The following is a 68,373-nucleotide window of genomic DNA, read 5'->3' as shown; positions in this document are numbered from 1 at the left end:
AAGAAAAAAAATGATTCTTATAATCAAGTTCACATTAAGAAGCCTCTTTTGATTGACTTATATATATAAAAAAAATCAATTAAGAAGATATGAAAATAGTAAATGAGGTGGAATGCATTTTTTTTCTATATGGCATGAATAGTGTTGTTTCTTAGAATTTATATTAAGATTTTTTATACCTAGAAGACTATGGTACAAAATCCTCACAAAGGTCTTCTACTTAATAAAACAAACTCTCTTTTCGAAGCATTAAGCTTTGAAAATAGTATAGAGAAAATAAATACTAAATTATCTTTTCTAATTATTTTAGATAGAAGATCTTAATTATTTATTCTAAAATTAGAAAAATATTTTAAATATATATTTTAGAAAATTTAAAATAATTTTTTAAATTTTAATAGAAACCACTTCTTGAGATGGATTTGTTGCACATTTATGGGACAACATTGTTTATGCCAACCTCACAATGTCTAGTTTTTCTTCCTATAATATAGTTGATTTTCTCAAGAATAAATTCAATCAAGAGAGGCTTCTAAACTTTAATCAATCACAAGTTATAAAAGTTGTGGCTTCTTGCCTTCTCCATAAGCATAAAAGATCTCCTTCGATCCACCTCTAGAGGCGGTTTTCACTGAAATTTATAAAGTTGGATTAGAAATTTCTTAAAACATGTATAATATCTTAAATTTAATAATATTATCATGATAATTAGAATCAAAATACAATTTGGCACATGTCCTTAACTTGTCCTACTTTTTACTATCTCCAAAAAGTAAACTCTTTTCAAAAAATGATTTTTATTCGCCAAGGGAGCAATCTTCACAAGACTTTTGGACCATGATTTTCAAAGTGAGCCTCTAGTTATTGAATGACACCCTTATGCAACATCTAACTGGGATGGTGGCAGGCATGATGAACTAAAAAAGTGTTTTTAGACTCATATGCAAAAGGGTCATATCCTCCAGAGCTGTCATTATTCTGAGACAGGTACTTCCACGTAACTGGCAGCCTTTGTGGGGTTTGCATATTATATGCTTCACATGAATCAGTCCAGAGTCCTTATCCTTCCTGAACTCCCACGTCCTGATTCTTTGTGACTTTTTCATTGTTACATTGTTGCTCTTTTGCTCATGACTCTTGCAGAATATTCAAATTTCAGTCAGTATTATGATAGTGTATATATATATATATATACACACACATATTTTCACTACCCAGGTTAGGTATCAACAGAGAAGGCTAGTTGCTTGACTGGGAGTTTGAAATTATTCTGCAGCCATCTACCACTGCCTTTAAAAGGAAGATTTTCTTTCAGCCATATGTGTAAAATAAATTCAAATGTCCAACACCTTGGTTCTGCAGGTCTTGTTTCTTAAGGCCCATTAGCACATCATAACATCACCATCAAGAATGTTGTTCAGGTATGAATTCATTTCTCTTTCTGATCATTGTGTTGGCAGTCCCATGATAGTAACTAGTTCCACCTGTAATTGGAATTGCACAATTGACATCAATCCAACAACTTGGTTGTTATTAATCCAGCATATTTATCATTGATGGGCTAAATTTGTCTACTATCAGTCCAGCGGTGGGTTTAATCTTCTTCCAGATACAAATCTCACTGCCATGAATTTGATGATGTATGAGTGTTTGCTGCGGACACATAACCTCCCACGAGGATCCAAAGCACTCAAAAAGCAGCAACAGCAACGCCAGGAATCAGCAATACAACAGGAGACTTCGATCCTATCCTCTATCTCATCACCTCCACCACAACATCTAAAACCTCAACCTCGATCACAACTAAACTCATTCTCCATTGCTTCCTTGACAGGAACAACCACCGGTCGAACTTTAACTATCGCCATAACAACAGCTACTTCTACAACACCACATTAACCTAAAGCCATCTAGAGCTAAGCAGCGGCAGAAATAATCCCAGGTTGAGCTCTCTTGTCCTCATCGCCACTAATAGAAGAGCGAAGGCTCCTGCGCTGGGAAGATGGCAGGTTGGGATCTAAGAGATGACATGGAGGCACTACTCAACGAGGATTTAAAGGACTTTTATGCCCAACTCACCTGTTACATCCTGTAAAGCTTGCTAACACACCACTGTTCGGTCATTGGGCAAAAGTATATTAGCCGGTGTTTGGCCTTCGTTGCCAGTGTATCCACTTTCCTTGGAATACTCAAGCAATCTGGTTTACAAAGATGGGTAAACTTCTTGAGCATTTTACAATCTATTTACAGATTCGAGATATCAGTAACATACCGAAAACTAATAATTTATATTCCCTTCAGTTCTAACTGTTGTCAAAGTCGATTCACTGCTGTGTAGAATTCACATCTGAATTATTTACATCCGAGTGATATGCTTTGCTTCCAGTCGTATGGACCAGATTTCAGGATACTTGGCAGAAACATTCGATAAATACAAGAACATGAATTTGCAATGGAAATAATTTATGATCCTCAGTTATAATTTACACAATTGATCGAACTCATGCTATGTACACAAAAAAATCTAGGAGCATTGAACATTGTCCTCGTTTCCATCACCCCCTGCAAACTCCATCAGCTCCACCACATCCTTGTTCGAAGATTTGTTGTGCCATCGTCCCCACAAGTAGCCCAGAAACTGCCTGTGCTGAGATCCACCTCGCTTATCCCCTACATGTGTATGATTTACGAAGTCGTCCTCATATACCTGCAGAAAAATACAATCAACATCACGTTAACAGCCGCATTCTTCGAGGGGAAAAAATCTACGACATTTTCAGGTCACTTTGAAAGCCAAATTTGGCTACCGTTCTTGAAATATGACTCGAGGTCACTGGCTTTCAGAGTGACCTGAAAATAAAACATTGCAATCATTTTGAGTCACAAACAAGCAGGTTCTGCATCTCTTGGAATGCGACAGTGAAAGCCCTAAAAGAAATCCTGTTCAAGTTACTCCTCCGCAGAAGCATATAACCCGCATTTTCTTTACAACTTGTATAAAAATTTCATGAGAGAATAACCTTTATGGGGTTGACGCGTTTCCAATTATTCTGCTGAAACTGAGTGTGGGCCGACTGGAAGTACAATCCCTCCCAGTTACCAATCCCACCTAGATTCTCCACGCCATGAAATGTGTTGGACACAGATTCCATTTCTTCTGCTGACTGCGGAAGATTGAGCTCCTCCACGAACAGGCTAACATCTGTCACAGGGCTTTCGGTGTCTGTGGTGACTTTAATCTCAGGCTTCCTACACATGCTGCAGCACCATTTGAGTCCGGACTTTTGGGCCGGCTTGATCTGCACAGGAAGAGGGATTGGTCAATCTCGCTGCGCATGAATCTCCTGAAAAAACGAAGCAAACAAAATGTGCTAAATGCCGCAATCTGCCCGGCACTTCATGACTAGAAAATATATTTCACGATATTGAACGATGTTCATATTTTACTGTCAGCAAGAACCCTCTCGCTGAGAAGCACGGCTCATGCAAATGCCAAACTTCAAAAACTTTGTCACGAACCTGCAGCACGGAGCACTTATGGCATTGCACAGGAAGAAAACGCGGCATGATGTCACCAACACTCCCTTCACATGCACATTCACAGCCCGACCTCTACCCCAGCTTCTCTGCCTCCTCTTACTCTTCACTCCAACCTCCCAACGCTGAGCTCGACTATCACAAAACGCCGCTTCATCCAGGAAGCTCGCCAGCTCTCTCACATCCACGCACAAACGCTACTCATGTCGTAATACTTAGTTGCAAGTCCCGACTTGCAGAGTAAACAAAACAGGAAGTCAGTAGAGATACCCAACTCATGTATTGGGCATCCAAACAGGAACAACCCCACAAATTCGACAATCGCTCACAACAGAGCCCTCACATAGAAGAATCCCCAACAACTGCTACTCCGTTCTATTTAGCAGCGTCCTCGCCACTTCATGCCGCTTTCTCCAACCCAAAAGCTCAAAAAGCACTCAGGACACGCAAGAGGGATAGTGGGGCTTCTGACATTGCAGATCCTAATTGAAAGCCCTCATAACTGAGCTAAAGGGATGAAGGCGGGGTGCCGGCGCCACCAGCCGCATCAGAACAAAGTAAGATTCTTCTCCACATCCGAGTAAAAACTCAGGAATAGCAAATAATTAGGGGCTGTGAAACGCGACGATGGGATTCAACCTCCGCTGCACGTGCGACTCCTCTCTGAAGTCGCGAGGGTGAATGATTCAAGGGTGGCCCATACTGGCGTGGCTGCGATCATTCGACGATGCGGATAACAAGTTGGGAGTTGCCGATTCACGTCATGAAAAAAAATAGAAATAAAAAACACCAAAAAAAACACAAAAAAAAACACAAAAAAACAAAAAATCGCACAGCCAGACGGCAAAGAAGGGATTGTTTGATTGATGGATCGATGGAGCGATCGATTCCAGGGGGGATACTCACAGGGCGCCGTTTGTAGCACCAAGTGTGCGTCATCGCGGCACTGATCACGAGAGGAGGAGGAGGAGAAATCGCTTGCTTGCTTGATTGCTTGCTACAGGGCATGGAACATGACGACCATGGGCGCCACTCTCCGGCTGTTCAAAGGAGTTGGGTACCAGTTTCCTCGCTGCTTATTCCGATTGCGCAGCTTATTTTTATCTCGCCCCGACGGCATTTCCTGATCTCCCAATTCCCGCTCGCATCCATTCCTCTTCGCTTCTGGACGCCGCCGCCGCCGCCGACGCCGCGATCAGCGTGGCCTGCGGCGTTCGTGCTTAGAGAGTAGTCTGACATAGCCAGTTACTAATCATGCTTGATTAGTGAGTCTTTTTCTGTGGCAGTTACTAAGTCTGTCTATCACGTTGACGCTAAGTTGAGTTTAGTGTTTATTGAATAAATTTTGTGGAAATCTTTAGTATGTTTGGGGACTTGCGCTGATCATGGAGTGTAATATTTTTTTAATATTATAATTTGATGAGTTTTATTTAGTGTCTTTTTTTTTAAAGATTGGGTCAGAGAATTAGGAGGGAGGTTAATTCTCCAAACCATGACGGTTCCAAAGTAAACTGAACCAGATTTTGTTCAATATCTTTTATTAAATATGCTGGATTTCAAGATGAATTTTAGTTAACTATGCTAAATTTCATTCTTGTTGTTTGTTTGCTGTAGGTTTAGGGTTTTGGAATTGGTCAAATTTTAAACAGACTGAGAATATTGCTCATGGTGAACTTTCTTATTGTTTAGATATTATTCAAGTATATCACACTATCATGTGAATACCTGTGAATAGAGTAATTGATTTGTTAGCAAACATGACTACTTTATACCTTGTCATGTGACACAAATGATGATGAGCAATAAATGAATTTAGAAATAATGTGCATAACTTTTTTTCCAAAATAAACTACATAACAAAGTATGAAAAATGTAAGACACTAAAAACTTCAGTTGTCAAAACAATGACACTCACAAAAGAATTATTATAAATACGTGTGTTATGATTCTTCAAGTCAAGTTTTTGTTATATAATAGTTTTATAATGATATCAACTTTACATTCTTTATTATCTTTATGTTTAACAAGTAAATAGTTCATATTCATATATTCAAAAATTTAGTCTTGAAGTAATTTTAAAATAGATACATATACACATATATATCTTCAAATTATTTTTTATCATTTAAAAAATAATTAATTACTAAAATTAAATTATTTTGATAAAATAATAGTTATAAAATTATCTAAAATAATGTATTTATTACAGTAATTAACTAAAAAATTTAAAATATAATAATATAATTTTTATAATAATTAAAATATCATAACTAAGAACTTTTTGAAATAAATGTATAAAATAACAATTGATAAAAAATGGCTATTTAAGCTAAAATTTCTAAATCCTAAACCTTAAACCTCAAAAATATATATTCGAAAATTTTAAGGTTAATTAAGACGTTTAAGATCTTATTTTTCTTAAATGTTTCTAAGCCATTATTTGTTTATCTTCATGCAAGTTCTTTGTTTTGTGTTGATCAAAATTTCATGTATTAATTATTTATATTAGAATTTGATTAAGATTATATTTAAAAGTTAGTTTGATATATAGTCTTAAATAGGAAATCAAAAGAATTGATATTTAGATATTTGAGCTATTATTATTTATAATAAATCAATTAAGATTATAATATTTTGATTAAAATTTAGTTAAAATTAAGATTGAAAATGTAATTTTAACTAAATTATCAAATTTAAACTATAGGATTTAGGATTAAAACTTTGATTAAGTTCAAAATTTAGAATTGTGTTTTTACATTAGATTAAAGTAGGACATGGAAACCTGAAATTTAAATAAAAACAAGATATTGATTAGTTAGGTATATAAAGAATTTGTATATAGGCAACAATATATAGCCAAATTGAAATATATTCCTAATTAGCCTTATGTACATATCCAATATGTATATTAATAATTGCACCAAAAATATATATAATATATTCCTTATGTTTATTGATATTCATATTTCCATTTTTTTATTATTATTATTTCATTCATAAAATATAATGGATCATAATTTTTTCATTTTTTATTTGATTCCATTACCATCTTAATTAGTATTTCTACAAATCTTATTACATTGTATAATGTGTGGTATTTTACCAACTTATACTTAAACAAAAGGATTTTCTTAGATATTTACCATACAAGTGGTTTAAAAATTATATATCTCTTGGCCTCAAGCACAAATTTATCTTACATTTGGTTTGTTTGTTCTTATTGTAACTATAGTTATAGCTTCTATTAACTACATATTTTTCCAAAGTAGTGATCATTTTTTATACATAGTTTCATAATTGTGTCTTATTTAACTAAATTTTTTTGTTGTATTACCTACTTGAAGCTAAGTGCATCATTTATTTACATCCACATGCAAATTCCAACATAATTTGGTGTCTTACATGATGATTTTTTCTAATTTTTGTTGCTTTGCACCACTCTAATTTATTATCTTTAACATTTGCCAACCACTAATTTAGTAGCATCTATTATAAAAATAAAAAATAAAAAACTTTAACTTTAAATATAAATTCATGCAAAGTTTTAAAATTTAATTTATGTTTTAAAGAAAGAAACAAGAATGTAAAATTACTCTTTTAAGGACAATTACTCCAAAAATAATAATTAAAATCTACAATTTAAATTAATAGAATTTTATAAGATGTTTATGATTAAAATCTTAATGAATAAGTTTACTTTAATTGCTTAAATTTTATTTAATAGAAATAAACAATATATAACATGTCGGTCATTTGATGTCTCAAAGTACTTTAAATTTAAATTTTGTAATCAAAAAGAATAATGATTATAATAATATCGTAGTACAGAAATCTTCTTCTACTTTCAAATTGTTAGATAAATTATACTTAGTCACTGATAATTGGCAATTAGAAACCAACCATTACATTATAAGATACAGATGTTTTAATTATTTTATTTTATTTAGAACATAATTTATTTCCTGAATAAAGTAACATCCATATGCAAATAATAGTTTGTCATATCTTGCAACAAAGCATAATACATATCTAAAATCCAAAACTATAAATTGTAATGTGCATTAACTTTTGGCCTTTGAGTAACGGACAACGAATATCATTAGAACTTCATCCAAGTACCAGATTTTAGATTCTACCATGAAGCCTATTGTAAAAGTGAAAGAAAAGAATTAGATAAGCTCCGCATGATAAAGTGCAAAGTGGGTTTTACAGAAAAGCTAATGGATGCCTTTGTTGAGCTACATAAATACACATGAAGTAGTACTTTTACTCGACTCCAACAGTTCCTTCTACTTTACTCTTTTACGACAAAACAAACTCTGTCCAGCAATGACAGGGAGTTACAAGGAAGCAGCAGATGAGCACATGTTGAGTATTTTGGACCTAAATGCAGTTTAAAGAAGGCGGGTGAAATTCCTCAAGCGTAGAACCCCTCACCAAACTAGTTCTAGGCAGGTTCACAAATGGATTACCAACTAAAAGGTTATCTTTGACGTGGTATAGAAAAATGAACTGATGCATTAAGCATCTGGCTACCTCTCAAACAGCATAACCATTTCACAATGTTTTGTATGCGGAAAAAGATCCACTGCACAAGCTTTAACAGGACGAAAAGGCTCAGATGGTGGCAGCGTCTTAACTCTGCGTCGAGCATGTCCTAGGTTTGATCCTCTGAACCCTCCCCTCTGCTTCTGCTTCTCAACAGGGCCTTCCTTTATAGGCATGCACAATTCTACAGCATTGGCCAGCAAGCTATCAGGATTGCAAGAAATGTACCTGAAATTTACATGTTAGGTGCAGTGAACAGTTAGTATGAAAAATACATGCACTTGGGAATATTCATATTTAATTGTCAAGGGCAAATTTCAAGCCAGTGGCTTCAACTCAAATTGAAGGGAAAATCAAACCAATCAAACCAATACAACGCCACTCATGTTACAATTCAAACGCAGATTCAATAAAAACCGTTCCAAAAAAATCACATAATGATCGTTATGCTTATGAGTGCATCGGTGGCATTGGAGGTTATAACAATATCAGGCACAACTGTAAGCACCAGCAATTAAAAGAACAATTATCAAGATAAAGCACTTACACGAGTCGTCTGAGCTGCTTGTGTAACCTTAATGTTCTCAAGACCTGCGCATAACCAAAGCCAACACTCAATTAAAGTTGACTACAGACTACGCAAAGAACAGATGCTATCTTCTAGCTGTGAATTCATCTACTTTGAACTAATAAACAATGTTAAGACACGTCGCATTTTCTGCGTAGTTTAGACAACAGGTAGGATCCGCAACTAGAGCTTATCACATCTACCTGTAATCGAACGATCCACGCTGTTAATAACTGTTTCACTACGATATTAGATGCAGAAAGTGTGAATAGCATGTTACTTGCGAAGTATGCTTGTATTTCAATTGAAATCTCTTGGAAACAGCAACTTTACTTACCACATGATGCAGTCCTACGCGGGGTGGATCAACTATAGCTACAATATTATTGAATCGGGGTCTGGAGTCCCCGTTCTGCTGATTGGCGGGACTAACTAAGGTCGATACTTGTTCCTCATTGCTTGCTTCACTTTTACCAGTTTCAGGTTCAGAAGCTTTCTGAGAAACAGGACCATCAATGGCATACTCCCTCAACAAGTTACCAATGACGTCTTCAGCCTGCATATGATATTTAAAAATTGCTGATCAAAATCCTTATGTCATGAAATACACTATGTCGCATTGTCACATTGTCACTTGATTATAAATTGTCAGTAATAATACTACTATTAAAATTCATCGACTAATAATGTGAACAAAACACGAACGAAAAACACTACCACAGCAACTGGTGCTTTATGTCGCAAATACCTTGCCAGCAATGAACCGGCAATTTGTGATACCGTTCAAATCTGCATTAAGCTGTGCATCAGCAACTGCTGAAGCATTCATCTCGATACCAACCACCTAAAGATGAACAAAAGCAATGAAATGATGATGTCAATGACGCAAATTGGAAGAGAAATATAAAACGCAGTACACCATTACTAATCAGCACAAGTCGTCATTCAACCTCGTGAATGACAAAATGAGTCGAGAGGAATCAAAAGGGAATGTTGCATACCATACCAACTCGTTTGGCAAGCGTCAGCCCAATGGCACCAGTCCCACAACACACATCAAATAGCAAAGTGTCTGGACCAAGCCCAGCCCAAACGCCAGCGAGAGAATAAAGTTTCTCCGCACCAGCTGAATTAACCTGCCATAAAAATTGGTACAAGTACTTTTCATCGCACGCCTAGAATACCACACAACAGAAAATCCAAGGAACCAAACCAATAACTTCTCATAAAACTTCCACATGCATATGAAATTTAGTAAGGTCAAGAAAAAGATATCAGAATCACAGCTCATTTTTGCATACACCATTACTTGCAAAAATGAAACTAACCTGCAAAATCCAAATCCAATGGATTCTTCTCTCATGAGGATCGAAACAAAACCGATCATACCTGAAAAAACGCTGTTGGTGATATTCTGAATTTTGAGAGACCGATATAGTCATGGATATGACCCAACACCTCATCGACGGGCTTTCCTGTATTGCGGATCTCGTCCAATCCAGGTAATGGCAAAGCACGCAAAGGACAATCTGCAGGAGCAGAATTTGAAACTCCCACGTGTTCCTGGAAGGTCATCAAGAAAAATTTAGACACTACATAGGATAAACCATGATCAGTATTTTAAAGTAAAATTTCTCATGCTAATAGCCAAAACTGGAGAACGACACTTGGAGCATTCACAGCCTTACAAGAAAGCACCCCTCTATTTCTATAATAACCGCATCTTGCCAATCCTTATTGCCACAAAATCTACAGGCCTCTTACAAACATGGTTTCAACACTGTATCTGTCTAGGGTGGAGGGCCTGCAAGGAAGTCAGGCCACTGCCACAACGCTGGCGGTGCTTTATATCAGTTACATGTTATCTAGCCCTGAATATTCAGTACACGACATGACCATTTAATATAGAACCGAAAGGACTTCAGGATCGTCCTCAAACACAGCACAACCCAAAAAAGAACAGTTACCTGAACAAGAAGTGCAGTCAAGGGTAATTGAGGGGTTGCAGTCGTTGCAGCCTCAATAAGCACTTCAGCCATTTTTGAGTACTCTTCTGTAGCTCGGTCTTCTGGAACTCCTGTAGGACACACCTGCGAACAGAAATAGACGAATGAATACATAAACTATCAGTTTAATCAAACGCTTAAAAGTATATACTGTCCAATTTACATTTCTATATTTCTAACTGCTAAGAGCTCACCAAAACCTTCACTACAGGCTTTCAGCTCCTCTCGATCTAACTTCTTCACTAATTTCGATCTTTTGAGAGATCCCTCAGGAATCGTCACCATACCAATAAGAATGGAGGTAATACCTGTACTATAAGCATAACTTCAGCTATCTCCTTGCCAATTTCATCTGCGGAACCAGGTTCCCGACCCTCCCTGATCTGCGCGCAGAACCAGTGCATTGTCAAACATTATTGATATCACGTGACCAGCGGCAACAAGAACTGCATTTCCTTGTAAACATGACGTTCAGAGTCTTGCGTCAACATAAAAGTATAAAAACTTTCGTGAAATGACTATCATAAATTATTTAAGACGAAAAGAATTGTTTCTCTAGAGCATGCAGTATACTTCCTTCCATTAAAATCTTGTAAACGAGTGCCACGCATGTGCATGTCACACCCCTTCAGAAAGAAGTTAAAAACTGTTACAATAGAACCAAAAAGCGCAAGGAGCTTACGGTGAGCATACGCCAGAAACCAGTATTATCTTTTTTATCCCAGACAGGAAGCTTTGATGCCCGTATGAATGTTTGAAATGCTGCTACAAAATTTAATGCAACAGATGACACGTTGCGGCATTCTCCTGGTTCTGCAATTGCATTGATACCCTCTCTGTTTCATCTAAAAATATTAATCAATTTTTGGTCCTTGAATGAATAACTATACATACAAGAAATATTAAAATTGAAGATGAAAGAGCAGTGAGATATCCGAGTCCTAGATTTCAAAACCGTGCAATTCTAGTGCGAGATGCGCACGATGTCTCTGCAATCAAATGTTTTAATGTTTAACAACATGCATGAGTTGGTTAAACCGAAGCTGACCTGAATGAACCAAGCTGAAAGCCAACAACACGCTGCTTTCCATCCGGTCCTAACCCAATGGCGAATTCGCATTTGTTGCGATAACCATCCACAACAGGGGATGGCAATATCCCTTCAAACTCGCAAGGTAAGCCCTCTGCACTAATCCAACATTACCTTTCATATATTGGACAGACTTCCAACTTAACACCATCAATCAAGCCAGACAACCAATGGAACAAAACACATACCACGATCCTTCGCAGCAGCCAGCCAGTCAGGTAAAAGCATTCCGCTTGGGCATCCTTTTCTAATATTTCGGGCCTGCAATGACAAAGGGGTAATTCAAACATCATCAGTCGAGAAACAAAATCCTCTCTTTTCAACAACAAGTTTTCGAAATTATTGACGAGCATAATGTAATCTTACTGAGACATATACAAGCGCAATCGGAACAAGGATGAATACGATAAGATGTCGCACACCTCACAAGGACGAGATCAAAAAGAAGGAAACATGACTAGATATGTTACTACTTAAATCAAGCCAAGACGACCCTAAAACTGCGCAAGGACATCGTATGAATACTCACAAGGCGCTTGAGAACTTGAATAATCTCTTCTTTCTTTTTAGCCAGCTGATCTTCATAACTTAAGTGTGCAAGGGGAGTCACCACTTGAGTCACGCTCCTGTAAGGTTCTAAGGCTTTGTTCTCGTTGTCATCTTCTTTTCCATCATTCTCATTTCCTGAGCCATCCTCGGCCATTACAGTGTCAGCCCCATCATTATCCTTCTCCTCTTTGTCACCGGCAAGAGCTGCTTCTGTTACTCCGATGGCCTTTCGCTCCCATTCACGAGGCAATACATCTGCAAGCTTCAACCTCTTGTTCGCTACAGGCATCCCATCCAAGATCTGTCCAGATCGGAAGACAATGTGAATGCAAAAAATTAACAGAATGATAATTTCATGCGATCATTAACTCACAAGCCATGGTAATTGTTGCCGAAAAAAAAATAATAATGATAAAATAAATAAATAAAAGCTGAAATGAACTGCCTAAACAAAATAGTTTTTAGACGGTCAAGAATCGTTGGTAGACCGTAAAACCACCATTTTCTAAAATAAGAAAATTGAGGTTCGCATTTAGGATCTGCTAAAGAAATAATCCATATATATATATATATATAGTAAAGGGGGTGGGGGTGGGGGTGGGAGGGCGAGAGGAGGCCATAAGTCAGGCATGCAATGGTGACACTGGAATCTGCAGTCAAGTGTCCATACCTCGGCAGATTTTGTGAGTTCCTCTTGATTACGAAAGCCTAGAAAGCCGACCTTCATGGACTTTCTCTTCTGTGCGCTCGAATACGTTACACCCTGCGGGCATTTCAAAAAACCCTTGGCAAGTTAATGACACACCCCACAAGCACCGGGCAAAAGAATAATTTCTGCATATTCTTGGAAGCCTCAGAAAACACCAGCAACATAATGGGAAACCGCACGCTTTCACGGCTTCATATTAAGAACACTTGTAGTGATCACATTTGAAGATTGCCACTTCACTCGTAAAGGCTGCATGATTACGTTGTAACGCACAACTAGAGCAACAAATTCTCGTAATGTCGAGTACAAATGTGCTCACTCACCTTTTCGTCAAGGAAGGACTTCAATTTTTGCTGACTCCAGTTCATCGGGATATTCACAAGACATTTCCGATATCGACTTTCCTCAGAAGACTGCTCTTCAGTGCTCACCTTGTCCTCTTTCTTTTTGCCCCTCTCAGAAGTTGGGTCCCAGGATCCATCAGGTCGTTGCTGCAGCTCACTCTCTCCATGAGCAAATTTACAGTTCTCCCCATGATTACACCCTTTCTTACGAAAATAAGAGCACAGGCTCGTTTTCGCTATCGCAGGATTGGCAGGAGGTTTATCAGCTACATCCCCGTCATCCTTCGCTGCGCTGTCCACGACCTCGTCCACCTTCACAACCTCGTCGTCATCAGCAGCAGACTCCACCGATTGGGACTCGTCCGCCACTACGGGACTCACGGCAGCTTGCTGCAGCAGGTCTTCGGGGGGCAGCGCCTTCCCCTTCCCATCGACCCCTGCGGCTGTCGAAACAGCATCCTCGGGCTTCAATGGCACAGGCAACTCAACTACGGCACTCTTGGGCTCAAACCCCATCGGCTCACCAACCGGCACCTTGAGCGGCTCCTCCACAACCCGGTCTTCAGCTGTTCCGGTGTTGTTCTGCGACGCAATCGCACAAAACGATTCGAGTTGATGCATGGTGGCGGAAATCTTCAATCCATCACGTCCACCCTTCACAACACAACATTTAGCACCGCGACAAGACGCTTGTCAATACTCTCCGATTCCCCGACCCCCAAACCCTAAAACCTCGACTTCGATGATAGATGAATGTTGTCCGCGCTCTGTCGACTTTTGCAGTAGAAGCTTCATCTTCTGTTCATTGTCTTCATCCTCCTTTCCCTTTTATCTTTTTCTGTTTCCTTTACCTTTTTTGGAAATAAAGGAATCCTACTATCATATGATTTTTTTTTTTTTTTTTTTTTTTTTCTACTGGAGCTTGCCAGTTCAAACGTTCATAGGTCCAGACCTAATAATTTAAAAAATTCAATAGTCAAAAGGTTGGTAGAATTTTGTAGCGACCTGCACATTCAGCTCAATAATAAATTTAATAGTATTCTCCTTAAGTTATGAAACCGAAATGATGTCATGATTTTCAAAAATATAATTATTTTGTCGCAATAGAATAAATTAAGAGATATACACACATACATACACATATAAAAACAATTATCACAAGCTTGGGATTTTTTTTAAAATACACTTGTTATTTATTTCTATAATAATAAGAATTATTACTACGATTATTATTTTGAAGTATTACATTACAATATTTTATGAAAATATCAGTGATATCACTCAAAAATTATTGTCATATCTCATCCAAGTGTTTGTTAATGCAAAAACTAAGTTAGCAACAACTTATTGGCAAGAATTTGTTTTTTGCTCTGAATCTTATAAAAGTTAAAAACTCATGGTTTCAAAAAAAATTAAAACTTCTACAATGAATATATCAATATAAAAAAGTATAGAATATTTTGTCATTTTAAGCTCTTAGTATGTATGTATGTATGTTATACATATATATACGTACATGTATATACATGCAGACAGACAAGAATATGATTACAACAAAGCTGCAAAGAATAGCATTGGATACTTATTTTCAAGTTCGAAAAAAAAACAACAAAAAATAAATAAATAAATAAATTAATTAATTAAACGTAGGATCAAATAAAATTTAAACATATATATATATATATATTTCTGTTTTTATTATTTTATGCGGCCAAGAAAAACCTAGAAGAAAGAATGAGCTTAAAAATCAATAAATTATGAAAAAAAAAAAACCCATTGTTATTTTAACATGATACAATCTAAAGTCAATGTATTTTTATTTTAAAAAATACGAAATCTCATAATATATTTCTTTATTCGTTTCAATTATTTAATGAATCTCCACTTGCACTTACAAAAAGGCGACATTGTAAGATACCAAATTCCAAGTTAGTTTACAATCCATAACAATCGAATGTGTTGGTTGAATGGTAGCATCAGCACAGCTACCGACAGATCCGCAACAGTTGTGGGAATGCGACAAGGCCACCCAAAAGTTGCGGAGGAGACCGACCACATGGGGATGATAGGAGGAGAAGGGACACGGCCAGGATCTCTCGGCGCACCACGGCCACGTCTTCAACGGAGAAAGAGTGGGAGGGAGGGCTGCTGCAACCCAAATTGTTTTGTTTTTTTGCTGGGTTTGTGATCTTTTTCTTCCTTGAGAGGTGTTTTCAAACTCGCGGGAAGTTTGGGTTTGGGTCCGTTGTTGCTTACAATGCTTCACGCGGTGGCTTGGGAGTCTCTTCACCGTAGCTCTACTACCGCCTGCTGCCGTGCCTGGTATGTAATGCTTCGCTTTCTTGTAGATTGGGTCGGGCTGGTTTGAAATGGCTCTCGGGGTTAGTGTGTGATCGTTTTGGTTTTCGTAGGTGGGATTTTGGATTTTGAATGTAGCTCGAAATTTTCCCTTGTTATTCATTGTTTTTCTACGGCTGTTGGGCTCGGGATTTCATTTCTGAAGATTGAGTGTGGACGGCTGGTCAGGAATGCGGTTGATGGAGATGGAATGAGAGAATTTGGAGATTTTTATTTTATTTTGCACACTCCAAAGTTTGTCTTCTTGTTAGGTGCTGAGCTCAGAGGTAACGATCAGTTTGTGTGCTTTTTGTGACTTTGTGAACCTTTCTGTGCAATTCTCTTTAGGGGGAGCGATGCGTCGTCATCCAGGCCGGAGTTCTTTTCAGGGAAGAGTGATTTAAGACTGAACAAGTTTGTACGAATAAGAATGCCATCTATAAACAATGCAGCAACGAGAGGTTCCTCGGAGGCTTCAGCTGATTCTCAAAGAGGATATACGAATGCGTTCTGTGACCAGCCTTGTGCCTTGAGTTGCCCAGTGGATAGAGGCACGAATATGCAACGATGGGTGGAAGAAGCTGTGCATGATGTGCGTCGTTTTCTTGCTTCACCTGTTTCTATCATATCTCGTATGTGCTTCAGTGCAACTGTCGTCAACATGATCACTCGAAGGTGCGAAGTTGTGGTCCTCATTGAAATTTGGAGCTCGCCTAATTTTGAATCGTCCATTGTGCAGATCGTAAAGAATATCCAAGAGGCGCCATTTCTGCAGTATGTTTTTGATTCCAAGGGCAGACTTGGCACATCACAGCGCCAAAAGATTTCGCAGGATGTTTTCGACAACGCTGAATACTGGCCTCCCATTCTAGAGTCCTTGTCCAAGGCTGCCCCGGATGGGGTTATTCTTGTTCAAAAGCTGGAACCCGGGTGCTCCTCCACTTCCTGTCTTGCAGAGGCGTTTCAGTGGGCCGATGATGAAGAGATGGTTTGCCCTCTCTTACCATATCAGCGTGCCGCAGAGACCAATGTGTGGGGAGTACTAGTACAAGCGAGAGCCGTTCATGCAAATGCTTGTTATCTCTTGAAGACTACGAGAGTACCCTCATCCGCCGGGATCTGCACCAGGTACTGCTTAACGAGAGCGAAGTGTTTTGGACCTTCGCATTTTGAGCAGCTTGAGAAGGCTTGGTTGCTGTAATCTCATCGACCTGCAGTAATTCCTGATAGTGGACGGAATCTTTGGGCCGTAATGGACTCTGGCGACCAATGCTTTCTTCACGAAATGTTGGTTGTGCAGGGCGACGTGTCTCCATGTATCCACGAGACCTTGAGAGTGCGTCCTCTCTGCAATTTGTATTTCTAGATTCCAGCATACACTCCAGCCAAATTGGCGTCCGAATTATTGGGCAGTGCCTTCGACCCGATGTACTATATTTGTAAGTTTTGAAACTGTTCATATCATCACTTACAGTTGGGTAATTAGGTCTCAACATCATGAGATCAATAACCAGAACCAAGAAATTTAAAAAGGGACAGAGGAGCTGAACAGTGCTACTTCTGTACCCTCATGAATACACCTTACTCGATTGTTGCTGAGGTGAACAATTGGGGATTTCCAAATGCAGGAGAATTTGTGATGCAAAGTTTCTACTACCTGCATTCGTGGTGATGGCTTGGAAGGCAAGATTTAGTAATGCGTTCTCTTGCTGCTGGATGACTCTAGGCAGTCTTGGCCCGTGAAATTGCACTGGCAGAATGGCATCATGTTTCGAGGATGCATTACACTCGATGAATGAAGACCACAGTGGTTGCTATTCATTCCATGTATTGTTCTAGTTCTGTATCTTGTTTACATGACCGTAACCAGACGCTGGCAGGGTTGCTAGCAACTCTGTCGCCCAAGATGAGCTCATCAGAGGCGCCTCGTTTATGCTTAACGGAAGCTATCCTCAACATTCTCAAGCAAGTCCATGGCAACTGATACTCAGCGCTGCAGCACGTTTACTGAAATTCCCACAAACGACGTCTGAGCGTATGCAGGAAGTAGAGACCTGTTGTGGATCCGAGGAATTTCTAACCAGATTACGTCTTGGAAACGACGTGTAATGTTCAAGTGGTACATGCCTTCGATCACTGCATTCACCCTTAAGATGATGATCAAGGACGAGATTACTGACTCCAGGACAAACCTCATGCTGTAGCTCATGACTAAGATCCTCAATTCAGACCCTCGCTCCAGCAGTTTGATTTCTACATAGTCGCTGATTGTTGGAATCACTGAGAGAAACACACTATCTCCGTCCCTTTGTGACAGTTGCTCGTCTTCAAAAAAATCAAACATATACATGAAAGAAAATGATATTCGAGAACTTAAACAACAAAGCAGACTACCTGTTAGATTTCGCCATAGCCCAACTCTCAAATTCAACGCCCATGGGGCTTGAGATTGTGAGTGAGGGACTTCATTAGCAAATTAACACCGTAGCAACCAGAAAACTCTTCTGCAGTTGTGGCTGTTCCGAAGGAATCCCATTTTCTTAGTCTTATCTCTCACAAATGCATGAATTCTACAAAAACATATATTTGGACATACTTGCTAGTGGAAACATGTGCTATTCAGTTTGAAAATAGCTCATGTGAACTTCAGTTTGATTTCTTATTTTTGAAACATGTGCTGTTTTGGAAACATCTTTCCAACTTCCTTATTAATATTTTCCTCCTTTATACAAAAATCTTTTATAATGTTGTAGTTGATAAAATCAAATTAGAAGACTTGTTTATTCTACAAGTAAAATCATTAAATATACTTGTATTATATTTCTTTAATACATAATTTAATATATTACCCTCCTTGAATTATTATTATTTAAATTAAAAGACTTGTTGTTTATAATTGAGTATTTTATTATTCATGTGACTTATTTCAATCAAAAACAAAATTTGAATGTTGCTAATGCTGCCACAACTTGCCATCCTTTAAATACCATTACAATTTATTTTTTTATTTTTTTATTTTTTTTTGTGTCAGCACAACTTGTTATCCTCTAAATATCATTACAATTTTTTCTTGTGCCACTACAAGGTGCCCTAAACTTGCGGTGTACACTATAATAGACTTTAAAAAATAGTGCTAATGGATAAAGCACACATTCTTTATGGATGGAAATTTCATTATTCCATAAAGTTCATTGAGGTATGCAACACAAGTTTAGAATAGCTTGTGGTGGCATTAGTAAAAACTATGATGGCATGTGCATTAAACAAGTTGTGATGGTAGTAACAAAAAATGTAGTAGCATGAACAACACTCTAAATTTGTAAGCTTATAATTCTATTGATTATGTCTAATAAATTTGCAATAGATTTTTTATTGAATCTATATATATATATATATATATAGATATATATAATATTATATTCATTATTATAGCCACTATTATTTACTTATTTTTATCATTATATTAATATTATTCATAGTTAAAATAAATCTTTGCTATATTATTTTTACAAATCATTTACTATAAATAATAGTCAAAGTATTTACGAAAGTAGAATTTACAAGATTATCTATTTTTTAAATACTTTTATTTTAAAATATCACAATTTTTAATTCTGGTATATTTCTTGGTACAAAATATCTATATTTCTTAAATATGTTTGTATATATATGTGCCATGACATCATTTGTTGAATATTAAATTATTTGTATTATTATTTTTATTTGATCTATTTATTGAATAATGTTTTGTATATTTTTTCAAATTTTTTACATTATTAGATGTCACACATATTAAATCTTATTTTTTATTATTCAAATCCATTTTCAATTGCTAAAACTTTACCATGTTCATTACATATTGGTATACTATCAAATTTGCAAATTGATTTTTTTTTTTTTTTTTTTTTTTTTTGTATTTCTATTAGATGGTTCTACAGTTGTTAAAAAAGTTGTTATAGATCTCTGATCATTTGCATCATAATTTTTTTTATATTAACATATTTTTATTTTGTCTTTGCTATAACTTGAATTCTAATTTAATATTTAATTTTATCATTCTTTAATATATAGGATTATTAATTGATATTTTTTAACTTACAATATATGTAAAAAATAGATAATCAATTTTGATACCCACTGTTACATACTGAACATTCTATCTCTGTTTGTTTTTGTAATATTCTCTATTTTACTTTGAATGTCTTTGAGTTCTAATTTTAAAAATTTACACATTAAGTATTAGATTCAAAGATGATGTCAACATATCTCTATTTTAACAATTTAAAATGAAATAGCATTAGCTCTTTTCGATGGTATATTTGACATAATCTTTTACAGATTTAACTCTGATGCATAAATACAATTCATTAAAGTCATTCATCTTACAAAGGGTCTTAAATAATAAATTTTTATTAAACTAAGCAATACACAAGGAATAGTCTACTCCAGTTCTTATTAGAAAAAACTTTATGTAAATTGGTATCATACCATTTATAATAAATAAATAAAATTGATAGATTGATCTTTAAATAAATTTCAAATATCTTTTGTATGTTTCAAATGGTTGTTGGATTATCATAAAATTTCAACTTAGTCAATTTGTTTAAAATTATCTGCAAAACAAATTATATGTCTATTAGCCTCAAAGGAATACTCAACACTCCAATGCACCCTATTTTTAAAAGCCATTTTAACATATAAAACTAAATTTATTTTTAAAATAATATTATCTATATTAGATTATTCAACTTAAATTAACATCTACTAAACCTAACAAAAGAATGTAATATTATCTATAAAAAGAAATAAAAACAATTTAATGTATTTTAAAATTCTAATATTTTTAGTTAAAAACCAATCAAAAAACATACATGTAACAAGTATAGTACTAGTTTAATGCACACAAAATAATGAAAATTAATAATAAAATAAAATAAAATATTCTTTGCAGATTCTAACTCATAAACATAAAAAGATACATGTTGATTGGACTTTATAATATCAATAATAAGTTTTTCTAAGTTTATAATAATTTTTAGTTTATCAAAGTGTAACAAGACTTCTTCTTTACTAAAATATATAAAAAATAGATTTTATTTTCAATACTTTTTAAAATAAAAATAGGATATTTAAATTTTTTTAATAAATATTGTATATTAAAATTTTATTCTGGTTTTGACAAGCCAAAATGCCCTTGTTGTTACAATTGCTATTCATCTGAGTTGCTGCTATAATCCTAACTACTATATGTTAAAATTGCTACTACTCTTAATAATGTTTTTGCTTCTACGAAGCCTAAATTAAACACAATTTTAAATATTCATTATTACAAAATCCAGATTATTGTATATTCATAAATAGTTTGAAGTTTATTTTTATCAATTTAACTAATGGATAGAAATACATAATTAAAATTTTATGATTTTAAAATACTATAGGTACGTACATAGACACAAATAAACACAAACTCAAATAATTTGACAAATAAAAAGTATGAAGTAATTTACAAGTCTCATGAAAATATGTTTTCTTTATACAATTAGTTGTTGACAATCTGTACATAACTATTACTCATAAGTTAAAGCATATTGTTGTATCCTTTATTGATTATTCTATCAATACGACCATAATAGAAATGGTTATTGGAAATATCGGATATTCGATCATCAACATTCAATTTCAACCTATTATAACAAAGCAAATAGATGCTTGGTCAAAAGAAATGTACAATATCTGCTTTCAGATAAGCTATCAAAAGTTCAAAGAATGATGATTCACACTTTGGTGTTATTGTTCTAATTTATAACAAAAACCGACAGTAAAAATGTTTCAAAAATTGTTTTGGGCAGTGTCTTTTTGAAGGAATAGAAAGGACCTGGTCACAAGTGACGTATGCCCTAAGCATGAGTGGATGATGAAGTGCATTTGATGGCTTACAGAAGTTTCCATTCCATCTCCTGCATCCTCAGTGGAACTTTACTTCCTAAAAGCTCACCTGAATACAGAAAACTCTTCCCTTCTTCCCACATATATTCAATGGAATCAGCCACAATGAAGCCACATTCTACGTTGTTGCAAAAAAGGAAACAGTTTTTGCAAGTGAATATAAAAAAAAAGCTACCTGCCTGGATATTCATCCAGATAGGTGGGATGTCGCTTTCAAGGAAAATATCCTTCTGAAGAGACAAATTCCTCACAAACGGCAAGTATTTCTACATCTTCCTGTACTTGACGCCTTGAATGGCACGACAGATTCCTGTTAGAAACAATCCACTTTTGCTCAAGAGTCGTGAGAAATAGGGATCTGCTTCAATCCAACCTGGCCAACGGGACATCAAACATACTTCAAATGAATCCTCATGTGGGTTTTACTCGGTGATCTGAATTGAGGCCTTTGTTGCGAACTATGACGCTTGGAATCTACATGGCAAAGCTAATTTTATTGAAAAGGTGGTGCTTACCTCCACTATGTTACTCTTACCACTCGTGGTGCCCAAGCAGACAAGGTTAACTACGAAAGAGGAGTTTTCGATGCAAGTAGATGTGCAGGCTTCTCCACTCATCATACAGTTTAGACACTTTCAATCTTGATAGAACTCCAATCACGTTGATCCTCTGTGACAAGCATCCTCAACCCTGCCAAACCCACATAGAGCCACTACACATCGATGTCGAATCAGCTCATCTTTGCGGTGACCATTACTGCAGTTATTAATCTAAACCTGCCTCTCTAACCCCTGAGGACGCTCACTCCTCGAACAACCACACGAATTCCATTACCTGAAGTACACTACGACAAATGTAACTGTTGAAACTCTTGGCTCAGCAAGCTACGATTACCCCAATTCCAAAACGGGTGAGGAATGACGCGGGAGTGTGTGACCAATTGCAAAGCTGTATTACCAAATGCATTTGAATCCTCCAACAGGTAGTAGGATTGCTTGAGAATTAAAGCGGCTCGTAAATGATTAGGTGCTAAGGTAATCGTTTTGCAAGTCCTAATATCAGTCTAGCAATTGATCTGGTAGACATACCCTTGTTTCTTTCTGATGGAATTTTAAAACGGATATAAAATTTAGGAATTAAAAAATTTACAAAATGACAGATTATCCATCTCATAGAGGATTTCATCTCATTCAACTTTTATGTTTTAGTCACTTTCCGTTCTGATGTTAATGTGAAGTGCAGAAGGCACGTTCCATGAATACCAGGATGCGTCCACAGTTTTATCTGATTTGAAGACTGAGCTTACAATTCGTTTGGAGAAGGGGATTGCAAACCTTCCATTTATGAGGCGGTAGCTATCCAAGCTATGACATCGACAAGAACGCGAACTAAAAACCACATGAACCATCCAAAAACACAATGCTTGAGTCAGAAATGTAAGCCGTACCTCAAAACTCAGTTTAAATGGTATGAAAAAACACACTATTCAAGAGTTTGTAATTGTCAAATATACATCAAAAGAATACACAACATAAATCGCAGCCCTACAAGTTTTAACAAATAAATGTACATAGCCTAAAACGCTCCAATAGCTTTGTGTGTCGTGGGCCCCAACTAGTTTGCTTTTCATCGCAAAAACTAGCGGCATAATCTCTGAAACCATTAGTAGCGGTATAACTCCCATGTCTGAGATGCGTAACCCATGACAAAAAATTCGTGTCTCTGACGAGCCTACGCAAACCAGCGGATAGTTGATCTGACAATGCTATATGTACAACGTTCCAGTTATACACAAAAACATTGCTGCATTATCATTCCTTGAGCAGATCCACAAATGGTCTCACGAGAGACTTCTCACAAGCGAAATTTAATGGCTGCGCCTCCCTAGAGACGCTTACACATGCATTGTTGTAAACCGCTCTTCATGCGACAGCTCAATCTCCTAGCGGACAACCCATCCGTCACTGCCGTTTCTCCACACTCTGTCCTTGCTAGTTACAAAATTGTTATGCTCGCACCTCAGGCCACGGAGCCAGAGGATGCTTGCACCCCTGCAATCAAACTCGAAAACAACCTCCTGATTTTCCTGAAACCTGAGCTTCGGAACAGATGATGCGGGCCGCACGAAAACTAGGAGCCTAAGTGGAGAGGTGAACCACCACCTGCGGCGCTCAAGTTCAACCCTGACGTTTTGGAAAATTCGCATCATCCAGAAGTATGTGTCCTACATCACCTTTAATACGATCCAACGCTCTGAACTGGTCCCAAAAATAATAGCTGAAAAAAGAATTACTGTACGCGTCCTAAATGACCCTCCTCAAGGTCCTTGTAGTAGCCTGGTACGTTCGGACCATTAAACCAATCCCGATGCCCGCACCTAAACACATGCCCAGACCGATTCCTACACCTACCCGAACTCCTGCGTTGAACCAAGTCATTTGTCCATCTTCTCCTTCTACACCATACACACCTGCATCTAACCCATAGCCTAAACTAGATGCGACTTTACCACGAACATCCATAAATGAAGTATTATCGTCGAGATCCATGTACGAGCTTCTCTCCGTCATCTGCAGTAAAGATGAATGAACAGCAACCATATCAGCATTCGGTTGCGCGAAACTGATGGAAGAAAAGCATTAAAAAAGCTTGCATGACGCCTCCAGACAGAACCAAAACGTAGGAAGAGCCAGTTAAAGTGAGGCCCGACGACCAGTTTGCTTAGCGACACTATGACATGAAGGAGGGGCCCGATCACGAAAACAATGAAGGCGGCATCAAGGCCAGGGTCACACCATGCAATACGATTGTTGCTCGAACGAACTCTAAAGAAATATAAATCATTAAGTTCAGAAAGCTCACCAATTGGGGCTCGTCTACTAGAATCATGCCATTGTGAGATTTCCCAAGCTCCTCCGTCTCAGGAATGACGTCAAGCGTGAGGACCCTGCTTGACTTTCGTCGTGCAATCAGACGCACAGTTTGCGTTATAAAAACTGGAACGTTCATGTGGCGTCCCACCATAGAAACCTCCATCGTCGGAGGCAGAAGCGAAGCGGAGAAGTCTTGCCTGCTTTTATTGAAAAAGCATCCCGAATTGCCAGCCACGCAACGGCACTCCATGGCCCAAGCTTGGTCATCTTTCTTGGAGAAGCACTCTTTGCTGCCATGAATCAACTCTAGGCAATTCTCAACGTGCTCCAACGTTCCACTGACGATAACCTCTTCCTTATTGACGACTTCGTAACAGATTGTGCCACAAATGCGAAGATTGTCGGTGCTGACATACGTTGCTTCCGCCGTTTCAGAGTCTACTCTATCCCTCCTCAGTACCACGCAAGATTCTTCTGTCGGAGATATCCAACCACCGTTCACCTCTAAAGTCACTCCTATAGTTCTCGGAGGAAATCGTATCGTCAAAGAATCAGGATCTTCCTCCGGAGAGCAACCCGTTATTCTCACATAAATTACTCTAACGTCAAACCATGCCTGTGACAAACCCGTGGGTGATGAGAAACCATAGCTTCCTGGGGACGACATAGCAGGAGAAGCACAGACGGGACCGCCAGCTATGACATCGTAGTCTTCCATTTCTCCCCACTCAGTGTCGATAGAAAACTTGGAAAAGCTCAATGGGGTAATAGGAGACGAACATTGAGGCTCTTTCTCTTCAAACTTGCTCAGCACAGGTCTTGGTCGAGTGATATCGCTGCTGTCTCCAGCCATTCCAATTCACATGAGCCGAAAGGCTCTTAATAATAATGACCAATTCTGTTTCGGTGACGAGCTAAGAGCAATTGTGTAGCTAGCACAATCCTTCCGTCAATCAAAGGCCTCCCTTGTCATCAATTCGCCTCAAAGTTCTCGAAAACAAAAGATGCAGATTCTTCCTTGAACCTTCGGCAGTTAAACTTGTGATACCAGATGCAGTGGACTCTTTTGAAACCCTTTCGAAACTCTTTACATTCACTTAAAAACTATCTCGCACTCGGACCTATAAAGGACTATCCACAACAGAACTGTTTGTTACCGAGTCTGAAAACAGAAAGGACCGACACCCTCCAAAAGAAACAGATCTCTCTTGCCACTCCAAAACTGTCGCCCAATCTGCATTTCACTGCCAAAACCTCCCACAGTGCTTCCGAACATTTAAAAAAAAATGCTACACTGGCCACAAAACACCGAGAGCCACATCTCAAGTACCGGTCTCCGAAACCGTAGTCGCTCCAGCCAAACACACACACACACACCCACACACAGTCCGAAATGGAGCACACAAGACACTACTATCCCACACCAACGTCACACGGAGTACAACCCGAACCAAGCAAGTCGCCGCGATTTCCACTAGGTCCTACTATTCAGAAACGGTTTCCACGCTTGGAAGGCCACCACAATGTTATAAATGCACCGTGCGCCAAATTTCCAAGACTCTAAACAGCAATGGACGCGAAATAAGCTGGACCGGTCCAACTTCCAACACAGGCAAGCACCATCCAAGTCAGACACAGTATCAGATCACATCCAGTTCAACAAACACTTCAACTCCCGCACGTCCTGTTACTCTCCCCCATCTCCTCCACCTCCTACGACGTGAAAGGTCTCAAGTATTTACCAGTCACCAGGGGGTCCATCTCGCTAGGCCCACACCCTTCAAGAGCAGTTTCTCATTCATTCCCCCCTATATTTTTCCAGAGGCAGACTCTAAGGAGGTGTGCACAAGCGACGATTCCTCGAAGTGACCCTAAAAAAGGACGTTCTAAAATAAAACAAAACAACACAAAAAATGAGAAAGAGAGGGGGAGGGGGAAAATGTGGCGGACGAGCATCGTGAGGGGGAGAACAAGTCATTTCCGAGACTGAGAGTTCGGGTGGTAAGAGCGGTTGTGGGGGCATTGCGAGGGCGATGGCGAAGAAGGAGGGCGTGGCATGTCCGACTGCAGTTGCCCACCATACCATGCCCACGGGCATCCAGCGTTCGAAACTTCGAATCTGCTGCCTCCCCCTCGCAAATCCTAATCAATGCGGGTTGGTGCCTCCCCGACGGCCACGAGGAAGACGACGGTACAAGACAGAGAAACAGAGGCCTGGATCAAACCCTACTCCACTACTACTGTAGCCATATTAAAAAATCTAACTCTTCTCGCCATTTTAGATCCCCTTCTCTTTTGCGCCACCAATGATGCCCTTGGCTTTGCGATCCCACTAGATAATTAATCTCCCCACTCCCTTAATTTCTGTGACAGTGGGCTCACACAAGCGCACCATTCTTTCTATAACTGTCCTTCATCGTCGTTTATGTGACTGGGGCTTGATTGTCTCCCTCCCCCCGAATGCTCACCGTTTTCTTCATCCCTAAAAAAATTATTTGGATGAATGTTTGTATAATATTCGCGTGTGTGATGAATGAATATATCATTCGTAGATCTGTGGAAATCGAACGAGACGTTGCGATGATCGAGATTTTCCTCCCTACTTTTTCTTCTACTTTTTCTTCTACTTTTTCGCTTCTGTACTGGGTACTTTTTGAATGGTATGTTGTTGTTTCACAAGTTGAGGGATGTTGGGAGAGAGTAATTTTGGATATGTGTATCTGTGTGTTTGTATTTCAAGGGGGGGGGGGTGGTGGTGTGAGAGGTCCTTCAAAAACTTCTTCTTGTGGTAGTCCAAAAGAAACCTCAACTACCAAATAATGGCAACAAATATTGAAAGGGTTGCAACTTTTACCAATGAAGTTAATGAAATTGATACCAGGACATCTGTGTTATCTCAAATTCTAATGTTAAATGTTTAGATAGTTCATGTTGACATTGTGTTAAAGTACATCTTTTTACTTTCTTGGAAAACCAATTATATCAATTTCAAATTCATTTTTTGTATTAAAGGTTTTTTAAGTAGTGTTAAATAGCAAAGTTGACAATGAAGAAATTCTCACCCTCAAAAGTAATTGGCATCCATCAATGTAATGGCCATGTTATAATCATAAATATTTGATGTGTATGTTTGTAGTCTGCTGTACAAGGGTCGGATTTGCTCCAATACATGTCTACATTTGAAGGTTGAACAATATACAACATTCTATGATAGATTTAAATTCAACACTACTAATATTTCCACATAGAGTTGTTTGTTTGCATGTGTGGGCTCTTGTAACTCAAGTAAAAACCTCCTAAAAAACAGAGCACATTGCAGAGAGTCCCATAACAAACTGCAAAAAAATTACAAATAGTTTGTCAAAAAAGATGTTTTGATAACTACAACCTTCTCGTGTTTCATTCATTAGCCAAGTTTCTTTGTCATATTCAGTGTATTTGGGTGTTTGAAAGTTCACTGACATGTTTCACAACATTGAATTATAATTGGTTACAAACATGTTGTGAATACTTTCTTCTAAACTGCACTTTATGTCTACATTTGAAGACATCTCATATTCTGAAATAGTTAGAATAGTTATAACTTAAAATATAAACTTAAATTCAGCATCCAGTGTTTGTTGTTCAATGTAACTGTACCTCATTTACATATCATTGTTGTTGGTGTTTTTCTTCTTATTGTTATTATTATTATTACATTTTCATTCTTCATTTTGAAAACCACATGTTTTCTAAAAGAAATGGTCATCCTTCACAGCACAGAATGAGAATAAATAAATTTCAACTGTCAACCAAAATGCAATGAAGATATGCATCTTTGATCTGGACTCCAATTGGTAAAATGTCCATATAATCCACATGAAACTAGAAATTTCATTTGTAATTTTCAGTGCTTGTGAGGTATGTAATGACTGGGAGCACTTTTGCAAATTTGTGTGATAAAGATCCCATGCCACCCTCTGTTCACAACAAAACAAAATTAGATATTACAGTTCCAACAGACCACCACGTGTTGTTTGGGGAATGGACCCCTGTTTGTTGAACCTTTAGAATGTATGTGTGTGATTGCATGTTGTTCATAATTTCTCAATGTGGGCCATTCAATTGAATGGGATGGGCCTGGACTCCATTAGGCTTGTCTCATTTCCAGAAGGGGCTTTTGGGGTATATGTGGTGCAGGGCATGTGGAATATATATATAGATATATATTTTTTCCTTTGAGCAAAAATGACTGTGATTGGGAGCATTCAGGAATGAGTCCAAATGATGACTCCCCTCTGGAAAAAGAAGCACCAGATAAAAGAAGAAGGCAAAAGCAAAGGAAATAATAGTAATAATAATAATAATAATATTCATAATATAAAAGGAAAAGTGGGACCACACAGGTGGTGCTGCTTGAATGCACCTTATGGAGGCCCATGGTCAACCCTACAAGAATAGGGTTCTTATGAATCTTTTTCTTCTTCTTTTGCTTTGTCTCCTGCTGGAGATATATGTATAGATAAATAAATTACAAAGGATAAGGAATGATTGAGGAACCCAAACGCCCACCATTATTTGAGTGAAGCCAAGTTGGTACAAGGAAGCTGCCATTCCATTGGTATCCATTGCAGACACCACCCACCTCCACAAAAATGTTCCTGGTTGGGAATAGAGACCTGTAAATAAATAAATAAATCATGATCAATCTGGCCCCATTCAAGGATTAGGTTTTGGTATTAGATTTTATTTTTGTGCATTGCTATAATTCAAAAACAAGTAGAGCCATGTTGTGATTTTACCAAAGACCATGCTTCCTTCTTCTTATTCCTTGTCTTTCACCTGTTTTTCATGGTTGTAAGATGGAGCTTCAAGTTGCACAACTCTAGATGAAATGCAGTCTGATGCTATACATCAAATAGAGTTCTCCACATTCTTGTTTTAGGAACTGAGATATAAATCACTATATAACTAAATTTTAATTGAATATTCTTTTATAATGTGAACCTCAGGTACCAACTCTCTTAAGCTCACCCCACGAAATATTCATCTAAATATATATATATATATATATATATATATTTTTTTTTCTGTATTAAAGTGTAGCAAAGGGCAGCATCATCTAATTTCCGATTATTTCAATTTTTTTATTTTTTTTTATTTTGCACCCTGCCCAGTTTTGAGCCTAGGAAGCTCCGCCCCATCCACCCACGCACCGAGACAGACAGCGCCAGTTGGTTTCAAAGGTGAGAACGGGCCTCAGAAACTCCGCCCCAAGGGCCCCTCTCTCCTTCTGAGCTGGATCCACTGAGCTGTAGAAGACGCCTCTCGACGGGGGCTGCGTGACAAGTGGCGGGCATGCTGTTTTAATATATTTGTTGGGCCTTGTACAGTATGCCTCAAAAGAGAGAAGGGGCGGCAAGTTGGAGTTGAAAATCCTAGTCTCCCTTTATGCCACGTCACTACGCTCTTTCTCTCTAAAATATTTGTAGCTTATATGCTCATTTGATTCAACAAAGTCGGGTACATTTGTTTTACTTTTGGTGTGCATTACTTATTTTCATCAGTCCGTGAATAGTGATAGAGCCAAACGGTGACAACTTCCAAGAAGTATTCTCTACTCTAAGCATTGAGGAGGATAGATTTTTGAAAATAGGATTTATCTAAATAAAAAAGTTGGATAAGTTTGGAATTGTTAGGATGCTTATTTGATTTAGTAGCCTATTGCTCAAGAATAATGAATACAATGTAAAAATCATGGATTGATTAAAAATAAATAAACATGACATATTGAGGTGTCACTTCTTAGGTTTGAATTAATGATTGTAGAGGCGATATTACCGTATTGTATAACACTTCTAATGTGGATCTACAAGTAGAAACACATAATTATTCCTAATGGGAAGAATATTGCTTCTATGTTTAAGTAGCAACATGCAAATGAAAACAAAGAATATCTTGCATCTTAAATTAAATCTTTGGAAATAATAATTTATTAAAAAATAAATAATTACAAGTTGAATATGACTATTTATTTCCAGAGTCCAAAGGTGATAAAGATAGCACAAGTAAAGTTGTAATATTTCAATACAATGGAACTTTTATTAAACAAATTACAATTGGAATTTAAATAAGTTGACCTAATCATCATGTATATTAATCAAAGCACCTTACATACTTTAAGACTCTTCCTTGCTTTGCAAAAGAGGCTTTTTGGCACGTATTTTATTTTAAATATTTAATAATGGATATTAAAGGAGAATTTTTGTCCCTTATCTACTATTCTTGTAACAATTCTCTTCTCTCCAAAGAAAAGAATAAGCAAGGAAACAATCTTTCTTATAGGTTATTTCATATAGATAGGAAATAATCCTATAAATGATTATCTATAAGATAATATTCATTTTCAATATCAAAATTGATAGTAGTTTAGTAAAAGTCCTACCATAAGGTCTTTGCTACAATTAAAATAAAAATTTAGTGTTTTATTCTTTTTAAAATATGATTTAATATTAATATTTTTTCTATTTAAGAAAAAAATTATTCAAACTTCTTAAATATACAATTTTTTTATTCAAACTTTATTTAAAATTCTACTTTATAATGTAAATTCAAGAATAATTTTATTATATAAATTTATATAAATATGAGATATATATTTTTTGGTTTTATAAATGCTATAGGTAAATAAATGTTATTAGAATTAAAAGTATAAAATCATTGTTTAATAGATTTTTTTAATATTATAAATGAATCAAAATTGATAAATTTGTTAAAATATTTTATTATTAAATATTTAAAAAACTAAAATAGAGATTTTAAATAATAATAATTTAATTTAAATTTAAATTTATTAAATAAATTTAGATTTATTAAATAAATTTAGATTTATTAAATAAATTTAGATTTTTTACTTATTGATTCATATTATTGTTATTATATAACAAAATCAAAATTTAAAATTTATTTAGATTTCGTTTAAATATTAAATTTATTATATTATAGTTATGATTGAAATAATAATTTTTATATAATATATATGATTTAAAATTAATTACAAAATGATATATAATTTTTTGAAAAGTTTATATACATTGATATCATTATGGATTTAAGGCATATAATATTTGAAAGATGAAAGCTTGTTTTTTTTCAACAATAGACAAATTTCAAAGACAAGAACTCAAAGACTGTAATTAAATGAGACATTTTTCAAAAAAATATAACAAAAAATAAAATAAAATAAACATATATATTCAAGAAGAAACTGAAATAGTTATTGCCAAAGACTAAAATACTATAAATTCTTGAAATCAAACCAAAAATAATAAAAAGATATGGTGAGTGATGGAGTTTTCATTCTTATTTCTATAGATACTATCTAACATGTGGCAACATTTTATATAACTACCAATATATGTCTAACTTATAAGTCTAATGCCTAATTTGCAAGATAAGCTTCTTATATGTGCACCATGTGTCCAACATATGCAACACGTGGCTTACATAATAGCTAAATTTTTAACCTACCAATCTTTTACAAATACATATAAAATCAAATCCACATCTATGAAGCTTCTAATAAGTTTTTTTTCTAAGATATTATCAAATTTATATAATTTTATTTATTTATATCTACTCATATTATATGACTAATTATTAGACAAAATATATATGTTCATAATATTATTATCTTTTTTAGAAACAAGTTCCACGAGGAGCAATAATCCCATGTTGAGAAAGTCTAAGATATAATAAAATATATTTGCAACATACTTTGATCTTTGTTTTGTTAGAAGATAATTAATAGGTCTCCTTAGCCATCAGTAGTTTTCTTCGTTAAGATGAGAAGATAACCTTGATATTTGATCATTGTTGAAACTTTTATAATTATTTTCAAAAGATACATTTAGAATATCATTAAAAATAATTCTTACTTCTAATAATGTTACCAAAAATTGGAATTTTTTTCCCAAGGTTGTGATATCAAATATATTATATTTTACCATCTATTTGAAGAAGAGCATGCTATATTTATGGATCTTCATCTCTATTACATCATTTTAAAAGATGTGACAATCACAATATCTTATTTAATAATTTGGCAAATGATAGCTCTTAAATTAAATCTATTAGTTGTTGATATTTCATCACTTTAATGACACAAATATAAAAAAATTATAAAAAAAGATAAAAGAAAGAATGCAATATTTATTAAATTTGCCTTACTTTAAAAAAAAGAATTTGACATAGACATATCGATCTATCCCAATAATTACTTTTATAATATGAATTAGTAAAAGTAGATAAAAATTGATAATTTTGATAATATCTTATAAAAAAGCTTTCTAAAAGCTTCATAGATGCAATTTCACCTTTATTCATATCTATATGTGATTGATAGGTTGAACACTTGGATAAAAACTTAGCCACATATTGTATGTGTTAATTGGTTGTGATATATACTAATGATATAACACACATATAAGAAACTTGTCTTTTGTGTTAGGACACATGTCTTGCAAATTATACCCATGTCAAAGGTCCTATAGAATATTGCGACATAATTTTTAATTATATAGTATATATAGAAGTAAGAATGAAGAAAATTTTCTCTCTTGTTAAGTCTTTTCTTACTTCTAGTATGGTTTCAAGGATTTCTAATTTTCTAATCTTATAGCAATAGGTTTTTAATTTTTTTTGAATATATATATATAAATATATATTTCTATTTTGTTACTTTTTTACTTTTTTTTTAAAATTTTAAAATTTTCCTTCATCAAGTTCTTATCTTTGACATATTAACAAGAATGCACTTATAATATCAAAGTTTTTACTTTTTTGGATTAAGAGTAGATTATTCCTTCTTTTAATAAGATATAAGTTTATTAGAAGTTACAAATTATTATTATTTTTAGAATTTTTAGAATTTAGAATTATTTTTTTTATATTTATCTTAAATAATATTAGATGATTTATTTATTTATTTTTTAGTATTATCATGGCAAAGCTTATTAAAATGAAAAATACAATGATACAAATGTGAGAACAATTAAAGAAGTTAATGCTTGCAATGCATCAATTCAATTTACTACCACAAGAAGCAACAAGATTGACAATAAGTAAAGATATAGAGATGATTTGAATTGCTTCAGTATTTGCACCAAATCATGTTACTTTTTCAATAGTAGAATACCATCTAAGTATTAGAGAACCAAAAGTTCTCTTGCCAAAGAAGTTTGATGATATAAGATCAAAGTTTCAAGGATTTATGAATGAAATGCAATTAATGATTAAACTTCAATTCCAAAGCTATCCAATTCCAAGATCATAATTTATATTTATTAGAACACTAGTCTCAAATTTTGCATCATTATGATTTTCATCTTTTCTTGAATGAAACCATTCAATATTGGATAATATGGAGGCTTTTTGACAAAGTTCTGATCTATGTATGAAAAACATCATTTAATTTCTATTACTACAAAAAAGATTCAAAATTTTCCAACAAGGCAATTGATTAACAATATTATACACTTTACAATTTTGACAACTTGCAATTGAGATTAAGTAGAATAATGCTGCATTCATTAACCAATTTTTCTATGGATTACAATATGTTATAAAAAAATTGATACTCAACTTACTTAATCCTCAAATATTTAAGCAAGTAATACCATTTGCTATGAAATATAAGAATTGAATTTTTGAATTTAAATTTGAAAGTTAAATCAATAAGTTTCAACATCTTAATAGTTTACTAGCAACACCAAGGCCTTCTCAATACATATAATTAAAATTAGAAGATATGTAAATAAACGTGATATGTTTCAAACCTTTCATTAAGCTAAAAATGATTTATCAATATTTAAAAAGGATTAAGCATATATTATATAAAACCTAAGCAAATTATTCAATATTATTTTAAAAAATGATACAACTATAAAATAAAAAGTATTGTTGTCAAAGAAGAAAAAATGTTAAAAGATAGATTTGACTAACTATATAAGAAACCATGTAATTGAAACATAAAAAAAAATAAATACATAAAGATCTAAATAACATGAATTTCAAAGAAAGAAAATCTCAATAAATCTTTTGTCATCAAAAATATTAAAAAATTACTCAAAGATGATATAATATTATACTATAATGACTATTGCCAAAGACAAGAAGATTAGAAAGTCTTAAAATAAGACTAAAGACTCTAAAGACATTAATAAGAGTAAAGAAGGCTTTACTCTTGCCTTTATATATACTTTGAACTAAGAGTTATATGACAATGTTCTATAAGACCTCCAAAACATGTTGACTTTGCAAAACATATATCTTAACTTTTATGACAAGTTTTCTATATGTGTGCCACAAAATTAGCTTATTCCACAAGCTACTAATATATGATTAACTTGTTGATCAAGTTTTTAATCCACCAATCAACTACAAATATATGTAAAATCAAAGCAGCATCTATAAATCTTCTAAGAAGCTTCTTTAGAAAATATTATGAAATAAATATATTTTTACCTACTTCTATTTAATCATATAGATAAATAATAGAATAAGTATGTATGTCCGTGATATTATTCTACCTTTTAGGGACAAATTCCATTAGAAGCAGTCATTATCTTTCATAAAACTTTCAATTTTTTCATCTTAATTTTGATGGATGTTGTTAATGAAAAGCTTCAACCTTCTTTGTTGCATTTGCAAGATTCTTTGTTAGCTCCTATGTGCATTCATTCCTATCATATTTGTACCAATGAAGAAGATATTTCAACCTATTTTAGCGTCGCCTTGAATCTAAGATTTCTTCTACCTCAATTTCTTGATTATTATCCATTTTTATTAGAGGAAGTGGCATTTGTCTTCTTTCCAAGATATTCATTGTCTTATATGGTTTAAGAAGAGATACATAGAATATAAGATAGATCTTAAAAAAATCTAATTAATATAATCAATAAGCAACATAATTGACTTATTTATAAATAAAAAAAGATTCAAACTTATGATAGTTCAACTTATTACAAAGACAAGTAATCTTGATATTACAACAAAATAACCATACATTGTCATCCATGTTGAATTATGGTTATTCCTTGTAATAGGTATTCACATTATTCTTTTATTATTCTTGAGCTTCCTTCAATTGTGCCTTCATTGTTGCATATAGCTCTGACAAATAATTTGCCAAATCTTCTACTACATGATTATCAATTTTTAAAAATTCAAAAGTATCTAGTTGTAGATGATAACCATAATTGATAAAAAAAAGATGATTGTTGAATAGAAAAATATTGTCAAGGACAAGAACTCGATGAAAAAATAATTCAGACAAGTGAGCCTTCACTCAAAGAGAGGTAACAAAATATATATAAATAAGTATATATATTGAAAGAGAAACTGGAATGGCTATTGCCAAAAGACAAGAAAATTAGAGACCCTTGAAACTAGATTGGAAGCAAGAAAGGAGTTGACAAGAGTGAAGAAGGCTTCACTCTTGTCTCTATATATACTATCTAACTAGAGGCTATGTGGTGACGTTCTATAGGACCTCCAATATGTGTTGACTTTGTAGGACATATGCCTTGACTTACAAGGCAAGTTTTTCTACATGCGGGCCATATAGTTAACTTAATCTTCAAGCTAACAACATGTGTGGCACATGGCCAACTTGTTGACCACGTTTCTAATCCAAAAAGTCAATTAAAGAGACCTATGAAGTCAAAGCAGTGTCTATGAAGCTTCTAGACAACTTCCATATGAAATAGTGTAGAATTAACTTACTTTTACCTACTTTTATATGTAAATACTAGCTTACATGAGTATGTCCGTGACATTATCCCCTCTTCTAGGGACGAGTTCCACGAGGAGCGGTCATCATATGTTGAGAAAATCTATGATGCGACAAATTGTATTCGCCACATACTCTGATCTTTGTTCTCTTCGAAGATGATTGATAGGGCCTCTCAACCATCGGTAGTGTTCCGTACCAGGGCGGGAAGACCACCCAGTTATTTGATCATTGTTGAGGCCTTCATAACTGTCTTCGAATAGAACATTTGGAACACCATCAGGAATTGTTCCTACCTATAACAAAATCACCAAACATCAAGAGTCCCTTCCCAAATCGTGATACCAAACGTATTGTATCTCGCCAACTATTCGAGGAAGAACATGTCGTTTTTGAAGAACTTCATCTCGATTGCGTCATCTTGAAGGTTGTGACAATCGTAATGTCACATCCGGCAGGTCAGCAAATGAAGGCTCTTAAGTCAAATCCACTGGTTGTTGGTTCTCCATCTCCTGAACGTCACAACTACAAAAAAGCTACGAACAAAGATTGAAAGTAGAATGTTATCTTGCCTAGATGTTGTTTCTTTTATAAAGAAGGTTTTCATCTTGATTTTGATGGATGTCGTTGATGAAAAGCCTCCACCGCCTTTGCTGCATTTACAAGATTATTTATTGGCTCCTATGTGCGTTCACTAATACCAAATCCGTGCCAATGGACAAGATATTCCAATTTATTTTGACGTCGCCTTGAATCTAAGACTTCTTTTACTTCAAATTTTTCATTATTGTCCACTTCTATAGGAGGAGGTGGAACTTGTCTTCTTCTTGGTATGTCCACTGTCTTGTATGCTTCAAGAAGAGACACGTGGAATACTGGATGGATTTTCATTGACTACGGTAGATGTAAACGATATGCAACTGGATTGATTTGTGCAGAAATAGAAAATGGTCCCAACCTTTGATAGTCTAACTTGTCACAAGGACGAGTGGTCTTGATATTGCGACGAAGTAACTATACCTTATCACCCAAGAGGAGTGGTGGTTGTTCCTTTCGATAGACATCCGCATTGATCTTTTGTTGTTCTTGAGCCTCTTTTAACTGCACCTTCATCGTTCCATGTAGCTTTGATAAATGAATCGCCAAATCTTTTGCAGCAGGATTATCAACTTTTGAAAAGTCAAAAGTATCAAGTCGTGGATGATAACCATAATTGACAAAGAAAGGTGTTTGTTTTGTAGAAGAATGTACCGTGTTATTGTAAGCAAACTCTACCAATGGCAAAAGAGTTGTCCAATCATCTTATTGGTAGTTAATGATACATCTTAAATATTGCTCCAAAACTTGATTAACACGCTCCGTTTGTCCATTAGTTTGAGGATGGAATGTCGAAGATAGTTTTATATCCACTTTTAGAATCTTGAAAAGAGTCCGCCAAAATCTTGATATAAATTGAGTTCCCCTATCTGATATAATATCCTTGGGTAATCCATGATAGCGATAGATATTGTCATGAAAGAGCTTAGCTGTTTCTTCACCTGTGATAGATTTTGTACATGGTACAAAATGTGCCATCTTGGTAAAACGATCTACTATCACGAATATAGAATCATAAGAACCTATGATTCGAAGATCCGTGATGAAGTCTATAGAAACAGAAGATCATGGTTGTTTTGGAATGGGTAATGGCTGAAGAAGTCTTAAAGGTCGATGACGAGGAGTTTTTGATCTTGAGCAAACATCACATGATTGTACAAAATCTTTAACTACCTTTCACATTTGAGGCCACCAAAAATCTCTAGATATCAGCTCCAAAATCTTATTATATCCAAAATGTCTTGGTGCTGGGAAGTCGTGACGAGCTTGAAGAATACATAAACATGCTTCTCCTTCTGGAACATATAGGCGTCCTTCGAAATAGAGTAGGTTGTTCTTGAATTCAAATTTAGAGAGATCATGAGATTTAGAAGAATTATTCTTAATATCATGAACAAGAGGGTCTAAAGATATACTTAACTGGACTTACCTAAGAAAAGTTAAATCAATAGTCAATGTTGATTTTATTGCTTGAAGATGAAATTGCTCCGGCTTCAAGAGAACCGTTATTTGTTGCTCAAAAGCTGCATCTCCTTCTTTTGGTGCAAGATAAGAACATCTAGACAAGACATCGGACAAACCTTGTTGTTTTCATGGCCGATAAGTGATGATGAATTCGAATCTTGATAAAGACACGCTCCAACGAGCTTGGCGACGATTTAATACGCGTGTTGACATAAAATATTTGAGGTTCTTGTGATCCGTATACATGGTGATTGGACTGGAAGTGCCTTCTAGATAATGATGCCATTCTTGAAAAGAATCCATAATTACAAGAAGTTCTTTGTCGTGGATCTCATAATTGATTTCTGTTGTTGAGAATTTTTTTGAATGAAAGGCTACTGGATGAAGTTTGTCATCTGTTCCCATTTGTGATAAAACCGCACCCAGAGCAAAGTCCGATGCATCTGTTTCCATAAAGAATGCTTTGAAAAAATCAACATGATATAAGATTGGTGCAGAAACAAACGCTGTCTTCAAAGATTCAAAAACAACTTTAGTTTCTTGATTCCATTAGAGTTTGTCTTTACAAGTCAAATGTGTAAGTAGAGCTGCAACTCGAGAGAAGTCTTTGATGAAGATCCAATAGTAGTTAGCAAATCCCAAAAAATATTGAACATCTCTTATCATTTTTGGGATCTTCCAGTCTATAATAGTTTGAACTTTCTTAGGATCCATCATAAGTCCATCATTTGAAATGATGTAACCTAAGAAATCGACTTGAGGTGTGTGGAATTTACACTTTTCTATCTTGGCATAGAGTCCTACATCTCTTAATTTTTGTAACACAAGATGAACATGAAGTTCATGTTCTTCTAGATTCTTAGAATAGATTAAGATGTCGTTTAGATAACAGACTACAAAATCGTCCAAAAACTCTCGAAAAACATCATTCATTAGATGTTGAAAAGCTACTGGTGCATTTGTAAGTCCAAAAGGCATGACATTATATTCAAAATGTCCATACTTAGTTCGAAACGCAGTCTTCCATTCATCTCTTTCTTTCATGCGTACTAGATTATAAGCTCCCCGAAGATCTATTTTTGTATAGATCTTAGCTTGATTCAACTGATCAAGAAGTCCAAATATTAAAGGTAGTGGATACCTATTCTTGATGGTAATCTTGTTGAGTCCTTGATAATCAACACACATCCGCAATGATCCATCTTTTTTCTTCACAAATAGAATTGGAGCTTCTGCTGGAGATTTAGAATGGCATATGAAATTCTTGGCTAGATTTTCTTCAATATACTCCTTGAATTCAGTTAACTCATTTTGTGATAAACTGTAGATTGGTCCAAATGGCAGTTGTACTCTTTCTTGAATGTCAATTGAGCAATCATAGGGACGATGTTCTGGAAGTGTATCTGCATTCTTTTTTTCAAATACATCTTAAAATTCTTGATATTGGCTTGGAATGCCACTTGAAGTCTTTTCACCAGTAGAAACGGGTGTGGCATAAATAATATATGGTGATTCTTTCATAGCAGCATGCAAGAAAGTTTTTGCACCTATAAATATGGGTTTAATTGAACTAGACTTATGACTCTCTACTTGATTAACTACACTCTTAGTTATTTTTTGTAGAAAAAATAAGAGTTCGGGAAATCCAATCTATTTGAGGGTTGTATTTTTCTAACCACAATAAATCTAAAATGACTGGATTAGAGGAAGATCTAATGATATTAAATACTACAAAACTATCATGACCATTGATTATTACTTCTATAGGAAGGGTTTCGTGAGTTATATCTCCAGAAGACAATAGACAACCATCTATGACTTCTATATGAACAAGTTCAGTTTTCTTTACTAAAGATATGCTATGTCTTTTAGTAAATTCTTCATCTAAAAAACACGCTGAGGCTCCTGAATCTAATAAGGCAGAGACTTTGTAATGTTTAGGTCCTAAAATAATATTTAATGTAAAACAAGAAGAGGGCTTTGAGGAGAGAATAGGACCTTTTCTAGATGTTGTGCAAGGTTCTAGCTGCATGGTCCCTATTGTAGCTGGACAAACTCGTTTTCTGACATATTGTCTTCTTTCACAGCCATACTCCTCATTTTGTGATTGCGTCGTTTCTATGGACAATATTGAGCAGTGTGCTTTGATTCTCCACAATATAAACATAATCCTTCTTGACAACGACGAGTCTTTTCTTGCTTAGTAAGAGGTTTGAAACGTATTGCATCAATTTGCATATCCTCTACTTCCGAATGTATTTGTTGAAGAGGTGTTGGTGTTGCCACTGAATCATAGTAATGTTGAGGTCCAATTGTACGGTTCTCAGATCGGAATTCAAAAAGGCAATTGTCGCACTTCATAGCAAAGTCAATTGCTTGACTCAATGTTTGAAGATCAGGTAAGTTAAGTATTAATTTTTTTACCTCATATTATAATCCGTAGAAAAATTGACTAATAAGTAAAGCATTATCTCACTTGATATCAGTTGTAAGTTGTCAAAATTGTGAAGCGTATAATGTTACTGATCGATTGCCTTGTCGTAAAATACGGATCTTATTGGTTGCAACACGAATTGCATCATGTTCTCCATACATGGATCGAAACTCTGCCAAAAAAGCCTGTAAATTATCCAATATTGGATCTCGTCGTTCAAGAAAAGATGAAAACCACAATAGTGCTGAACCTGAAAGAAGCATACCAATGAATCTAACTTGCGATCCTAGAGTTGGATAGCTTTGGGGTTGAAGTTCAATCATAAGTTACACTTGATTGATAAATCCTCGAAACTTGGATCTGGTGCCATCAAACTTCTCGGGTAGGAAAATTCTTGGTTCTCTTATATTGGAAGGGCGTTCCACCATAGGAGAAAGGACATGGTTTGGTGCAAATGTTGACGCAGCTCCAACCATTTCTATATCTTCACTTCTTGCCAATCTTGTTGCTCCTTATGCTGGTAAATTGAGTTGATGCATTGCAAGCATTAACTCCTTCAATTGCTCTTCCATTTGTGCCATTGTACTCTTTATTTCAAGAAGTTCTGCCATGATAACACTTAGAAGAGAGAAGATGTCTAATATTGCTCAAGACAAATAGAAGAGAGGACTTGAGAACAAAGAAAATACTAAGGACAATATCAGTTTAGAAGAGGGTAATTCGCAACTTCTACTATGCTTATATCTTATCAAGAAAAAGGGATAATCCACTCTTAATCAAGATTAGACAAAGCTCTAATATTATAGGTGTACTCTTGTCAATATGTTAAGGACAAGAACTCAATGAAAAAACAATTCAGACAAGTGAGCCTTCACTCAAAGGGAGGTAACAAAATATATATAAATAAGTATATATATTGAAAGAGAAACTGGAATGGCTATTGCCAAAAGACAAGAAAACTAGAGACCCTTGAAACTAGATTGGAAGCAAGAAAGGAGTTGACAAGAGTGAAGAAGGCTTCACTCTTGTCTCTATATATACTATCTAACTAGAGGCTATGTGGTGACGTTCTATAGAACCTCCAATATGTGTTGACTTTGTAGGACACATGCCTTGACTTACAAGACAAGTTTTTCTACATGTGGGCCATATAGTTAACTTAATTTTCAAGCTAACAACATGTGTGGCACATGGCTAACTTGTTGACCACGTTTCTAATCCAAAAAGTCAATTAAAGAGACCTATGAAGTCAAAGCAGTGTCTATGAAGCTTCTAGACAGCTTCCATATGAAATAGTGTAGAATTAACTTACTTTTACCTACTTTTATATGTAAATACTAGCTTACATGAGTATGTTCGTGACAAATATACCTAATTATTGTATGCAAACTCTGCCAATGGCAAAAGAATTGTCCAATCATCTTGATGATAATTGATGGTACACCTCATATATTACTCAAAAACTTAATTCATCCATTTAGTTTATCCATCAATTTGAGGATAGAAAGTTGAAGAGAGCTTTATATCCATTTTTAGAATCTTAAAAAGAATACTTTAAAATCTTAATACAAATTGAATTTCCATATTTGTTACAATATCTTTAGGCAATCTATGATAGTGTCATGGACATACTCATGTAAGCTAGTAATTACATATACAAATAGGTGGAAGTAAGTAAAAGTAGATAAAAGTAAGATTTTAGTTTTGGCATTGTCAATAATAAATCTTTGATGTTATTCTTCAATCTATATCAAAATTGGTTAATAAGAGCTTTGTTATTTTAGTCCACATTATAAGTGAGGTTTTAGAATTTAGCAACATATATGATGGCTGATCGTTGTCGTAATATGTGAAGTCTTGCTTGAGAATGCTCCAGGCACCTAGCTATAGAAGGAAGAATGGAAATTGCAATTACAAAATTCTAATTCTAATAGAATAATAACAATGCTTTAATTTGACCATAATAATGCTTAACAAGCTTATTCAAATTCAAAAAAACCTCAAAGAAATTTCAAACAAATAATAAAAATTCTTAAAGAATTATTAGACGGATCACAAATATCACTCAAATATATCTCAATTCAATCTTAATTTAATTCTAGTTAAAATAGTATTGAGCTTCATTCACACTTTAGGCCAAAATTAATTGAATCTTAAATCCTAATAAAATCCTAAATTCTAAATCAAACCCTAAACAAACCTTAAACGAAATCCCAATCAAATCCTTAATCAAATCCTAACCAAATCCTTAACCCTAAATCAAACCCTAATCAAATCCTAATCCAAATCTTCAATCCTAAATCAAATCCTAATCCTAAACCAAACCCTAATCCAAAACCAAAGTCTAACCAAACCCTAATCCTAAACCAAAGTCTAACCAAATCCTACACCCTAAAAAAATCCTAAATCCCAAATCCTAAATCAACTCTTAAATCCTAAATCAAACCCTAATCCAAACCCTAGATCCTAAATAAACCCTAAATCCCAAATCCAAAACCAAATCCTAAATCCTAAATCAAATCCTAAACCAAATTCTATTAATTCCTATAACAGATTTAAATCACAATAACTAATGAATAAACCGTTGATATTAACTCAAAATTTAAATAATTCTAAACAAATAAGTTAAAAACAAGCAAAAAAGAATTGGATAGGATCGTAGTTACCAAATTGACGATAACCTCAAAAATCTGCTTGGGTATTGGCCGGCCTCCTTCTCCAATCTTGATGTCAATCTTTGAGAGCCAATATCTCTCTTTTGCACTGTTCGATTGATCTCAAAACTCTCATACACATCAAGACTCAAGTCTTATACCCTCTCACGCAAGTTTCACTCCAGTCCAACTCGTAGATTGCAAGAAATCTTAAAAACCTCCACTAGACCTAAAATTCTACTTTATGAGACCTTAACCCACTTAAACCACAATATTCCTCAATTCAACCGTTAGATCGAGCTCAAATTTACAACACATATTAAACACAACTATAAACATGAATCCACAAAATTTCACCTGTAGATCTATTACAAAACTCTTGAAATCATCCTAAACGTAAACCCTATTTTATATCAGAAAACCCTAGTCATCCGAATCAAACCTTGACTTTGCAAAGCACTTACAAAGTCATTTCAACTCCAAATCATCCAAAATCAATGCTTGTAGAAACCTTATCAAATCTTTTCTCAATTCCTTTTTTCCAATTTGCCAAAGAATCCTGGAGGCATTGTCAAGACTTGGTTTTGTTCCTCAGGGTTTGATTTCGACCATGGTTCATAACCGGCCCACTCTGAATATCAACATCTAGTTTTTTTTAGTAATTTTTACTAGAATTTACTCTTAACTTTCTCCTAAAGATGTCTATATTATTTATTTTTTCAATCTACCTTATTTTGCCTTATTTTTGCCCTACAAAGTAAGTAGGAGCTATTTTTTCTTAAAGGGCTGCATTACTACTAAAAGTTTTATTACATTCTTATCTTTTATCCATATTTTTCTATCTTTTCTTTTAACTTGGATCTTCTATAATAAGATCCATATTATTATCTTTCACCATATAGTCGTGTTACAACATGACACCATGAACCATGTGGTAAAGATAACAATTTTATTTTTGCTATTCATTCTCAATGACTTTCTTCAAATGTGGTTGTAAATACTTTTAGGAATGAATTTAAATCATATAAGAGTCACAAATCATTTCTATCAAAAGTACAAATATAGAGAGAGTTCTTCTAAATAGAAATGCACCCATAAATTCAACTTGAATAAATTCATTTATAAATTGGAAGGAATGCAACTTTAAATAGAGCTTGACTTATAACAAAAATCCTTGAAATTTTAATCTTGTTCCATCAAACTTCTCAGGCATATCAATCTTTTTTTATATTATACTTATAGAAGCAAAACTTCTTGGATTTGGTTATAAGATCAAATTACTTGTTTCCTTCAACTACACAACTTCTTCATGTAAACTTTGAACTTCTTTTATAGTTGTAAGAATAGTACTTTCATGATTCATGTTGAAAATACATGAGATTTTGACTCTTAGAATATTGATAAATTTGCAAAGAACTATAATAGTTACAAATCTATTCTCACTTCTGCCAAGAGTAGCATCCATAATCTTGTTTTTGTAGATAATTCAAATAAAGTCAAAAAATTAAATTAGAAGATAATTTATAATTTCTAATATCAAATGAAAATTTCTATAGAGAAGAAAAATCAACTCTCTTTAAGAAAAAAATCACTATTAGAAAATAAAATTATTTCTTTAAAGGTAGATAGTTTACAATCTTTAAAGTACAATAATAGAAGTAGAGTGATTTATTTAGTTCTAAAATAAGATAAAAATATTAATTTAGCATTTTTATCCAACTTTTAAGGATATGAATCTTAAAAAAAAAAAAAAAATAAAATAAAAAAATAATAATAATACAAACTTATGTTACTCAAAAAGACTAAAAAATAACTTAGAGATGATATAGTATTAAACTCGAATGGCTATTGCCAAAGACAAGAAGAATAAGGACTAGAAAAGAATTGGCAAGTGTGAAGAAGGCTTCACTCTTGCCTCCATATATACTCTTAATTAGGAACTACGTAGCAATGTCCCACAAGACCTCCAAAACATGTTGACTTTGTAAGAGATGTATCTTAACTTGTAAGATAAGTTTTTTATATGTACATCATATAGTTGATTTGTTTTCTATGCTATCAACCTATAGTTAATTTATTAACCAAGTTTCTAACCTATTATTCAACTACAAATGCATGTAAAGTCAAAGCAATATCTATGAAACTTCTAAGAAGCTGTTTTTGAAAATATTATGAAATAAATTTATTTTTATTTATTTTTGATTAACTATATAGATAAATATTACACTAAGTATTTTTTTCTTTGATAGAAGGTTTTATATTTGTTTAGTAACACCATTTTTCTTTTATAATTGATGTTAGATTAAGATCTAAACATTACAATATTCTATGTGATTAGATTTAGGAGGTTTTATTTGCTTTTTAAATGAAGCATTTGTTAATTGATATAGGATATGTTTAGTCAAAAGAATTGAACTTGTTTATGCTAAAGTCATAGTTTATTGTCTATTATCTTATTGAGATGTAACTCGTAAATTCTTTCTAGTAAAAGTATGAATTAATAATCATAGTTATTGTTAGATATTTAATATAATTAGATTTCTTTTTAATTTAGTTATTTTTAATTTATTGTGGCTAAAAAATATAAATCTGAAATAGATTGGATTAAATATAGTCTTGATTTGTAAAATTATTATCAAAAGTATTATCAATAAAGTAAAAAGTCATAAGTTTAGTGCAACCAAATTTGTATTTATAAATACAAGAGCTTTATTTTATGTCAATTAAAAGAATCACCTTGTGTTATTTATGTCATATCTATTTCCAATAATTGAAAGAATTCAAGTGGCATTTAAAGCTAATATTAAGATTATTAAGATATCTTTAAAAAAAAATATAAATATTCTTCTAAAACATTATCTTTATGATTGCTTAATTAACCTTCAAGAGAGTGCTCAACTACTATTTGATGCAATGTATAATTTATTGCAAAATGAGTTGGTTGAGCTCAAAAAATATTTTGAAGACAATTTGGCAAAGAATTTTATATGCCACTTAAAATCCTAAGTAGGACCTCAAATCTTTTTTGTAAAGAATAAAGATGAATCATTGGAAATGTATATAGATTATATCAAAGGTTCAAGAAGATTACCATCAAGAATAAGTATTTTTTTTAACATTCAAAATTTTTAATCAATTGAATCATAAAAAGACTTATACAAAAATAGATTTATAAGGATCAGATAACTTAATATGCATCAAAAAATGAAGAAAATGAAAGATTTTATTTTGAATCAAATATGATTATTTTAAATATAAAGTCATTCCTTTTAGCCTTAGAATTGCAATAACCATTGTTATAATAAGAGTCCACTTTGGGTAGATGCAAGATTCGTCTTTGCATTCAAGTTGAATCCAATATGTTCAAAATCTTCTTAAATTCTCTTTTGAGTATTTACAAAACTATATTTGTAATAAATCAACAAACTTGAAGCTTGAAAATTTATAACTCAACATCTAGCCATTCAAATATATTTAAAATTCAGGAGTACGGTGTCGTGTTGTAACACGACATTATGGTGAAAATATAAATGAAAAAGATTTTATTAATATTTAGTCATCTTGGATGTTAGAAACAGTGACAAATTCCAGTGCTAATATTCAGGGGCCAGTTAATGTCACTCCATTGTAAGCTATACCACCATATGTGATATCAACAATATGCTCCACTGGCGTCATTGAACCAAGTACCCTCCGTACCAACGAAACAACCAAGATCATTTTTTAACCCTACATGGAACAAGCCTAGTAGGTATATATCGATGGAGACATCCAATATGCCTGATGGAGGTACAAGAAGACTATTTTGTTGTTTTCGTTGTAGACAGATTGGTCATTATGCTAATAAATGTCCCAATCCCAGAGCTAGTGCCGATTACGCATCAGTGTGTAGGAATTGCAAGCAGTCGGGGCATACTTATTAGCAATGTAATGCTTCGTTCAATTTCAATAATCGGGATCAGTAAATCCAAAGCCAAGAAAAAAATTGAGGAGATAAATTGAGTTCCTCAAGATTTTCCAATAAATTGGGTGGAATGTATCTAAGCTGTTCTTACCAAGAGTCGACAAAAGAAGAAAGGACCAATTCAATATTTGGATGAGCATGATGCTATGGGCCAATTTGACCTAATTATAGGGACATCCAATCCAGGTCTTGTTATGGGCCTCTTACGTAATATGAGACCTGACTCGGTTGGGCAACCCAATGAGGTCCCGATTACGGAGGCTTCAGTTCCATTTCAAGCTGTTCCGTTCTCTATGCCATTTCAAGAAAATGTCCTTTCCATGAAAAGATCTTTTTAGAGGCAAGAATTCCATGGAAGCGTGGTCTGCTGTTCCAATTCCGAGTCTAGGGTGGAAGAATAGAGGACCTCATGGGATTAAAAAAAAAAAAAAAAAAAAAAAAAAAAAAAAGGCATGGGGAGATCGGGATTTTTGGGGTTGGAGAACTAGCTTCAAGCTCCTTCGAAAGGTGTAAGACTTGGTTTTTATAGGGTTTTTTGGGAAGACTTTGCAATTGTTGTTAAAATTCAGTGTTTGTATTGGTGATTTGGATTTTTTGCAATAAAGTTAGGGCTAGTATTCTTGACTGTTTTGTGAAATTGAATAAACATCTGCAGTTGAAATTTTAGAGGTGTCTAGATGGTTGAGTGTGCCAAGCGCATACAAAAACTTATATTAATCTAATGATATGAATAGAAGATATTTGATTGTTAGTATAAAGAGGTATCAAAAGTTGGTAGATTGAGATTGTTTAGGATTTTTGTGATATCTGGAGATCTACGAACTGAAATAAGGTGAATTTTGGCGTAGTAAGTCCGAGACTTAAAGGCAGAGTTGCACACAAAGTTTGAATGAGAATTAATAGTTGGAGAAGGAGAAATTATAATTCAAAGTTCATCATCAACTTTCTAGGTGGCGGTCAAGGGACATCAGTGTGGATTTACGATGTTTTCTTGCAATCATAAGTTGAATTGGATTGAAACTTCTTGAGCATTTAGAAGACTTGCAAAGAGACTAGTGGTAGAAGTTTTACAACAATCGAACAATCACATTGAGAATTACAGCTTGGCAAAGCTCGCTGTCTAGGATTAAGATTTAAAAATTTAAAAATTAAAAAAAAAGAATGATACTAATAAATAAAATAAATAAAATAAAACTAACAAATAACAAAAGAATTTGTGCTTTTAATATCTTGAAGTTATAAAAAATAGTGTTTCTAAGCACTTTGTATTGGGATTAAGCTTTTACATTGAAATCCAAAATAGTTTGTATTTAGATGGTTGAAACCCACTAGACTACTTGGATACTTGTAAAAAATTGTTTTATCTTCCACAGCGAGACACTCGGTGCGTTCTCAAGCAAGATAGCATATAATATGACAATAAAACTTATACTTTTGATCATTATCATACAAATTCTTGACTATAAATTTGCTATTGATTGTCTGATAACACCAAATCTTTAGAAGGTACTTTTGAAAGTCAAAACCAAACCAAAAACTTGAAAATTCATATCCCAAGATCTAATTATTTAAATAAGCTTAAAATTTGGGAATACAAAATCTATACTTTTGAACGTCATTACACAAATTTTCAGCAACAAATTTGTTATTGATCGTGAGATATCACCAAAACCATAGTAGGTACCTTTGAAAGTCAAAATCCTAGATACTTGAGAACAAATTTCACCATTTCTCTCAAATCAGAGTCTCAATTGACATGAAATTTTAGACATACGCTCTTTATATCATAAGTGACATATACATAGAATATTAGCTTTAAATTCATCTCGAAGCTCAAGTTCTAGCTTAAACCCAAAACCCTTTATTTCTCTTATTTCTTTAAAACTCTAGTTTTAGTTTGCTTGTTTTAACCAGCCATATCTCACTCATTTTAGACTCAATTCTATCAATCTTTAGATATAAAATGTCAACTTGAAGTCTAGTTTCTATTCCAATTCCTTGATTTTGTGTTTATATCTTAAAACTCCTAATATGTATGGAAAAGTGATATTATGTATCAAATTAGTTGCTTAAGTTTAAATAAGAATAACTCTCTCATCTGAGCTCCAATTCATGCATTTTTTCTACCTAAATTCATATTAAGAAGCTCCTCTCTTTGAATGCTACTTCTCAACTTGCAAGAAAATCCCTTATCCTTGCTTCCGAGCTTGCCAAAGAAGTTGCAACCAAGGTTTTTAAAGTCTAAGTCAAAAACTAATAGTTTAAAGTTAAACAAACACCAAATCTAATCCTCCAAGTCAACACTATTAATGGCAGCCAACTAATGCTATCCAAACTCTTATTTATCCTTAATAAAACCTAAATACTACCTCAAAGTCAAAGTTCTTCTTGTATTTATAAATATAAGCCTGAATTTATTAAAACCAAAGATTAAAAAGAAACTAAAAGGAATAAAGAAGTTTTCAAGGCTAAACCAAAGATAAAGTTATGGTTAAAGATAAAATAAAATTTAACCAAAATTTCAGAAAATAAAAAAAAGAAAGTGGTAAATTTTTTTCAAAGCTATAGAAAAACTAGATTGGAAAGAAGAAAAAAGAACTTAATAAAAGTTCAAAGAAAAGTAATTCAAGTAAGGTTTTTATACATGAATATATTTACACTACAATACTGTATTTTAACATGTCAAAATGATATTTTTTGAGAATTTTAAGATAATTTTGTAGCTTGTTATTTTGAATCAATAATTAGTATTGATTTTATTGCTTGTAAATGAAATTACTCTTGTTTTAAGAAAATCATCTATTGTTGATCAAATACTATTTTTTTTTTGATGGAAGATAAAATTATTTAAAAATAGAATTTAAGAAATCTTATTATTTTATTGTCAATAAGTAATCTTGAATTCAAATCATACTAAGAATATGCTCTAACAAGCTTAGAAACAATTCAAAATTTGTATTGACATGAAATACTCAAGGTTCTTATGATTTGTATATACAATGACTAGATTGAAAGCACCTTCTAAATAATAACATCATTCTTAAAATGAATCCCTAATTACAAAAAGTTCTCTTTTACGGATCTCATAATTCATCTAGGTTGCTAAAAAAAATATTTAAATAAAAATCTATTAAATTAAATTTATTATTTGCTTTAATTTATGATAATGTAATACTTAAAGCAAAGTTTGATGTATTTGTTTCCATAAATAATGGCTTGGAAAAGTCTATGAAGTACAAGATTAGTACAAAATTAAAAGTTGGTTTCAAAGCTTCTAATGCTACTTTTATTTCTTCATTCTATTTAAATTTGTCTTTATAAGTTTAATATAAATAGAGGTACAACTTGAAAAAAATTCTTGATGAAGATTCAATAATAATTAGAAAATTTTAAAAAATATTAAATATTTTATTATTATTTTTAGAATCTTTTAATCTATAATAGTTTGAATTTTTTTAGAATTTATCATAAGTCCATCATTTGAAATAACATATTATAAAAATTTAACTTAAATAGTATTATTTTTTATTTATTTTTAATCTTAACATATCATCTTATATTTTTTAATTTTGATAGCACAAAATAAACATAAAGTTCATATTTTTATACATAATTAGAGTAAATTAAGATATTGTCTAAATAAAAAACAATAAAATCATCTAAATTTTTTCAAAAAATATCATTTATTAGATGTTGAAAAGCTATAAGTGAATTTATGAGTCCAAAAGGCTTGACATTCTATTCAAAATATCCATACTTGATTTAAAATGCATTCTTTAATTCATTTTTTTTTTTTTTTTTATGCATACCAAATTATATATTGTACATAGATCTATTTATGTATAGATCTTGACTTGATTCAATTAATCAAAAAGTCTAGATATTAAAAATAGAAGGTATCTATTTTGAATGGTGATTTTATTAAGTCTTCAATAATCTACACACATATACAATGATCCATCGTTTTTCTTCATAAATAATATTAAAGTTCTTATTAGAGGTTTCAAATAGGATATGAAGTTTTTAGTTAGATTCTCTTTGATATAATACTTAAATTTAGCTAATTTATTTTGTGATAAGCTATAGATTGGTCCAAATGGTTATTAAGTTCTATCTTGAAGGTCAATTAAGCAATTATAGGAATGATGTTTGAAAAGAGTATCTACATTTTTCTTTTCAAAGTCATCTTGATAATCTTAATATTGGCTTGAAATGTAATCTAAAGTCTTCCTACGTTTAGAAGTAAGTGTGGCATAAATAAAACAAGGTGATTCCTCTTTTGTAGTATGTAAGAAAATTCTTGCACTTACATATCTAAGTTTGGTTGCATTAGATTTATGACTTTTTATTTAATTAATAATACTCTTAGTTATATTATCAAAAAAATTCAAAATTATGATTAATTTGATTTATTTGAGACTTCTATAGTTTTAGCCACAAAAAATCCTGATATGACCAAATAAAAAAAAAATATCAATATTAAATATTATAAAGCTACTATGACCATTAGTTGATGCTTTTAAAAGAAGGATTTTTGAGTAACATTTTCAAAAGATAAACATCTATGACTTCTATATTTCTATAGAAAAAAAATTCAAAAAATCAATTGTCATACTTCATAGTAAAGTTAATTGCTTGACTTAATGTTTGAGAATTATGTAAATTGAGTATTAGTTTTTTTAAATTATATGAAAGACATATAACGTTATAGATCAAAAATTATTTGTTAGATTTAAAAATCGCTAGCTTGTTGTTACTTCTTATACTCATGACTATATTTTGATAATTATAAAGAATATTCTTTTTCTTTCATATTATCAACAATAATTACAAAAAATATGAAAAATCAAGCTTTTAGACTAAAAAAAATATGAAAATTGTAGCTCGCATCTTTCCACTAAAGATGTGAATGGAAAAAAAATAGTTTGTGCCTCTACCACAATAATTGAAAATTCTTTCAAGGAGAAACCAAATAACAAGAACCACAATATTTCCAACAATCAGCAACTTACAAGTCCAAATCTATAGTAAGAAGGAGAGACCAATATGTGAGTGTAAAATTCACTCCTCAATCTAATTATAAGATGGCCTCAATTAAGAGTTGCTTGTAATAGGTGGTATGAAGTAAAAGTAGCAAGAACAAAAATAAGAACAATAGAAGAAAAATACAAAACAAGTGGAACAAGTGTAATCAAACAATTGTATACAACAAAACTAGTCATAGTTTATTCATTAAATTTTCATCCAATAAAAAATAAAAGTTAAAAATATATTTTTAAAAATATATATTTTTTATCTTTTCAATGGTATAAAAAATATATAAATCCGACTTACTATGAGTAAGTTATAAAGGTTTGAAAAAATAACAAGTAAATGAATAAAAAGTTAAGTAAATAATTTTATGTCAAGGATAACTTGCTTAAGAGACCAAGAGTTTGAGCCTCACTAAGGCTCATAAGTATATTGGGTATCTAAAGAGGCCTTAAGGCCTTAGTCTTATCTTCCCACCTATATCCGAGGTGCTACAATCCATATAGAATTTGTACACCTCTCTTCCTATAAGGACTAAGATTCTATTTCTTCTCAATTAATACTATTCTCCTTCATTTAACATCCTCTCAGCACATCTTCACCTAACAATTGTAATTTTGATACTCTACATGTATTCTTTTGTACTAAAAAAATTAGTGAGTCAATTTGATGACTCACACAATACAAACAAAACAAATTGCATTGGTTGTTGTAGACATTGATTATGCCACAATTGCCAAAACCAATCACCACATACAAAATAAAAAATAAAACAAAACAAAATCTTTTCTCTTCATTGCAATACCACTATAATAACATAATTCTATGAGAAGAAAAAAATTAAAAGCAAATTCCATCTTGATTAGAGCCAAAAACCATATAGAAGAAAAAAAGAAAAAAAAAAGATGGATTTAGAGAGCCAAATTCTTATCAATAAAGATGATGTCTCTATTTAGGAATAGCCTTCTATTCCATTTTAATCTCTTTTTAATTTAATTCATATATATATATATATATATATATATATATATATATATTCTTTTTATTTTTTTATCTTTCTTTTTGTATTTTTTTCTTTTATTTTTTTTTTTAGTTTTTTTAATATATATAACATATATCTATATATATATGTTTTAAGAATTATTAATAAAGTATTTTTTTTTTTTTTTTTTTTTTTTTTTTATTTTCTTTTGACAATAAGAGCTACTTCTTCTGGACATTCATTTAATGTTAGATACCAAAAACATATCCACTATATAATTTTTTTTAATAGATTCTATCTTAAGCTATATATCTATTATAAGATATATATATATATATATATATATATATATTTTTATTTTTTTTCAAAAATTCTACTATTAATTCATAAAATTTATGATTTTAATCACAATAAGTGCATTTTTTACTGAATACCAAAGTAGATTAATTCAATGACTCACTAAAGGCTTTCACAATAATCAAATATCAAGGTGGTCTTCCTACCTTAAAATAAGACATAATCAATGCCTAAAAAGATCCATCAACTACTTTGTACGTGAACAAAGATCAAAAAATGAAGCAAATATAATTTGTTGTATTTTGGACTTTATTAATATGTAATCATCACTCTTCATTGAATTCATCTCTAAAAAGAAGGATAATATCAATGATATATTGATTTATTGATATAATTACTTTGATAATATGCATAAATTGAAATACATAAAAATAAATAAATATTACAAATATGTATACTTACTCAAATATTTATTTATAAAATTAAGTAGAAATAAGTAAAAGTAAATTTATTTCATAATATTTTCAAAAACAGCTTCTTAGTAGTTTCATAGATATTGCTTTGACTTTACATGCATTTGTAGTTGAATAATAGGTTAGAAACTTGGTTAATAAATTAACTATAGGTTGATAGCATAGAAAACAAATCAACTATATGATGTACATATAAAAAACTTATCTTACAAGTTAAGATACATCTCTTACAAAGTCAACATGTTTTGGAGGTCTTATGGGACATTGCTACGTAGTTCCTAATTAAGAGTATATATGGAGGCAAGAGTGAAGCCTTCTTCACACTTGCCAATTCTTTTCTAGTCCTTATTCTTCTTGTCTTTGGCAATAGCCATTCGAGTTTAATACTATATCATCTCTAAGTTATTTTTTAGTCTTTTTGAGTAACATAAGTTTGTATTATTATTATTTATTTATTTTTTTTATTTTTTATTTTTTTAAGATTCATATCCTTAAAAGTTGGATAAAAATGCTAAATTAATATTTTTATCTTATTTTAGAACTAAATAAATCACTCTACTTCTATTATTGTACTTTAAAGATTGTAAACTATCTACCTTTAAAGAAATAATTTTATTTTCTAATAGTGATTTTTTCCTTAAAGAGAGTTGATTTTTCTTCTCTATAGAAATTTTCATTTGATATTAGAAATTATAAATTATCTTCTAATTTAATTTTTTGACTTTATTTGAATTATCTACAAAAACAAGATTATGGATGCTACTCTTGGCAGAAGTGAGAATAGATTTGTAACTATTATAGTTCTTTGCAAATTTATCAATATTCTAAGAGTCAAAATCTCATGTATTTTCAACATGAATCATGAAAGTACTATTCTTACAACTATAAAAGAAGTTCAAAGTTTACATGAAGAAGTTGTGTAGTTGAAGAAAACAAGTAATTTGATCTTATAACCAAATCCAAGAAGTTTTGCTTCTATAAGTATAATATAAAAAAAGATTGATATGCCTGAGAAGTTTGATGGAACAAGATTAAAATTTCAAGGATTTTTGTTATAAGTCAAGCTCTATTTAAAGTTGCATTCCTTCCAATTTATAAATGAATTTATTCAAGTTGAATTTATGGGTGCATTTCTATTTAGAAGAACTCTCTCTATATTTGTACTTTTGATAGAAATGATTTGTGACTCTTATATGATTTAAATTCATTCCTAAAAGTATTTACAACCACATTTGAAGAAAGTCATTGAGAATGAATAGCAAAAATAAAATTGTTATCTTTATCACATGGTTCACGGTCAGCCACCATATATGTTGCTAAATTCTAAAACCTCACTTACAATGTGGACTAAAATAACAAAGCTCTTATTAATCAATTTTGATATAGATTGAAGAATAACATCAAAGATTTATTATTGACAATTCTAAAACTAAAATCTTTGGAATGATTTATTATTCAAGCCATTGTATGCAACAATTAATTATTTGAAAGGCATCAAGCACAAAGACTTGGCTGAAGAAGAAAAATTCAAGTAATGACAACAATTCTTAACTTTTTTGAAACTTATTTATCAAGGTCAGAACCAATGCAAATTGATACGATGCATTTTAAATCCTTTATGGAGCAAAAAATGATTTGACATTGTCAAGAAGATTTGTGCTTATATTGTGGAGAAGCTAAGTATACCATTTATCATTATTCAAAAAACTAATGTAATTACAAAATGAAGAGCATGATTGCTAAAGAAGACAATGTGTTTAAAAATGGGTTTTTTCAATTACAATAAAAACCATGCAGTTGAAATCATGTACAATATCAAGTAGAGATCTTATTTTCTTTTCAAATCCTTACCTTGCTTTACAATAGATATGTGTTTAAGACCTAAAAATCATAAAATCTTTATATTATTTGATTCAAGAGCCGCAACTTGCTTTATAGACAAAGACTTTGTCAAAAAACAAGAAATATCTTTAGTCTAGAAAATTAAATTTATACATGTAGATGTCATAGATGGTCGTTTATTATCTTTTAGAAATATTACCTATGAAATTATTTGTTTAGATGTGTCAATTAAAGATAATAATAATAAAATAATATTTAATGTAATAATATTTCTTTTTAATCTAGTTTTTTTATGATTATCATGGTTAAAAAAATATTAAATTTCTTGGAACTTTAATTTTTTTGGTAGTTTAATCGAAAATCCCATTAATCAAATAAAAATACATAAATCTTACATATTCAAATCCTTACTGATAGGAGCAAGAGCTTTTATATGTGCCATAAAAAAAATGTCATCTTTTGCTATATATTCCATGTCTATTTTTGATGATAAAAAGATGTCAAATAATATTCTTAGCCAATATCAAGATTTCTAGGATATTTTTGAAAAAAAATACAGATATTCTTCCAAAACATCGACCTTATGATTATTCAATTGATCTACAAGAAAGAGCTCAACCACTATTTAGACCTATCTATAGCTAATTACAGAATGAATTGGCTGCACTATAAGAATATATTAGTGAAAATTTGGCTAGAAACTTTATATGTCATTCAAAATCTTCTAGAGGAGCTTCTATCTTATTTGTGAAGAAAAATGATGGATTTCTACAAATATGCATAGACTATTGAAGACTTCATATATTTCTACTCTAAAAACATAGAAGAGCATGAAATTCTTCTTTGTCATGTGTTACAAAAACTTAGATATGTAGGATTATATGCCAAGTTAAAAAAGTGAGTATTCTACATTACTTAAGTTCACTTCCTAGGATACATTATTTCTAACAAAGGATTATTGATAGATCCAATGAAAGTCAAGACTATCATAGTTTGGAAGACTTCAAGAATAATAATAAATGTGCAATGCTTTTTAGACTTTGCTAATTACTATTGAACCTTCATCAGGAATTTTTCTCAAATTGGAGCTCCACTTACATGTATGACTTGTAAAGACAAACTTAAGTAGAGTAAAGAAGCCAAAGCATCATTTGATGATTTTAAAAAGGAATTTATTTTTGCACCAATCTTATATTGTGTTGACTTCTTCAAGGCATTTTTTTATAGAAATAGATGTATCAAACTTTGTCTTGGATGTAGTATTGTCACTAATAGGAGTAGATAACAAACTACATTCAATAGCTTTCTATTCTAAGAAGTTTTCAATAATCAAGATTAATTATGAGATCCATAACAAATAATTTCTTACAATTGTAGATATCAAGAGATTTTTGGTAGCTTCAAATGTGGAAGGCAGTCAAAGACTTTGTACAATCATGTGATATTTGTTTAAGATTCAAAACTCTTGACCATCAACTTTATAGACTTCTTCACCTATTATTTATTCCAAAACAATCATGGTCTTTTATTTCTATAGATTTTATCATAAATATTTTAGTTTTAAATTTGTATGATTCTATATTTATAATAATAGATTATTTTACTAAGATGGCACATTTTGTATCATATACAAAATCTATCACAAGTAAAGAAATAACTTAATTTTTACTTAACAACATCTATCACTATCATAGATTGCTTAAAGATATTATAACAGATATGGAAATTCAATTTGTATTAAGATTTTAAAGTATTCTTTTTAAGATTCTAAAGATGGATATAAAGCTCTCTTTAACTTTCTATCCTTAAATTGATGGATAAACTAAATTGTTGAATTAAGTTTTTGAGTAGTATTTGAGGTGTACCATCAATTATCATCAAGATGATTGGACAATTCTTTTGCCATTGGCAGAGTTTGCATACAATAATTAGGTATATTTTTCTATTCAACAATCATTTTTTTTTTTTTTTATCAATTATGGTTATCATCTACAACTTAGTACTTTTGAATTTTTAAAAATTGATAATCATATAGTAGAAGATTTGGCAAATTATTTGTCAGAGCTATATGCAACAATGAAGGCACAATTGAAGGAAGCTCAAGAATAATAAAAGAATAATGTGAATACCTATTGCAAGGAATAACCATAATTCAACATGGATGACAATGTATGGTTATTTTGTTGTAATATCAAGATTACTTGTCTTTGTAATAAGTTGAACTATCATAAGTTTGAATCTTTTTTTATTTATAAATAAGTCAATTATGTTGCTTATTGATTATATTAATTAGATTTTTTTAAGATCTATCTTATATTCTATGTATCTCTTTTTAAACCATATAAGACAATGAATATCTTGGAAAGAAGACAAATGCCACTTCCTCTAATAAAAATGGATAATAATCAAGAAATTGAGGTAGAAGAAATCTTAGATTCAAGGCGATGCTAAAATAGGTTGAAATATCTTCTTCATTGGTACAAATATGATAGGAATGAATGCACATAGGAGCTAACAAAGAATCTTACAAATGCAACAAAGAAGGTTGAAGCTTTTCATTAACAACATCCATCAAAATTAAGATGAAAAAATTGAAAGTTTTATGAAAGATAATGACTGCTTCTAATAGAATTTGTCCCTAAAAGATAGAATAATATCACGGACATACATACTTATTCTATTATTTATCTATATGATTAAATAGAAGTAAGTAAAAATATATTTATTTCATAATATTTTCTAAAGAAGCTTCTTAGAAGATTTATAGATGCTGCTTTGATTTTACATATATTTGTAGTTGATTGGTGGATTAAAAACTTGATCAACAAGTTAATCATATATTAGTAGCTTGTGGAATAAGCTAATTTTGTGGCACAAATATAGAAAACTTGTCATAAAAGTTAAGATATATGTTTTGCAAAGTCAACATGTTTTGGAGGTCTTATAGAACATTGTCATATAGCTCCTAGTTCAAAGTATATATGAAGGCAAGAGTAAAGCCTTCTTTACTCTTATTAATGTCTTTTGAGTCTTTAGTCTTACTTCAAGACTTTCTAATCTTCTTGTCTTTGGCAATAGTCATTATAGTGTAATATTATATCATTTTTGAGTAATTTTTTAATATTTTTGATGACAAAAGATTTATTGAGATTTTCTTTCTTTGAAATTCATGTTATTTAGATCTTTATTTATTTATTTATTTTTTATGTTTCAATTACATGGTTTCTTATATAGTTAGTCAAATCTATCTTTTAACATTTTTTCTTCTTTGACAACGATATTTTTTATTTTATAGTTGCATCATTTTTTAAAATAATATTAAATAATTTACTTAGGTTTTATATAATATATGCTTAATCCTTTTCTTGTGTCAATGATCTTTTTGAACAACTTTGAGATGTAACTATCTTTAGGAAATTGAACTTTAGGAGTAATTATTGACAGACTTATATTGCAAAAGAGCATATAAAAAAGATGACATTGCATACTTGCTATGGACATTTTGAATGACTTATATTACCTTTTGGACCCACCAATGCTCCAGCCTCTTTTATGGATCATATGAATAAATTATTTTGGAACCTTTTGAATGAATATATAAGCATCTTCATTAAGGATATTTTGGTGTATAATAAAATTGTTGAGGAGCCTGAGCAACATCTATAAAGAAATATTGCATGAGCTACGTGATATTCACTTCTATTGCAAGCAATCACAATATGAACTTTGGAAGTAAAAGGTCACCTTTTTAAGGCATGTAGTGTCTTCCAAAGGTATATATATGGAGCAAGAGAAGGTAAAAGTAGTAGAGGATTGGCCTACTCTTAAAGATGCTTTTGATGTTTGCTCATTTGTAGGCCTTATTGGATATTATTATTATTTTATTGTGCAATGAATATACATTGTTGCTTCATTGACAAGGTTATTAGAAATCAGTGCTCTATTTGAATGGAAATTGGAGCAAAAAAGACCTTAAAGGAATTGAAAGAAATACTATATATTGTTCCAATATTGCAATCATATGATTTCAACCTTCTATATATACTTCACATTGATGCTTTTGACTTTGCTTTTGGTATGATTCTTCAATAAGGCTTTTGTAGAGACCTTCAACCTATGGCATATGAATCACATAAACTTAAAAGGATAGAATGTAATTATTCTACATATGATTAAGAATAACTAGCGATTGTACATACCCAGAAGGTGAAACAATACTATTTGTTGAAAAAACTAATAATTGTTTAGATTGACCACCGACTCTTGCTATATGATTAACATCTGAAAAATATGAAATCACAACATCATTTTTAAGAAGAGAAATTGCAGCTCTTTGATATTTAGCTTGAATACAAGCAAGGGTGACAACAGACCATGTTGAACATCTTATTATACAACTTGACTTAAAACCCAAATCAGATGATAAGACAAGAATTGCTACCATTAATAAGTCATTTTAGACTTAACAAAAAGATCAAAATGAAAAGAAGCTATATATTGCGATGCTTATTTAAATATGATTATCAATCAATTAAAGGTAGATGATGTACAATATCAAAATTATCATATCAATGATGGCTTGCTCTATTTCAAAAAGCGACTTTATGTATTTGATGATATTATACTTTGGATGCATATACTTTAAGTTGGATATCACATTCTAATGTCTAAATACCTAGGGTACAAGATGACTTTCGAATAGATCTTAAAGACATGATTTTGACAAATATAGATTATAATATTCAAGCTTTTGTACATTTGTGTGAATCATATTAGTATAATAAAGTTTATAATATAATATTTTTTAAGCTATTTTAGTCAATTCTACTATTTATGGTATGTTGGGAGTAAGTGACTATGAATCTTATTGCCTATTTGCTGCAAATGTCTCACAATCATACTACGATTGCTATCTTTATGGATCAGTTCTTGAAGTAACTTCACTTGGCTATAATATACTTTGATATTGATGCTCTAGCACTTGGATGACTCTTCTTTGATTTTATCTTTTGTCATTATGGATTACCTCGTGTCATTATTTAAGATTGGGATCCACTCTTTACGAGGAATTTTTGGTAAGTCTTATTTAAGCTACTAAGCAGATGACTTCTTATATCTGTGGTCTTTTATCCTCAAAAAATTAGAGAAACAAAGCATGCAAATTGAATACTAGAAGATATGCTATGGGAATTTGTGGCTATTTATTATAAGAATTAGGATGAATATTTGATGCTTTTAAAATTTGCCTACAATAATAATATTCAAATAAGTACTGATTTTTCACCATTCTTCTTTAATATCGGTCAACATCCAATTATGTCAGCAACTTTTTATTGTCTCATTAGTATCAATAATACAACAATAGAAGAGTTTATAAAATGGCTTATAACAACTTTGTAGGACACATGATACCATCTCTTTGTTGTACAAAATTGACAAAAGTAGTATGCAAATAACCACCGACAACACAATACATTTTGGAAGAGTAACTAGGTATTACTCTCTAATGCCAATCTTCTACTTGTTACATTAATCCAAGTTTGTAAGATAGCACCTAAATGACTTAGACTTTTTTACGTTTTTGAAGTAATTTATGATATTGCATACTTTCTCAAGCTTTCGCCACATATTTGGATCCATCCAATCTTCTATATTTTACAACTTAAGGAATTTCATATTAAATCAAGGTACTTTTTGGATCGACTCCAACTACCACTACTACCATCACAACCACCTATTGAAATGGATGACCAACACAAGTATAAAGTGGACAATATTTTGGAGCATCACAATCTTTGTAGTAGTAATGGATGTCCACAACTTCAATAAAAAGTTTTCTAGAAAGGTTATCCCATCTATGATGCGATGTGGAAACCTACACAAAACCTCATTCATTATCAAGAAATCATTTGGAAATGCCATCGAGAACAAAATAAGGACATTCTGCATAAATAGAAGGAGATTAACTGTAACAAGGCATAGATAGGATATTTTTATTATTTGTACATAGAGATATGTAGTAAGAGTCATTTTTGGAAAGTTTTTAGAAATAAGATTAAGGTGGTGATTCATGTGGAATCCACCATAGAACCTTCTAGAAAGGCTTATGATGGTTATTATGGTAAGACCTATCTTAAAATCTTCTAGAAAGGTTTAGAATGATTATTGTAGTGGAATCCACATCTAAAGTCTTTTAGAAAGGTGATTATTGTGGTAGAGCCTACTATTAGAGACATTCTAAAAAGTTCCAAAGATAGTTGAACAAAGTATAAATAGGATTGGCTACGGCCATTTGGACATTTGGTCACATATGGCTTTGAATTCTTTTTTTCAATAAAATTTAGTTGTTTTTTCTTGTTTTATTCTATTTGGTTACTTTCAATTTTATTCTAGTGTATCCAGTCTTATATTATATCGAAATCCTTGTTGTTATGAAATTAGTAAGATTTTAGATTTTAGAGAATTCAATCTTGTTTCACTTATCAATTCATTTTTTGCTTCTAGTATAGTTTTAAGAGCCTTTATTTTTCTTGTTTTATAGCAATAGCCATCCTTGTTTCTTCTTGAATATACATATATTCTTATATTCATTTTATCTTTTTATTTTTATTTTTTTTACTTATTTTTTTACTTTTATCAAGTTCTTCACTTCAATATAATTATATGACTCTTTATCTTGATTTTAATAAGTTTAGACCATGAAAAAAGTTAACTCTCTTTATTACATTTCTAAGATTTTTGTCTAGCTTCCATGTGCATCTACAAATATCATATTCAATCAAATATACAAGATATTTTAATTTATTTCAACATTTCTTTGAATCTAAGATATTTTTTACCTCAAATTTTTTATTGTTATTTTCTTCTATAGAAGAAAGTAGAATTTTTTGTTTTTTCAATGTTGTGATGTAATACAATTATAAGGTGAAAGCTAAAAATATAGATTTTTCAAATAAAAGAATCTAGTTGAAAGATATAATAGCAAAATATGGATAAAAGATAAAAAAATAGTAAATGATTTTGATATTAATATTTTTTTTTCAAAAAAATTTTCTAATTATTTTGTATAGCCATAATTAAGACAAAGTAAAGTAGATTAAAAAAATTAAATAATATGAAGAAATTTAGAATAGAATTTAAAAAAAATTTAGCAAAAATTATCTTAAGAAATCAAGAATTAATACTTGGAGAGGATTAATTGTGAATTAGTGTTGGAATCAAAATTTCAAGGCATAAAATTTTGTATCTATAGTGATTTTTGATTTTTTGGTTAATTAAAAAGCATAATTCAAAATAAAATTAAAAAGAAGTTTTTTAGATTTTGATTTTGAGCAATTCGAATTTGTAATGCTTTTGTAAAGGCTTTGCAAAGTCAAGATTTATTTGAGATGACTTTAAGTTTTAATAATTATAAAAAATGGATACTTTGAAAAATCCTATGATATTTAAAGATAAATTTTAAGTAAAATATTCTAAATATATGATTATAATTATATTTTATGTATTTCATAAGTTTGAGCTTAGCTAAAAAATTTAATTCAAGGTTATTAAAATTCAAAAGTATTAGAATCTTATGAATTAGAGTTTATAAAATCAATAAGGGTTTCTTAAATTTGTAGCAATTTGCTAGTTAGATTGAGATAAAATTTTTCATATTAGTAATAGATTTGCTTTTAAATAAATATGTTAAGTTTAAAAGATATTTTATGGTAGAATCAAGAGATATTAGTGCCAGGAGATTGACATTTAGATTGGAGAAGGAGGCTGGTTGATATCTAAGCAAATTGTAGAGATTATCTTCTATATTATAAGATCAATCTTCTTTAAATTATTTTTACTTGATGGCAACTAATTAATTAAAAAGTATACATATTTTGAATCAAAATTTATGATTAGATTATTAATTATTGATGTTTCAATCTACTATTGGATTAATTAAGGATTTATTTAAGATTTGAAGTTTAATAAAGTTTTAATGAAAATTTGAAGTTTCATGAGGATTTAATTAGGATTTATTTAAGATTTATTTAGGATTTTACTAAGATTTTTTTAGAATTATATTAGAATTTTTTAGGATTTTTTTAGGATTTAATTAAGATTTTTAATTTTAATATTTTTTAAAGATTCTTTTATTATTTCTTTAGGATTTTTGTAAAGTTATTTTTATGATTTATTTAAAAAATCTTTAGGATTTCTTTATGTTTTATTTATAATTTCTATAAGACTTCTTTGGAATTTGAATAAGGTTTGATTAGAATTATTAAGCTTTAATTGAATTTTATTTAAGATGTTGCTAGAATTGTTAGGACCTTGTTGTTAGACTTTCTAATTTACCTTCTACAACAATGTACTTGGTGCATTCTCAATCAAGACTTCATGCAATAGGATATGAAGATATATTTTCATCTTATATAGCTTTAAAAGAGATACATAGAACACATTATTAATCTAAATAGATTTTAATAAATTTAATATTTATGCAATTGGATTGATTTTTTGACAAATAAAAAATGATTCAAGTCTATGATAATCTAATTTTTTACAAAAATTATTAGTCTTTATATTACAATGGCATAATTATATCTTCTTATCAATTTAAAATTAAGATTTTTTATTGCAAAAAATATCTGTATTGATATTTTATTATTTATATGTTTTCTTTAATTGTGCCTTCATTATCAAATATAGCTCTAATAAGCACTTTGAAAAATCTTCTATTGTAAGATTATCAACTTTTATAAAATTAAAAGTATCAAATCATAAATAATAATTATATGTCAAGCATTTTTTTTATAGAATTTAATTTATTTATTTTTATTATTTTAAAAATGACAAAAAAGAAAGTGAAATGGCTATTGTCAAAAGACAAGCAACTTAAAGACTTTTGAAATTAGATTGGAAACAAAAAGAGTGTTGACAAGAATAAAGATATATAATTTTTTTTCTAAGAATAATATCTAATTATAAGCTATAAGACCTTTGATATGTATCTATTTATAGGAAATATTTCTAACTTATAAGATAAGCTTTATATATGTACATTACATGGCCAACTTATATCATAAGTAGCCAACATCTACAAAAAGTGGCCAAGTTTTCAATCTAATAATCACTTATAGACATGTATAAAGGCAAAGCCATGTTTATAAAGTTTCTAAGAAGTTTTTCACAAGATATTATTAAATTTATTTATTTTTATTTATTCTATTTGGTCATATTATCTAAATATTTATTGGTGTAAATATGGATGTTCATGAAATTATTCCTCCTAGAAATAAATTCTTATGTCTTATCTAATAATTCATTAAATAATAGATCTTTGATTGAATCTATTGGTTGTTGATTCTTTATCACATTAGCATCATAGATATATAAAAACTACAATCAAATATAGAAAATCTAATGCAATATTCATTTAAATTTATTTCTTTATTGCATGGAATTCCTTAATTCTTTATCTTAATTTTGATGGATTTTGTTGATAAAAAGGTTTGATCTTCTCTAATATATTTGTAAGATTCTTGTTTAACTTCTATATGTGTTCATTAGTATTATATCCATATTAATGTATAAATTACTCCAACTTATTTTGGCATCACCTTGAGTCTAAGACTTCTTTGATTTTACACTCTTAATTGTTATTTAGTTCTATTGGGAGATGTAGCAATTATCTTCTTTCTAAGATATTTAATATCTTATATAGTACAAGAAGAGATATATGAAACACAATATCATATTGTAACATGACTACATGATAAAAGATTAAAAAAAATAGATTTTATTATAGAAAATCCTAGTAGGAAGATATAGTAGAAAAATAAGGATAAATGATAGGAAGGTAATAAAAACGTTTAGTCTTAGTTGTTTCTTTTTATAGAAGAGACTTCTATTTACTTTATAGATGCAAAAATGAGCCAAATCAAAGTAGATAAGATAATTAACTAATATAGGCATCTTTAAAAGAGAGTTAAGAATTGGATATAGCAAAAATTATCATGAAATTCAAAGAATTGATATCCAGAGAGGACCGCTTGTGAACCAAGACAAAATCAGAGCCTAAGGCACAAAACCATGCACCAATAGCAATTCTGAGGTTGTTTGGTTGATTGAAGAATAGGATTTGAAAGTGGACTTGTGAAAGGATTTTTTAGAGTTAATTTCATATAATTTGAAGGTATATTGAGTTTTTGAGGGCTTTTCAAAGTAAGAGATGTACTTAGTAGTTTTGGATTTTGAAAAATGAAATAAATTTTACAAATTTAAGGACTTAAAAATCTATATATCAACTAATTTTTGAAGCAATTGAATGATTTAGAAAGTTTTTTTTTAATATTTTTTTAATATTTTTTTTGAATCAATTAAAATTTTATTTATTTATTAAAGATTAATTAAAATTTATTTAAGATTCTATCAAACTTTGTAGAATCTTGTTGTTGTATTTTTCCATTTATCTTCCACAATTAGGTATTTGATATATTCTCAAGTAAAAATTTACATTATATGACAATGGAATGGATCTTTATAGACTTTGATATGTATAATCAATAAGTGATTGGATTAATTTATTTACAAACAAAAATAGTCCAAGCTTTTGATAATCTAACTTGTTATAAGAGTGACTAATCTTGATATTATGACAAAGTAACCATACCTTGTTGCCATCAAAGAATTGAAGTGATTCTTTGTAATTAGAATCTACATTAATGTTTTATTATTATTTAATTTTTTTTAATCATACCTTTATTATTAAATATAGTTTCGATATATAATTTATCAAATCTTTTATTATAGGACTTTCAATTTTTGTGAAGGCAAAAATATTAAATTATAGATAATAATCATAATTAAGAAAGAAATATATTTTTTGAATAGAAGAATATATTGTATTATTATGAGAAAAATCTGCTAATGACATAAGAATTGCTCCATCATCTTAATAGTAATTATTGATATATTTCATATATTGTTCAAATACTTGATTTACTTCTTTCATTTTTCCATCTTCCAAATCTTAAAAATAATTTTTTAAAACCTTGATACAAATGGAATTTCTTTATTTGATATAATAATCTTACTAATTCATATTAAAAATAAATATTATTTATAAAAAATTTAATAATTTCTTCACTTATGATAGATTTTTTACATGGTACAATTTATGTTATTTTAGTGAAATGATCTATTATCACAAATATAGAGTCATTAAAACTTTAAATTAAAAGATCTTTAATAAAATCTATAGAAACAAAAGACCAAAGTTTTTCTAATATAGGTAGTTGTTAAAAAAGTCTTAGGATTGATATTGAAGAATTATTTATTTTGAACAAATATCATATGATTGCACAAAATCTTTTCTTGCCTCCTATATTTGAAGTTATATTTGATTGAATTTGGTGAAAAATATTGAATCAAGAGTCAATATTGATTTCATTACTCAAAGATAAAAAAATTTTGGCTTCAAAAAATATTATAATATTGATCAAAAGCTGATTTTTTGTTTTTTGTTTTTTCACAAGATGAGAATGTATAAAGAAGGCATTTATCAGATTTTGTTATTTTTTTGGCTAATAATGCATATTGAATATAGACCTTGATAATGTCATGGTCTAATGGACTTATTGACAATTCAATATATATGCTAGTATAAAATATTTGAGGTTCTTATGATTTATATGAAAAATCGTTAGATTTAGAGCATCTTTGAGATGATGATGCCATTCTAGAAATGAACCTATAATAGCAAGAAGTTATTTATCATGGATCTTATAATTAAACTTGATTATTAAATTTTTTCTTGAATGAAAAGCTATTTAGTGAAGTATGTCATGTACTCAAATTTGTGACAATATTGTACTCTAGATAAAATCCAATACATTTGCATCCATAGAAAATGTCTTGAATAAATTAATATAATATAAGATTAGTAGTAAAATAAAAGCTATCTCTATACCTTCTAATGATACTTTAGCTTCTTTATCTTACTATAATTTGTCTTTACAAGTCAAACATATAAGTAGAATTGCAACTTAAAAAAAGTTCTTTATAAAAATTTGATAGTAATTAAAAAATTCTATAAAATATTAGATACTTTTTATTAGTTTTAAAATCTTATAATTTATGATAGTTGGAACTTTTTTAGAATCCATTGTAAGACCATCATTTGATATGATATATCTTAAAAAGTCAAATTAAGTAGTATGAAATACACACTTTTTTAGCTTGGCATATAGTCTTACATCTCTAAATTTGTGTAATATAAAACAAACATGAAGTTCATATTCTTTTGTATTTTTAAAATAAATCAAAATACTATATAGATAAAAAATTAAAAAATAATTTAAAAATTCTTAAAAACATC

General features: G+C 31.6%; 4 protein-coding genes and 3 long non-coding RNA genes across 10 annotated transcripts; 2 read left to right on the top strand and 5 right to left on the bottom strand.

Moving 5' to 3' along the window:
• Window positions 1–2,444: 2,444 nt before the first annotated feature.
• LOC112287363 (uncharacterized) lies at window positions 2,445–3,878 on the bottom strand. The gene is made up of 3 exons (XM_024530296.3): window positions 3,520–3,878; window positions 3,021–3,299; window positions 2,445–2,707 (listed from the first exon to the last, which is right to left on the bottom strand). Exons 1-3 carry the CDS (start codon window positions 3,565–3,567, stop codon window positions 2,525–2,527), a joined length of 510 nt encoding a protein of 169 aa, XP_024386064.1. The 5' UTR covers window positions 3,568–3,878; the 3' UTR covers window positions 2,445–2,524.
• A 229-nt stretch (window positions 3,879–4,107) lies between these two features.
• On the bottom strand, window positions 4,108–4,894 carry LOC149988276 (uncharacterized). The gene is made up of 2 exons (XR_016505161.1): window positions 4,444–4,894; window positions 4,108–4,248 (listed from the first exon to the last, which is right to left on the bottom strand). It is a non-coding gene; the product is annotated as an uncharacterized LOC149988276 (long non-coding RNA).
• Window positions 4,895–7,706: 2,812 nt separating this feature from the next.
• Window positions 7,707–14,058, bottom strand: LOC112287845 (zinc finger CCCH domain-containing protein 24). Of its 2 annotated transcripts, none has more exons than XR_016505160.1 (14): window positions 13,331–14,058; window positions 12,969–13,061; window positions 12,279–12,599; window positions 11,938–12,010; window positions 11,708–11,843; window positions 11,342–11,495; window positions 10,968–11,042; window positions 10,621–10,743; window positions 10,043–10,216; window positions 9,660–9,789; window positions 9,402–9,497; window positions 8,991–9,209; window positions 8,633–8,676; window positions 7,707–8,313 (listed from the first exon to the last, which is right to left on the bottom strand). XR_016505160.1 is itself a non-coding variant. In XM_024531369.3 (14 exons), the coding sequence occupies exons 1-14, from the start codon at window positions 13,970–13,972 to the stop codon at window positions 8,070–8,072; spliced, it is 2,529 nt and encodes an 842-aa protein (XP_024387137.1). In that variant the 5' UTR covers window positions 13,973–14,058; the 3' UTR covers window positions 7,707–8,069. The 2 variants fall into 2 exon arrangements, 1 of the variants encoding a protein (XP_024387137.1); XM_024531369.3 differs by having other exon boundaries at window positions 9,655–9,789.
• Window positions 14,059–15,473: 1,415 nt separating this feature from the next.
• Window positions 15,474–17,311, top strand: LOC112287441 (uncharacterized). 2 transcript variants are annotated; one of them, XM_024530407.3, is made up of 4 exons: window positions 15,474–15,673; window positions 16,037–16,280; window positions 16,428–16,816; window positions 16,989–17,311. In XM_024530407.3, the coding sequence occupies exons 1-4, from the start codon at window positions 15,609–15,611 to the stop codon at window positions 17,020–17,022; spliced, it is 732 nt and encodes a 243-aa protein (XP_024386175.1). In that variant the 5' UTR covers window positions 15,474–15,608; the 3' UTR covers window positions 17,023–17,311. The 2 variants fall into 2 exon arrangements, with proteins under 2 accessions (XP_024386175.1, XP_024386174.1); XM_024530406.3 differs by having other exon boundaries at window positions 15,476–15,673; window positions 16,428–17,094.
• Window positions 17,312–20,082: 2,771 nt separating this feature from the next.
• On the bottom strand, window positions 20,083–21,803 carry LOC149988275 (uncharacterized). The gene is made up of 2 exons (XR_016505157.1): window positions 21,196–21,803; window positions 20,083–20,301 (listed from the first exon to the last, which is right to left on the bottom strand). It is a non-coding gene; the product is annotated as an uncharacterized LOC149988275 (long non-coding RNA).
• Window positions 21,804–22,165: 362 nt separating this feature from the next.
• On the top strand, window positions 22,166–23,892 carry LOC149988274 (uncharacterized). Of its 2 annotated transcripts, none has more exons than XR_016505159.1 (2): window positions 22,166–22,616; window positions 22,877–23,892. It is a non-coding gene; the product is annotated as an uncharacterized LOC149988274 (long non-coding RNA). The 2 variants fall into 2 exon arrangements; XR_016505158.1 differs by having other exon boundaries at window positions 22,166–22,668.
• LOC112287743 (uncharacterized protein At1g01500) lies at window positions 23,072–25,998 on the bottom strand. The gene is made up of 2 exons (XM_024531088.3): window positions 24,497–25,998; window positions 23,072–24,204 (listed from the first exon to the last, which is right to left on the bottom strand). The coding sequence occupies exons 1-2, from the start codon at window positions 25,358–25,360 to the stop codon at window positions 23,938–23,940; spliced, it is 1,131 nt and encodes a 376-aa protein (XP_024386856.1). The 5' UTR covers window positions 25,361–25,998; the 3' UTR covers window positions 23,072–23,937.
• Between the last annotated feature and the right edge of the window lie 42,375 nt (window positions 25,999–68,373).

The sequence above is a fragment of the Physcomitrium patens genome, chromosome 10 (genome assembly GCF_059467195.1).
Source record: "Physcomitrium patens ecotype Gransden chromosome 10, ASM5946719v1, whole genome shotgun sequence".
Lineage (NCBI taxonomy): Eukaryota > Viridiplantae > Streptophyta > Bryopsida > Funariales > Funariaceae > Physcomitrium > Physcomitrium patens.
The sequence above is the reverse complement of the archived record's forward strand: the minus strand, read 5'-3'. Positions and strand labels throughout refer to the sequence as shown.

What these genes read in the sequence shown, in the direction of transcription:
- LOC112287845 (XM_024531369.3), bottom strand. Translation starts at nt 13,972, where the DNA reads ATGCATCAACTCGAATCGTTTTGTGCGATTGCGTCGCAGAACAACACC. An exon ending in GCGTAGGACTGCATCATGTG is followed by an intron (nt 8,677 to 8,990) that starts GTAAGTAAAGTT and finishes GGTTATGCGCAG; the next exon opens with GTCTTGAGAACATTAAGGTT. An exon ending in AAGCAGCTCAGACGACTCGT is followed by an intron (nt 8,314 to 8,632) that starts GTAAGTGCTTTA and finishes TGTAAATTTCAG; the next exon opens with GTACATTTCTTGCAATCCTG.
- LOC112287743 (XM_024531088.3), bottom strand. Translation starts at nt 25,360, where the DNA reads ATGGCTGGAGACAGCAGCGATATCACTCGACCAAGACCTGTGCTGAGC. An exon ending in TAGTAGACGAGCCCCAATTG is followed by an intron (nt 24,205 to 24,496) that starts GTGAGCTTTCTG and finishes TCTTTACTGCAG; the next exon opens with ATGACGGAGAGAAGCTCGTA.
- LOC112287363 (XM_024530296.3), bottom strand. Translation starts at nt 3,567, where the DNA reads ATGCCGCGTTTTCTTCCTGTGCAATGCCATAAGTGCTCCGTGCTGCAG. An exon ending in ATAAGTGCTCCGTGCTGCAG is followed by an intron (nt 3,300 to 3,519) that starts GTTCGTGACAAA and finishes CTTCCTGTGCAG; the next exon opens with ATCAAGCCGGCCCAAAAGTC. An exon ending in AACGCGTCAACCCCATAAAG is followed by an intron (nt 2,708 to 3,020) that starts GTTATTCTCTCA and finishes ATTTTTCTGCAG; the next exon opens with GTATATGAGGACGACTTCGT.
- LOC112287441 (XM_024530406.3), top strand. Translation starts at nt 15,609, where the DNA reads ATGCTTCACGCGGTGGCTTGGGAGTCTCTTCACCGTAGCTCTACTACC. An exon ending in ACCGCCTGCTGCCGTGCCTG is followed by an intron (nt 15,674 to 16,036) that starts GTATGTAATGCT and finishes AATTCTCTTTAG; the next exon opens with GGGGAGCGATGCGTCGTCAT. An exon ending in TGGAAGAAGCTGTGCATGAT is followed by an intron (nt 16,281 to 16,427) that starts GTGCGTCGTTTT and finishes TCCATTGTGCAG; the next exon opens with ATCGTAAAGAATATCCAAGA.